The 72,089-nt window shown below is 40.1% G+C and overlaps 2 protein-coding genes across 14 annotated transcripts; one reads left to right on the top strand and one right to left on the bottom strand.

Moving 5' to 3' along the window:
- Positions 1 to 22,643: 22,643 nt before the first annotated feature.
- Positions 22,644 to 55,219, top strand: LOC131229788 (uncharacterized). 11 transcript variants are annotated; one of them, XM_058225800.1, is made up of 6 exons: positions 22,644 to 22,783; positions 23,637 to 23,811; positions 29,004 to 29,053; positions 29,481 to 29,598; positions 29,697 to 29,762; positions 38,667 to 39,640. In XM_058225800.1, the coding sequence occupies exons 2-6, from the start codon at positions 23,761 to 23,763 to the stop codon at positions 38,703 to 38,705; spliced, it is 324 nt and encodes a 107-aa protein (XP_058081783.1). In that variant the 5' UTR covers positions 22,644 to 22,783; positions 23,637 to 23,760; the 3' UTR covers positions 38,706 to 39,640. The 11 variants fall into 11 exon arrangements, 5 of the variants coding, with proteins under 5 accessions (XP_058081783.1, XP_058081782.1, XP_058081784.1 ...); XM_058225799.1 differs by lacking the exon at positions 38,667 to 39,640 and adding an exon at positions 55,009 to 55,219 and having other exon boundaries at positions 22,679 to 22,783; XM_058225801.1 differs by lacking the exon at positions 38,667 to 39,640 and adding an exon at positions 39,650 to 43,698 and having other exon boundaries at positions 22,685 to 22,783; positions 29,481 to 29,553.
- Positions 55,220 to 60,392: 5,173 nt separating this feature from the next.
- Positions 60,393 to 66,723, bottom strand: LOC131228748 (uncharacterized). Of its 3 annotated transcripts, none has more exons than XM_058224608.1 (5): positions 66,583 to 66,711; positions 65,007 to 65,932; positions 64,480 to 64,755; positions 64,289 to 64,380; positions 60,393 to 61,619 (listed from the first exon to the last, which is right to left on the bottom strand). In XM_058224608.1, exons 2-5 carry the CDS (start codon positions 65,808 to 65,810, stop codon positions 60,839 to 60,841), a joined length of 1,953 nt encoding a protein of 650 aa, XP_058080591.1. In that variant the 5' UTR covers positions 65,811 to 65,932; positions 66,583 to 66,711; the 3' UTR covers positions 60,393 to 60,838. The 3 variants fall into 3 exon arrangements, with proteins under 3 accessions (XP_058080591.1, XP_058080590.1, XP_058080589.1); XM_058224607.1 differs by having other exon boundaries at positions 65,007 to 65,964; positions 66,583 to 66,703; XM_058224606.1 differs by having other exon boundaries at positions 65,007 to 66,723.
- Positions 66,724 to 72,089: the final 5,366 nt, after the last annotated feature.

Raw genomic sequence — 72,089 nt, forward strand, 5'->3', positions numbered from 1 at the left:
TAAGATTTTCCAAACTATGTGCGAGAGTGCGCAAGTTTGCCAATTTCTTATGAAACTGCGTCCGGAATTCGAGCATTGTCGAGCTGCTCTCTTGAACCGTAGCCCTACTCCTTCATTGAATTCGGTTATTAATGATCTATTGGCTGAGGAACAACGACTGAAAGTTCTATCACTTCCTTCCTCGACTCCGGGATCCTCTGATTTGGTGCTTGCTGTGTCCACCACTACATCAACTCGTGGCTCCTCTCTTTTAACATGTCGCGGCTGCAACAAGGTGGGTCATGTTGTTGCTCAATGCAAAGAATGGTGCGCTTATTGTCGACGAACTGGTCATGGCATTCAAGACTGCCGTACACGTGCATATGCATCTTCTTCTGTCCGTGGACGTGGTGGTCGTGGTCGTGGCCATGGTCGTGCTCTTTCTGCTACTGCTGCCACTATTTCTTCCGAGCCGACTGTTACTGATTCTACATCTACTGTTTCTGCTGAAGGCCTTTCATCTCCGTTGAATCCTGCGATGCTCCAGCAAATCGTTCAGGCCCTTTCTGCGGCCGGTATGTCAGGTATATTCCCATCTTCTACATGGTTCTTCGATTCGGGTGCTTCCAATCATATGACCGGTGTTGTATCCCATCTTCGTGACATTCGTCCCTACACCGGCAATCAGGCTATTTCTACTGCGGATGGCACTAGACTACCTATTCAGTCTGTTGGATCATTGACTTTCTCTCCTTCTGCTCATCGCCAGTTCACCCTTCGTGATGTGTTTCATGTCCCTAACCTCTCCTCCAATTTAATTTCAGTTGGTCAACTCACATCAAATAACTACTTAGTCATATTTCTTCCCAACTGTTGTTTTGTGCAGGATCTGGTGACGGGGAAGGTACTTGGGAGGGGTAGGCGGCATGGTCGTCTGTACGTGCTGGATTTTGATCCATCTGTCACTCCGGCCCGTTGTTTCTTTTCTCCTTCTTCATCAGATATTTCTTCAGCAAATAAATTGTGGAAACTATGGCACTTTCGCTTAGGTCATCCACATTCCGATCGGTTACTTCAGTTAATTTCGTCTGGCATGTTAGGGAATATTTCTCTTAATAAAAATGATTTGGATTATTCTTGTTCTTCCTGTTGTCTTTCAAAAAGTAAGTGTGTTCCATTTTCCCCAAGTACTACAAAATCATCTTCTATGTTTGAACTTGTGCATACGGATGTTTGGGGTCCTTCACCAATTATGTCTCTCTCTGGGTTACGATACTATGTAATATTCATTGATGATTTCACACGTTACACTTGGATTTACTTTCTACAATCGAAGTCACAGGTTTTTGAAAAATTCAAGTTATTTCACTCTATGGTGGAGACTCAATTTCGGGTTTCAGTTCAAACTCTCCGCTCTGACTCAGGGGGGGAATATCTCTCAACTAATTTTCATACATTTCTTCAAGGGCATGGAATTATTCATCAAACCACCTGTTCTGATACACCACAACAGAACGGGATGGCTGAAAGAAAAAATCGTCATATTGTTGAAACTGCCAACACCCTGATGACAGCTATGAGTGTTCCTCGTTCTTTCTGGGCTGAAGCAATGTTACATTCCGTCTACTTGATTAACTGGATGCCAACCAAAGTTCTGAATAGTAAATCTCCTTACTCTGTTCTCACTGGCTTACCTCTTGCATATTCCACATTTCGTGTTTTTGGTTGTATCTGTTATGTTCACCTGGCTTCACGTGAACGTAACAAACTATCTCCAAAATCAGTCAAATGTATGTACTTGGGATTTGGGGAAACTCAGAAGGGTTTTCGATGTTATGATCCGGTTTCTCGTCGTATTCGGGTTTCACGACATGTTGTTTTTCTTGAGCACATTGCTTTTCATTCATCTCTTCCTCCTCCGCACACTCCCAACTCTCCTGGTCTAACTGCCTTTCCAGAAATTCTGTTTGCCTCAAGTACTCTCCCTCGTCTGTTGTAGGTTTATTCACGTCGACCACGTACAGATCCACCACCTATTACTCAACCAGAACCTACTGTACCCGTTGCTGATCCCGAACAACTTACCTCGATCCGTCGTTCCGCTCGTGAACATCGAGCGCCTGATCGGTTGATATGCTCTATGTCTGCCATGAATGCTACTCTGGATACCGTTTCTATTCCTACTTCATACTCTCAGGCAGCCACTCATGATTGTTGGAAGAAGGCTATGGCAGAAGAGTCACTGGATCTGCTGACCAACAGCTAATTGGTAGCAAATGGATTTATTCGGTCAAACTCAAGTCTGATGGATCATTGGATCGATACAAGGCTCGACTTGTCGCTCAGGGATACAAACAAGAATACGGAATTGATTATGATGAGACTTTCGCTCCCGTGGCCAAGATGAAAACTGTTCGTACTCTTCTGGCTATATCTTCTGTTCGCTCATGGCCACTCGCTCAGATGGATGTGAAAAATGCCTTTCTTCACGGAGATCTTCAAGAAACCGTGTATTTGAAACCTCCTCCTGGCTCCTTAATCCCTGACAATAAGGTATGTCGTCTAAAGAAAGCCATGTACAGCCTCAAACAGGCACCTCGGGCATGGTTCCAACGCTTTCACGATGTTGTTACGGGTGCTGGCTTTACTCAAAGTGATCATGACCTATCCTTATTTTTGCGCATCACTGCTCACGGAATTGTCATTGTTCTGGTCTATGTTGACGACCTCCTACTGACTGGTAGCGATACTGCTGGCATCTCGGCTTTAAAGGAAGTTCTGCAATCCTCCTTCAAGATGAAAGACCTCGGCCATCTCACATACTTTCTTGGGCTTGAAATCTCACGTTCTAAACGTGGGATCCTGGTCAGCCAGCGTAAATATGCCAAGGATCTTCTCACTTTAACATCATTGACAGATCAGAAAACAGTTCAGACTCCCTTAGAACTTAACATTCATTATGGCCGCGACGATGGTGATCTACTTGCACAGCCCGACTTATACCGTCATTTGGTTGGGAGTCTGGTTTACTTAACTATGACTCGCCCTGATATTGCCTATGTTGTCCAAGTCGTCAGTCAGTTTGTTTCTGCTCCTCGGACTCTTCATATGGCTGCGGTGTTACGCATCATACGGTACCTACGTGGAACTCTAGATCGATCACTGTTCTTCTCCTCCACGGCGACTCTGGACCTTCTTGCTTATTCGGATGCTGATTGGGCTGGTTGCGCTCTCACACGAAGATCTACCACTGGCTACTGTATTTTTCTCGGCACTTCTCTCATCTCTTGGAAGTGTAAGAAGCAGGCCACTGTTTCCAAATCAAGCACAGAAGCCGAGTATCGAGCGATGTCTACTGCGTGTAGTGAGCTTGTTTGGTTACGTGGACTTCTTTCCGACTTGGGCATTCCTGTGCAGAATCCTACTCCACTCCATGTTGATAATCTTAGTGCCATTCAGATTGCCTCTAACCCGGTTTTTCATAAACGGACGAAGCATATTGAAGTTGACTGTCACTTTATCCGTGAGAAATTTCAGTCTGGGCTCATTTCTCTATCACATGTTGCATCCCATGATCAGATTGCAGACATTTTCACCAAGTCCCTAACTTCTGCACGTCACTCATTTCTCGTTGGCAAACTATTACTTGTCGATGACCCGCATTAGTTTGAGGGGGGATGTTAGACAGGCTGTGTTAGACAGGCTGAAACATACCTTGTATAGACCTTGTATAGCTAGCATACCTTATATAGTTGGTTTTCCATAGGTAGATGATTCTGATTTTATTTCTTTCCTTGTATAGATGCTGTAATCTCTATATATTCAACCCCTTTGGGTTGTCTCAAATACACAAAAGTTTTCAGCTCGTCTCGGTTTACATAGCAAACTAGGAATGGTGTGATCGGTGATTAATGATCGGAACCGTTCATCTGGTGGGCTCCATCACAGTTAAATTAAACCAAAAAAAAAAAACCTACAACAATTGGAATGCCCTAACCATCAAAATTCGTAAAAGATGAAAGTTGATGTCTGGTGATCAACAGATCATAAAGCTTATGCCAATCTACCATTTAAAAAGCCAACCTAAATTGATGGGAGTAAAGATATGACTATGTTGATGAATTGGTTCCTCAATCTAGGCCAAATTGCAAATGAGGAATGGTGTGATCAGTGATCGGAACCATTCATCTGGTGGGCTCCATCATCATTAAATCATGCAAAAACTACACAATTGTAACGCCCTAACCATCGCGAGTAAAAGATGAAAGTTGATGTCGGCTGAGTAACTGATCAAACAGCTTCTGCCAATCTACATTTTAAATGCCAATGCAAATTAATGGGAGTAAAGCTAAGGCGAATATGTTGATGTTCCTCGAACTAGGCCAAATAACAAACAAGAAATAGTGTGATCGATGATCAGTGATCAGAACCGTTCATCTGGTGGGATCCATCACATTTAGCAAATTATATAAAAACCACATCAATTGGAATGTCCTAACCATCAACAACCAAAGTAAAATTTGGAGGTTGATGTTTGCGGGCATCTGATCATGAAACTTCCACCAATCTAACATTTACAATACAAGCCAACTTGAAGGGAGAAAGGCCAAAGGCCTGTTTGGGTGCCACTTAAAAATGAGTTACAATCAAGGCCAAAATACAAACGAGGACTCATATGATCAGAACCGTCCATCTGGTGAGCGCTATCACGGATAGCCTGCTATGCAAAACCCACACCGATTGGACAGACCTAACCACCCATGTAATGGACCTCTTCCGGTAGAGTGTGGGCTACCTTCCATTTTCAACCGTTCGCTGCAAGGGACGGTACCATCCAACCTGTGGTAACTTTGCCCGCCAGGTGACGGTTGGGATCACGAAAGGTGTTCCTGCATGGACGGTAGAGGGCCTAGTGGACTACTTTTTAGGTAGTCACGTGGACTACTTCCCACACCCAAAAAAGAAAAAGGGTAATTTTACTATAGACGCAACGTAGCACCCACTTTTTATATTCGACCGTAATAAAATCTACCTTACTAAATTAGATCTTTACCCGTTTATTTCCCCACACCAAAATTTAACTTACCAAATTAGATCTTTACCCGTATAAACGTACTCATAAAAACAAAAATACCTATACTTTTTTCTCTACTTTATTAAAAACAAGGGTATTTTTATCCAAAACTCTCTTTCGGTATCCTAAAAATCTACTTTCATAATATAAGTTCTCGGGTCGGAAAAAAAAAGAAGGCATACGAGTCTACAGTGCTAATTTTTTTAAAGAACAAAGGAGAGAAAAACACGAATTTAGAATGGAAGGTTTAAATGTACGCGTATCGGGTATCGTATCTCTCACCACCGATACGGCTCCGTATCGCCATGTATCGGGCTGTTTCGGGCCGAAATAACCGGATCCTCCAGTACGTATCGGGTATTACGTACCGGTTCCGGACGATACTTTAAAACCTAGAGAAATGAGAAAATCAAACAACACCTACGCTGGAATTGAAACCGTTTTGGAGGGCGATCGAGAAACCGTTTGTAGCTTTTGAATTGAGGTTTTTTTTTTTTTTTGTGAAAAAACAAAAATGGTGGGAAATGATAGTCCGCGCGAGGAATTATGGGATCCCATTGACCCGAGGCTTTTGCACCGTTTATCGGGTTTTCTGACAACTGGGGCCCGAGGCTACTGTTCAGTGATCCAGGTCATTTTTCTGTTGATCGCCACCATAGATGGATCATTACACAAAAGCCTCCGACATTTAAAGGTCCGGATTAGTCGAGATGGTGGCTGTATTTCTCTTTTCAGCCGTCTATTTGTTTTTCTTGTAAATCGAAATGGTTGGAATTGTACCGTAGATCAGGTTTCCGGATATAATCCATCCAACGTGGGACCCATTGACTGGATGGTCTGGATTAATGAACCATGGGCTGCACCTGATCAGATGCGAGAGCAAGAATAAACTGGAGATGAAGTCGCGCCGAATATATGTTACATGCGTCTCTCTCACACGTGGCGAGCGTGACTGACTGAGACCCCGGATCAACGATGGATCCACTGATGTGGTTGGGACACCTGACAGTGGGGCCCATTGTGATGTTGTGACTACATCCACGCCGTCCATCCGTATTGAAAGCTCATTTTAGGGCATGATCTTTAAAAAAAATGAAGCAGTTACAAATGGCAAATGGGCTATAGTACGAGAAACGGTGGCGATTGAGCATTAAAAACTTTCTCGTGGACTATCAAGGCTTTGGATCAAAATTAAATTTTTGTAGCCTCTTTATCTAGGTGTTTGTAACCTGATCAACAGGTTGGATGCTAAATAAACATTCGGGTGGAATCCATGATGTTTTTAATGGTGAGGATTCAATCAAAACTCTTTCCTGTGATGTGGTCCACCTAAAATTTGAGTCGGTTTCATTTTTTGGAACAAACAACTAAAATGAGCTTTCAAAATTGTTGGACGGTGTGGATTTAAGACGTACATCATTATGCGCCCCACAATCAGGGTCCGACCCACCTACTATCAATCGATTTACATTTTCCAGGCCATTGATATCACGTGCTGTGGACGTGGCATAGTAAATGAAATCTATTGTCGCGTTGGACACCGACTTTCTGCAAAAATCCTTTAACAGGAAATTCGTTCGCTGGTAACCTCCGTCGTTTGTGTTTGTGAGCTCATTTTAGTACACAAGGCAAAAAATGACCGAATCTCATGATGGGTTGAAAACGTAAGAATTAAACATCCATGGTTGGAATATTCGTGGTGCCACCGAAGTTTTAAATCTAGCTAATATTGCGTGTTTTCAGTTTATCCCGACCTCATGAACGATATGAATGGCAGGTAAACATCACTTTCGACTGGAGTGAGGTTTCAATGGTACGTATTTCCATGCCCCACCTTTTACTTTAGTGCAGCCCACTTGAGTCTTAGATACTGCTTACTTTTGGCCTTAAGCCTTAAAATGAACTCACAAAATGAACGGACGGGTGGATTTCTCACAAAAATCACGGTGGCCCCACCTAAGTTTTCAATGCACGATCCGCGTCCGGTCACGTTGGACGTGAAGAGGTGGTCTTGGATAGAGGTGTGCATGAACTGAGCTAGTTCGGTTAGCTCGCTGGACTCGACTTGACTCAAAAAAGCTCGATTCGACTCAGTTCAAAGCTGAGTTCAAGCCGAGTCAAGCTAATTTTTTTAGCTCGAAAATGAGTTCGAGCTGGCCCCAGCTCGACTCAACTCAGATCGAACCCAGCTCGAATCGAACCAGTTCGATGACTCGATTACCTTGATATTGATGTTGCTCACCAAGTGTTTGATGAAATAACTCAATGAGGTGTGGCTGAGGCAAGGAAGGTATGTATATGAAACAAATACCCTTTTTTTTTTCTTGATTTTTGTATTGCTTAGAAGGTGTTTGATAAAATCATTGCTGTTGTTTTACATATAGTGAGATTTTAAAGGCGCAGTCTAAGTGTCTGTAAAAATATTGCACAGGCAAACTCAGCTCAATCTTAGCTTGAACTAGCTCGAGCTACTGACCGAACCAAGCCGAACTGGCCAATCAAGCTCGAGGATCGAGCCGAGCTGAGGTCAGCTAGTGGCCAAGCCAAGTCAAGCTGAGGCCAGCTCCACTTGGTTTAACTTGATGTACACCTCTAGTCTTGCAACACCTATGCAAGATCGAACTCGACACCTCTATTACATCACGTCCATTTATCACGTGGAGCCTGGCACATAGTAGGCATAACCTGCTCGGAAAATGGGGCCAGTTAACTCATTTTGATTACATGTGTTTGATGCAAATTAACGATTTAAGAAAGATGGCGACATCGCATATTCAACTTGTACGTGTGGCCACCATATGAGTGGACCGTCCTCAGATTTAGGCAACGGGCATGGTGGGCAACGCCTAATAATGGCTGGATCTTGCAATTGATATAAGGCCGAGTTTGGAATGTCGGATCAAGGGCCCGTTTGGATACCACCAAATAAGTTACTTTTTTTCTACTCATGGCGGTAAATAAGCAAGTTTGATTTATAATTAGTTGTAACCAACTTTTTTACTGGAAATTACTTAATTATTTCGAAGAAATGTTATTTTAGCTTTCCTACTTTTTATAAGTTGTTGAAGAGAGGCATGGGAGAGAAGAGACGCGAGAAAGAGGAGAAGCTTGTAAGTAGCTTGTTTATCAAACATATCTTCTTAATAAGTAAAAACTAATTTAAGTTACTCGTGGTATGATTTATCTGAAGCATCTCAATATCCAAACTGGCCATAAGCGAGAATAGGTGTCATGGAATTGCATTTGGTTTAATGTAAATTTCATTCGATGTTACGAAGTGATGGGAAAGATTATATTAAATTGAGTATCATATCATTTAGCTGTAGTAAAAGATAGTGAGATTTTTTAAGGATTTTGAAATTTGTTACATTCATAGGCTATGCATGTGTTTGATCGATGTTAGCTATCCAAGTGTGCTCTTTACATGTGACAGTTGAGTTGTATGTGCATCTAGGTGACTGGCATCATTTGTGAAATTTGGTTGTTGAATACAATTTTATGAACCACCGAATACAAGATTAACTTAGGGCTAGTTTGAAAGCGTGGATTTGGAACCCCTTGGATTCAAAACCCCTTGGATTTGAAAATCTCTTGTTATACGTGTTTGGCATCCTTAATTAAGAATATCCTATAATTCAAAAATAGCTATGTATATATAGTGTATTTATAGGAGTTTAAATTTAATTACTAAATCAACTTTAATATCTCTAATTAGTGTAAGTACGTAATGTTTGACATAATAGTTATAATAAGCCCGCTGAAATATATACTTTATCTGAAAATGATGAAATTCGAAGTCTCAAATGGGCTGCAAGCACAAGATCACATCCAAGTGACTAACTAACGAGTTTTAAACGTTGATTTACATAGACAATGGTTAGTGCATCACATATCATCGTATTAAAGTAATTATAGTGATGCAGTTGATAATCTAATTGTTTTGGAATATCATGTGTCCAAAATATTAATAGCTTAATGATACACATGTTACACATACAACACTTTGAAGGATTTTAGATGCAATCCAAGCTTTCATCTTGGATTTGAAACCCCTTGGATTTGAAACTCCCAGTTACTCTATGTGTCAAACGTGCCGGGGGATTTGAAATCCTCTCAAACCCCCTCAAAGCCATGGTGCCAAACGACCCCTTAATATAATGTTTTTTTTTTTTTTTCAAATGAAGAGGATTTATTAATAAATTAGACCTTTAGTCTGTCCTATTTAAATAATCAGGCAATCTTTCAAAGCTTTTTTTTTTTTTGAAGATATTTTTTATTGACAAAAATGTTCATGCTTATTTTCATCATTCTTTTATTTATGAAAATAGGATAAATGAATTTAAAAAGAATCCTTTAACATCTTCTTCTTTTTCTTTCAACAAAAAGTAAAAATAAATAAATAAATAAAATAACTTAGTTTTTTATTTTGTTCTTTTTTTTTTAGTACACACACCTTTGTTATCTTTTTCTTCTTTAAAAAGAAAAAAGAATGAATATAAAAATATCAAATAAATAAAACAACTTACTTTCTACTTTTCATTATTGTTTCTCTTTCTTTTTTTTAATGAAAAAATGACAAATGAATAAAAAAAATTAACTAATGAATTATACATATTACGCACACACATACATTCTTAATCTTTTTTCAATAGGAAGAGAGAGAGAGAGAGAAAATAAAAAAGAATGAAAATAAAAAAATTAAATAAGTAAAACAACGCAACTTCGTCTTTTCGTTCTTTTTGTCCTTCCTCGAAATTTTAGAAAATAGAACCCCAATAGTTAATGGATAATTGAGACCCTAACAAGCAACAAAGAGCTATGGCTATGTATTTATAAAGGTAATTGTGAATTGCAACCTTAATAGTCATAAGAGAAACCAAGACCTTGTGGTTATAGGGGCAACTACGAACTATGACTTTAATAACCAACAAACATCTAAGATTCTATTCTCATAACAACAATTGTCTACGAAGTGAGAATTGATACTCTTTTCGATAAGGTCTTGGTATTATATTATATTTTTTTCCCTCATTTTTTAAAACCTGGGACCTTAATAGTTAATAGAGAATTAAGACTTCAACAATTATCAGAGAACTGAGACCTTGACACTCAACAAAGAACCGAGACCCCAACATCAACAGAGAATTGAGACCCTAACATTAATGGAGATCTGACACCCCAACAATCAATAAAGATTGACACCCTAACACCCAACAAAAAACTGAGACCCTAACAGTCAACACTGAACTGAAACCCAAACACTTAATAAAAAACTAAGACCTTAACATTCAACAAAGAAGTGAGACCTTAACATTCAATAGAGAAGTGAGACCATAACAATCAATAGAAAACTAGAACCCTGATACCCAACTAACAATCACACAAAGAACTAAGACTCTGGTAGCCAATCGAGAACTGAGACACCGACACTCAACAGATATATGAGACCCCAACAATCAACAAATAACTGAGATCCAAACAATAAATAAAGAATTGAAACACCGTCCTTACAAGGACAACTACGAATTGCGAACTAATTTAATAAAGAACTAAGACTTTATCATTGGGATAACACCGCCTTTAAAGTGAGAACTGAGACCCTATTCAATAGGGCCTTTTTATATGTTGCCCCAATAGTTAGGGTCTCGATTCTCACTTTGAATGTGGGTGCTGTCCCAAGGATAGAGTCTCAATTATTTATTGTTCAGTAGGGTCTCAGTTCTCTGTTTTTAACGAGCAGAGTCGTAGTTCACACTTACCCCTTACTAGGGCCACAGTTCTTAAGAACAAGGTTTTGGTTTTCTTTTGATTGTAAGGGTCGCAATTCGTAGTTGTCTTGTAAGGACAGGTTATCGGTTCTCACTTTCGAAGATGGTTGTCCCAAGGATATGGTCTAAATTCTCTATAAATTATCATGGTCATAATTTGTAGTTGCTCTTGTAAGTACAATATCTCAATTCTCGATTAACTATAAGGGTTGTAGTTCATAGTCGCCCTTGTAAGGACAAGGTCTTAATTATCTATTAATTGTTAGGATTATAGTTCGAAGTTGCCTTATAAGGACATGATCTTAGTTCTCCGTTAATTATTAAGGTCTCAGTTCTCTGTTGAAGGTTAGATGCTTAGTTATTTTATTTATATTCTCTTTTTATTTTTCAAAAAAGATGAATAAAAAGAAGTAAGAACATCAAACAAGACATCCCTATCAAGTCCTTAAAAAATGTTTAAAAAATGCATATACAAATTCAGGTGGACCACACCACAGGAAGTAATGGTGATTGAACAATCACCATTAAAAACTTCTTACGGTCCACTGCAATATGTTTGTTGCTTATCTATTCTATTAATAAAGTCACATAGACATGGATGAAAGGAAAAAACCAATATGAGCCTATCCAAAGCTTTCGTGGCTCATAAAATGTTCTTAACGACCAATAACCACCGTTTCCTACGGTTTCATCTAAAATTTGTATCTGCTTCATTTTTTTGACCCTGCCCTAAAATAAGCTGCACAAGCCGATGGACAGCGTGGATATACAGTGGATACTTCAAGGTGGGCCTTGCAGTTCAAAGTCGCATCCACACCGCTGGTTCTAGGGCCACAGCAAAGTGGCGCTTTGTATTTTACGCGGTGCGTCACTAGGCGGCTTAGAAGATTCCGATCTGAGAAAGAGAGCTCTTAGAGGGCCTCATACCATAAAAACCATCTGTTCTTACTATTGAAGCGCCTTAAGGGAGGTAGGTAGATCCTCCGGTTTACGGTAAGACGTGTCTGACGATATTTGTAAGCCCCGTATCCTAAACCGTACCGTTCCATAGGCTTCCGCGGTCTTTTCGGTCGAATTTCGGCAACCTTCGACCCTTAACCGGTATTTGCGCACGACTTGGATTCTCATGCCGTCAACCCGAGTCGACTAAACCCAGGACTTATACCTTAGCGACCGCGTCGTCGCCGCGGTTCTGATGCCGCGACTTGCGCGCCGAGGCGATACCGTGGTCGGGAGATGTGGGTCAGCGTTCGGTGCGAGGAAAACGCTGCGCGTGAGAATTCCGAGGGAATCTCTATAAGGTGTCACATCAATCAATCAATCCCATCAATCCATCATGTCAAGTACACATCACCTTTCACCCATTCCCAAGCAAACCCCTAAAGTCAAAAAATAATCTCACAAGCCATACCTTTCTTACAACTTTTACCAAAAAAGTCAAAAAGAGCTCTTACACCCATCCCTCTCTCCCATCCATCACTCCATCACTCTCTCTCTCTCTCTCTCTCTCTCTCTCTCTCCCTTACAAGTCTCTCTCAATTTCAAACTCTCCCATAAGCAAAAAATTCCATACGTATGAGTCCTCCCATGGTGAGAAAATGCAAGTGTGACCCACCTTTCCATCCCTAGATCTCTCATCTCAACCATCCATTTCTCATCTTCCTCCATAAAAGAGAAGCACAAGGAGCTAAGGAAGCCAAGGGAGCAAGAAGATCAAGTGGTAAGTGCCTTGATAGGGTAGTTTTTGATGTTTTTAAGATGGGCCAAGTGAGGCCAACCGATCAATGGTTTGGATCTCACTTTGGACCCTAAGATGTGGCCGATGGCCCACTTGGATCATCATGATCATTCCATGATGGGGCCATTCTCCATGGACCCCATCATGATGTTTATTTCCTTGCATGCTTAGGGTCATCTAGACCGTCTATTTTAGTGGAGAAGGGATCTCCACCGTTGGATTTCGATTTCATGGACCCACATGTAATGGGACCCACTTGATGTATGATTTAGTGCAAGGGAGGGCCCATAGTGCCGGGGTCCCTCCGTCACGCGGGTCTCACTCTCTATCTCTCTCCCTTTTATTTTATTATTTTTATTTTTTTTGTTATGATAATGAGGTTGTGTGGCCCACTTGAATGAACCCCACCATAAGGTAGGTATTTTTATCCAAACCATTTATAAGTGGGGCCCACCTTATATGTATAGTACCCATGCCATCCATCACTTGGTGGCCCACCTAAGCAGGGCCCACCTCCAACGATTATGCTAAGTCCAGCGTCCAGGGACGCTGGACGTTGCTGGAAAGAAACACAAATATCATCTTCTTCCCAAGCTTTGGGGTGGCCCACTCATGTAGGCCCCACCTTGATGCATGTATTCAATCCACGCCGTTCATTCCCTTCTCAACCCTATTTCAGGCGTTGAATCGAAATACAGAGTCAATCCGAGGTTCTGGCGGGCCACACCATATCAAATGATGGTTTTTACCATTGAAGCCTTCCCTGAAATTATGATACGTCAAAATATGTCCAATATTGGACTTGTTTTGCTCGTGTTGAGCCATGGAAGGCCATTAGACGGAGTAGATCGTCAAAATATGGACCCCACCGGTGAAAACCACACAAAAGCTGAAAATAAAAAAAAAAATAAAACCAACACAGCAGCAGCGGCTGCTGTGTCAGACGGCAGCAGGCGCTGCCTGCGCACAGCGTCCAGGGGACGGACTGGCGGTCGGGCAGCCACCCACAGCTGTAGCCGTGGGCCCCACCTTGATGTTTATCTCTCATCTGACCCGTTCATCGGGTGGGCCACCCCCTGACAAGGGCCCACTCCAAAAATCATCTTGATCTAAGTCTCAGGTGGCCCACACCGCAGTGGGATTGAACCTCTACCTTTGAAACCCTTTTGGGGCCCACGGAAGTTTAGGATCAACATAAAATTTGTTTTTACCCTTCACCTAGGTCCATGCGACCTTATCAAGGTTTTGGATGGAATATAAACATTATGGTGGGCCCCACATGGAGCCCACAGTGATGTATGTGTTCTATGGCCACCGTCCAGGCAGACGGTGGGGCCAGCAGTGATGTAAGTGTTTTATCCCCACCATCCAGGGACGGTGGGCCTCTTGTGTGCGTGCGTGTGTGGTGTGTGCGTGTGTGTATATATATATACATATAATATTATATTATATATAATATTATATGTATTATATATTATACCATATTTAATATAATAGTGGTGGGAGGCCCACCTCAGTTTGCTTGTGGCCCGTGGTTGAGGCCCACTTTGATTTATATGTAAGGCCCATGGGTCGAGGCCCATTTGACGTATTAGGGGCCCATGGGTTAAGGCCCATTAAGATGCATTGGGACCTATGGGTTGAAGCCCATTTGATGCACGTATGGGGCCCAATTGGCGAGGCCCATTTGATACACATAAGGCCCATGTGAGTAGGCCCATCTGATGCACTCTAAGGCCCACGGGTTATAGCCCATTGCAATGTACATAGGGCCCATTGGTGCGGCCCATTGATGTGGCCCACTTAATGAATATAAGGCCCATGTGATTTGGCTCATTTGATGTATTTAAGGCCCAGTGGATGTACCTAAGGTCCATTGCAATGTGTGATCCCAACATAATTTATGTAATGATATTTGTGGCAGTCGTGCCTTGGGAGCAATGTTGGTTTGATGTCCACATTGCAAGTGTAGTGTGGTTAAATGTCCGCATTATGACTTTCCCTAGGGCCCATTGTTAGGCTCGTACGTTTAATGTGTAGGCCGTCTAGGCCCATCTTTGTTATGATTACCATCCATCCCATATAACATGTTTAATTCCATGATTCATAATCATATGCATCATACGTATGCTTGATATGAGAAATGACTGATCATAGCATATGCCTTCGGGCAGATGGTTTAGGGGCTCCCGTACAGGGGGTGTTGCCCTACATGAGCGCACGATACGCGCAGGATTGCTGCATGACTGGATAGTGTGATTCATGCATTCGCATTGTGTGATATGGTTACTGTACGCCCTAGCGACATCAGGGCCGTAGCCTCCACATGCATATCGTGAATGACCAGATTGGATACCGAAAATGTTTGGTTCTACATGGGGTGCTATAGATATCCCTGGGTGAAAGTCCCTAAACCCTTATGGTACCAAGAGGTTGCTCCAACGTCTAGACCGAGTGGGTGCATGAGCGCTGAGTGCCGATTACCAGACGGTTGCGCTTTCCACTGTGTCGTGGTCGGTTGGAAGGGGGTGCGGCCTTACCCGCCCGAGAGTAGGGGGCAATGCTAGGCTGAGTCTGACCAGCTCGAGGAATGGGTCCGCTATTGACGAGCCGAGCCCGATTTTGGCAGGCGGATAGTGAGGTCTTTTTCACTCACCTTATTGCGCGCGATGGGGCGGCAATCTGGCTTGGAGTGTACTAGACCCCGGTGATATTCCAGATTTTGAGCTGTATCAATATGTGGACTTAGATGAGGATTTGTATGCTTGAGTTGCATTTCGCATTGCATGGCCTTGGTATGGCCGACATTATTCTTTGCACCACATGGCCTTGGTACGGCTAATGGGATTCTTGGCATTCATCAGTATGTTACGCATTACTCTGATACTGCATAACTACATTACCACCTTAAGCATACACTTTCACCACCCTCTAAGCTTTCTATAAGCTTATGCACGACCGTTGCGTGCAGGTGACGTGGGATCGCAGCAGCGCTGAGGCTTGGGTGCGTAGCAGATCTTTTTGGAGCTTTTGGTCTATCACCATTGTATTTCCTTTTATGCTCATTGTACTTGTAAAGTTTTTTATCATAGTGAAAATGTGATGGAGTTTTTGGTTGTTGTTTGTGGGTTATGCCTTTGGTTATGCTTATTACGAATTAAACTGATGTTGAAAATCCTCCTTATAGCATCCCAGGATCGGAACCTGGCGAATGGGCGCTGGGAGCCGAGAATGGAGTTCTACGGAGGCTGTCGGCGCCGGATTCGGCGATCGAGAATTTTGTGAGCCCGGTTTCCGAGTTTGGGGCGTGACAATATTCCTTTATTATCTTTTTTCTAATTTTCACGATACTCAGCACGGAAACATATTTAAAAATAAAAAATAAAAATCTAAAGCTTGATTTCCTCGGAGAATATCACTACCAATCCGACTGAGGAGTCGGAGACTGAGATATTTTGAAATTGCATGTTTGAAAAATCTTGACCTAAAAATGTGTTAATGCTGTGTTTGGATGCCTGTAAGTTTTTTAAGTTCTAAATAAGTTACAGGTAACCTACTTACACGTGAAAGAAAATTATATATAATCATGTTTAGGTGTAAGCTGTAATTAACTTACGGGTAACTTAATTTCTATATTTGGATAACTTGTAAGTTAGTTATAGGTAAGATGAAATTGTTTAAAAATCAAATTGTCACATAGAAAAATTTAGATAAAAGTATATAATTTTATTAAGCTCATTTAGATGACTAGTTGAACTAGTTCTTAAGTTAAATTAATCATTATGTAAAAAATATTATTTTTATTATATAATATAAGTCTGAATAAAAGCTTTCATACGCTATGCCAATCCAAAATTTATAAAAATTATTATTAAAGGTGCATGTTCATATGGTATGACCTACCCAAGTTTTATTTTTTATATATCTTATTCATTATAGAAATTTGCACTTAATTAATATGTTTAATAAAAGATGCATACTATGGTGGCCCAAACACACACCTGTGGTTAAGATCACATCCCTACTATTAAATGTGGTGCGGTCCATTTAGGTTATAAATTTAATTAATTTTTATCATTATAACTAATACTAACATGCATGATAGAACCAAATGTATTGAGTTAATTTTACATATATAACATACTGCGTCTTATATACTTGTATGTTTTGTGATATACCTGTATGATTTGAGTTTCCCCGCAAGCAAGTATATGTGTGTGTGTATATATGTATGTATATGTATATGTATGTATACATGCATATATACATATACATATGTGTGTGTGTGTGTGTGTGTGTGTGGGGGGGGGGTATATGTGTGTATTTATATGTATATGTATATGTAGAGGCATGCTCACCTATGCACCTACGTACGTGTGCACCTTTGCACACGTGTCATGGGTGTCGAATCCGAACAGTCCATAAGATACAGAATCCCATGAAACCTAAGGGGTGAATTTTCACCCTGATCTAAGATTATGGTGGGCTATAGCAAAGAGAAATTCAAATCAAGGGAAGAAACTGTTTACAGTTTTCATGGCCCACTGAAGTTTTGGTTCAAAGTAAAAATTAGTACAAGGGGGGTTTCGTGAGGTTCTGCTTCATGTGGACCGTTCATATTTTTTAGACTTATCAGATATGACGAGTTCTCAAAAAAGTTCGTATGTAGTACGTACGAATTGGTTCGCAAGTGAGCATTCCGCCGTATATGTATGTGTGTACATATATGTGTGTGTGTGTGTGTGTGTGTGTGTGTACACACACACATAGAGACATATACATATACACACATATATAGACATATACATATAGATACATATAGATACATATGCATACACACACACACATATATATATATATACACACATACATGTGTGTATTTATATGTATATGTATATGTAGAGGCATGCTCACCTATGCACCTACGTACGTGTGCACCTTTGCACACGTGTCATGGGTGTCGAATCCGAACAGTCCATAAGATGCGGAATCCCATGAAACCTAAGGGGTGAATTTTCACCCCGATCTAAGATTATGGTGGGCTATAGTAAAGAGAAATTCAAATCAAGGGAAGAAACTGTTTACAGTTTTCATGGCCCACTGAAGTTTTGGTTCAAAGTAAAAATTAGTACAAGGGGGGTTTCGTGAGGTTCTGCTTCATGTGGACCGTTCATATTTTTGAGACTTATCAGATATGACGAGTTCTCAAAAAAGTTCGTATGTAGTACGTACGAATTGGTTCGCAAGTGAGCATTCCGCTGTATATGTATATGTGTGCATATATGTGTGTGTGTGTGTGTGTGTGTGTGTATACACACACACACACATAGAGACATATACATATACACACATATATAGACATATACATATAGATACATATAGATACATATGCATACACACACACATATATATATACACACATACATACATACATATACATTCATATATACAACCATGTATGTTAGTTCATCATATAGGAGTCATGGTATTTAAGAAGACGCGTAGTGTTCGTGATTTAATACTCTCTGCAAGTCCAAAAAAAAGTTTTAAAAATGCATATACAAATTTTAGGTGGACCACACTATAGGAAGTAATGGTGATTGAATAATCACCATTAAAAACTTCTCACGGTCCACTATAATATTTATTGCTTATCTAATCTATTGATAAAGTCATGCAGACATGGATGAAAGGAAAAAAATCAATATGAACTTATCCAAAACTTCCGTAGCTCATAAAAGGTTTTTAACGGTTAATAAATATTGTTTCTTATCGTTCCATTTGACATTCATATCTGCTTCATTTTTTGGAGCCTGTCCTAAAATAAGCTGCAAAAGCCGATGGACAGCGTGGATATGCAATGCATACATCGAGGTGGGCCCTGCAGTTCAGGGTCACACCCACACCGGTTTTAGGGTCGCAGCAATGTCGCCTCGATATTTTATGTAGTGCGTCACTAGGGCGGCTTAGATAATTCCGGTTCGAAAAAGAAAGAGCTCTTAGAGGGTCTCATGCCATAAAAATCCATTGTCCTAACTATCAAAGCGCCTCGAGAGAGGTAGGTAGATCCTCTGATTTACGGTAAGACGTGTCTGATGATATTCCTTTATTATCTTCTTTATAATTTTCATGAGAATCAGCACAGAGACAGATTAAAATAAAATTTAAAAAAATCTGAAGCTTGATTTCCTCAGAGGACATCACTATCAATCCAACTGAGGAGTCGAAGACTGAGAGATTTCAAAATTACAAGTTTGAAAAATCTTGACCTAAAATTGTGCTAAGGTTGCGTTTAGATGGCTAAAAGTTTTTTAAGTTGTAAGTAAGTTACAGGTAACTTAACTTACTTACACATGAAAGAAAGTTGCAGGTAATCTTATTTGGGTGTAAGTTTTAATTAACTTAAAGGTAACTCAGTTTCTGTGTTTGGATAATCCGTAAGTTAGTTACGGGTAAAATGTTTTATATTCACACCAACTGGAGTTTAAAATATATAATTGTTTAAATTTTAAATTATCACATAGAAAAGTTTGGATATAAAAGTATGTAATTTTATTGAACTCATTGAGATAACTAGTTGGACTGATTCTTAAGCTGAACTAATCATTATGTGAGAAACATTATTTTTATTATAAAATATAAGTCTGAATAAAAGTTTTCATATGCCATACCAATAAAAGTTTTGTAAATTTTATTATAACAGCTATATGTCCACATGGTATGGCCTACCCAAGTTTTTTATTAGCTTTTATTTTTTATGTATCCTACTCATCATAGAAATTTGTACTTCATATGTTTAATGAAAGATGCATACTATGGTGGCCCAAACACACACACCTACTGTTAAGATCACATCCTTATTATTGAATGTAGTGCGGTCTATCTGAGTCATAAATTTAATTAATTTTTATCATTATAACTAACATTAAAACGCACGACAGAATCAGATATATTGAGTTAGTTTTACATATATAACATGCTGGGTCTTATATACTTATATGTTTTATGATATACCTGAATGATTTGAGTTTCCTCACAAGCAGGTATATGTATGTGTGTATATATGTATGTATACGTATATGTATATGTGTATGCATATGTAAATGTGTGTATATGTGTGTGTATCTGTGTATCCACACACACACATGTATATGTATGTATGTATGTATGCATGCATATATATATGTATATGTAAGTTTATGTATATGTATATGTATGTGCATGTGTATGTGTATGTATATATATATGTGTGTGTATATGTTTGTATATATGTGTATATGTATATGTTTGTATATGTGTGTGTATGTGTGTGTATATACACATACATATGCACACACAGACATATACATATGCATGCACATATACATACATATAGATAAATACATAGACACACACACACACACACACACACCCCCCCCCCCACACACACACACATATATAACCATATATGTTAGTTCATCTTGTAGGAGTTATGACCCTTAAGAAGCCGCACAGTGTTTGTGATTTAATACCCTTTACAAGTGTACTTTTCTTCTCAAAAAATCTAAAACAACTCCTGACGAGCAAGATGAGAGAATGAAGTCAATGAAGTAGGGCAAGCTCCTCCACCACCATCATTATCATCTCTAGTTAATATGGCAGATGCTGAACATAGCACGCAACTCCTATTATCTGCAACCACTATTCGAGCTAACATCACAGGACCAAATGTTCAGCTATAGTATGTTACCTTTGGGTTGGTACCGCAGATAGCAACAATGCTAAAAAATAGTAGGATCAGTTAGTCGTTCAGTGGGACATGTTAGCCACCTTGAACTAGACATCTCAACATTACCGGAACATATCTCCACTAAGGTTTGATCAGTCTTGTGAGGTAGATTTACTTGAAAAGTCTATGAAGTTGTGACCACCGGTATTCAATGGTGCATTTGACCCATCAATAACAGAATATTTGTTGAAGTGGATTGAGTAAGTTGATGTACTAATTTGAATGTTTTGTCGCAATATTTTATGATGTGGTAAATTATATGCTAATTTGTGCCAAATTGCAAGAACTTATAATTGTACGTTAAATTTATTTATCAAGACAATTATATATAGCAGTTATAAAAATGATACGTTCATACATCATCGATCGTTAATTGCTTTTGCATAATGCCTGGTCAATCCTAAGGGTCCTCTCTGAAAGAAATGTCGATCCTGGTAGAGCGTTACCAGATATGGGCTATGCTCAAGCCTATCGAAAGGTGAAAGCCTACCCAATAGGTTGATGCGAGTTGATGACCTCTAACCCAAGTTTAAAATCAAATTAATATTTGTTTTTCCCTTCATCCAGGTCTTTATGTTATAATCATGAAGTAAGACATCAAATAAACATTACAGTTGGTACTATGATGTTTTTAATTATAAACACCTAAGATTGAGACTTGCCTATGTTTGCTCATTTTGAGATCAAGCTCTAAAATGATATGGAAAAAAAAACAATTTGATAAATAACATGGATAAAATACATGCAATATGGTGAGGCCCACAAAGCACCAACTAATAGTGATAAATAACGTTGCTAGTCAAACTTGAGTGGATCCATCGACGTGTGTGTGATCCCAAATTATGAAGCCTATTGCGATGTATTTTTCTCACATCCACATTGTTCATCCGTGTTGAAAGCACATTTTAGAACATGATTGAAAAATAAAAAGATTTAAATCTCATGTATTATAGTATAGTAAACAATAATGATTGACCATTAAAAACTTATTGTGGGCACAAATTTTTTTGGATCAAGATGATATTTATTTAGTACATTCTTCAAAGTCCTTGTTACCCTATCAACGGAAGAAGATTGCGTATTGAGTAAACTCTTTAAGGCTCACCATGATTTATGTATTGTATCTAATTTGTCCATCCATTTTACCATATAATTTTAAGACTCGATAAAAAACTAAAAAATATCCAAAGATCAAATGAACCACACCATTGGAAACAATGTGAATTGAACTTCTACCGTTGAAAAATTCTTGGGGGCCACAGAAGTTTTGGATCAAGCTTATATTTGATTTTTCCCTTCATTTATGTTTGTATGATCTTATGAATATGTTGGATGACAAATAAACATCACTGTGGGGCCTAGTAAAGTTTTGATGGTGGAAATGATTATTCCCACTGTTTCCTGTGGTATGATCCACTTAGCTCTGGATTTGCTTCAATTTTGGCCTCAACCCTCTAAATAAGCTGGAAAAATGAATGGACGACATGGATTAATCATATAATCACTGTGGGGCCAACTAAGTTTACTCAGTACAATAAGAGATCCGATTTATTTGTCAATAGGATGGATGAGAAATCAAACTCCATACTGAGTTACTCAGTATACTCTTATCACACTCTTATCGTACTGAGTAAACTCTGTCAGGCCCACCTTGAATGTATGCAGTCTATTCACGCTATCCATCCATTTTTTCATCTAATTTAAGGAGTTAAGCCTAAAATTGAAGCATATACAAAGATGAAGTGGATCATTCTAGGGTACAGTTAGGATAATGACTTCCTTTTTAGGCCTCACGGATATGTTTATTTGCCATCCAACCTGTTTATAAGATTATAAAGACATGGATTAAAGGAAAACAAAATTATAAGCTCCATCCAAAACTTCCCTGGACCTAAGAAATTTTCAATGGTAGAAGTTCAAGTCAACTTTTTCGTGTGGTGTGGTCCATTTGAAAATTGTATATGATTCATTTTTGGGTTAAGCCCAAAAATTATATGGGAAAATGGATGGACGGAGCGGATAAAATATATGAATCATGGTGGACCTCGTAGAGTTGACTCAGTACGATAAGCCTAGTGAATTACCAGGCAAAAATTAAATATTCCAGTGGATCCGCGATGTTTTTAACGGTAGGAATTTAGTTAAGATTGTTTCTTGTGGTGTGGCGAACTTGAAATTTAGAATCAGCTTCATTTTTTGGATCGTATCTAAAATGAGCTTTCAATACGGATGGACGGTGTGGATTTAAGGAAAGTATATCACTGTGGGCCCCACAGTCAGGCATACGAAACCGCCCCTGCCAAACAGCCCCGTTCCGCACTAGCGCATAAGAACAAAAAACATGGAGAGGAAAAAATAAAAACAGAAGAACAGTAAGGGTTAGGGCTTCCCTTGCCAGAGCAGAGAGAGGGAAGGAGACGCTGAGAGAGGGAGAAGGAGACGTTGGTTCAGAGCAGGTAGGTGCACTTTCAATGCGGTTACGTTTCCACCACCCTCTCCCAAATTCGAAATGGATAGCCGTTGCCTGTAACAAAGTAACCTGTGACTTGAAAAACACCTAATTCCTCTGTTACATTTCTTGCAATCTTACCTGATAGAAAGTTACAGGTTGAGACTTTGTTACCTGTAACATTTCTCCCCCAAACACAAACTGTAAGAAAGTCACCTGTAACTTTCTTACATTTTACACAAGTTACAGGCATCCAAACGGCCCCTAAGAAAGTCTAGGTTTTTTAGGGTTTTGCAATTATGAGTACTATTGGGTCTCTGATGCACATGACTCCCTGCTGTGGGGCCCATGGTTCAGTGATCCGAACCGTTGATCTGATGTCTCGCAGTGGATAAGGAATGCCCAAGTGGATTACTGACGTGCCTTTCCTTTAATATCTATTTGTTGGGCTACAAGAGATGGGTTTGATGGTTCAATCAGCATGATTTCGCGCCACTGATGTGGATTTTCTTTACTATCTATTTGTTGGATTCCGATAGAGGGCTTCGATGGTCCGATCTATGATATTTTTGGGGCATCCCTTATCCTCTGTGAGGTCCGTCATATCGATGGTCCGGATCACTGAATTATGGGTCTGACATGCAGGGTCCTCGTGGGTTTGCAGACTGTCCATTTGCTGATGAGGAGGATCCTTTAGGATTCCAGACCAACTCCTATTTTCAGTTATGGCTAGTGGGGCCCATGGTTCAGGAATCCAGATCATTAGTTGTTGCTTGCCACCATGGATGTGCTATTTCTCTAGAATCTCAATTATTGGTCCATCCTAATTCCTAACCCTTTGATTTGTGGCCTACAAATAGACGGTTGAGAAGAGATGCAACAACAGTCCAGTTTCAATTGTAAAGGACACAAGATTGGTAAAGAGGATCTGGTGATAGTGAGAGATCCGGGCATGGTCCATTCACAGTTGTACTTGATGGAGTAATGTTCTGGAGAGCAGAACATGGGCCCCGGTCTTCAGAACTGAAAACCCAAGTATGCCATGCAAAGCATCGTGAGCATCCTATAACGAATCGTCATTGGTGATAAGGGGGTTAACTGTGTCTGCTGCCATTTGCTGAACCATAGTATGCATGCCAATTTAGGACCATCCAAATTGTGGACCCTGTTGCTAATGTAGCAGAGCCCAGGAATCATGATGAATGGAGGACCTTAACCATCTGATATTGCCTTGTTTACACTGAACCTCTGACCATACCTCCATAATCGTTCGTTTCATGGACACAATCCGATGGTTACAGTCGTCTAATCGGTGTGATTTCTAGGATATTCTCCATAAGATTGGTGGCAAATGCATATATTGTCCGCAGGGCTATGTGTATTGGGATTACAGCTCCCTTTTGATTTTCTATAATATATTCTCTTTTGGTTAACTCCACCTGTGGAATCTTGTGCTCTCATTTCCGGTCTCAAACCCAGATAACTGGAATGGTAGACCATGATTTGTGTAGCCAACCCCAATTAGTTGTGACAACCCCAATTATAGGTCATTATGGTGGATGAGTTGCCCCCATTTAGTAATTGATTGCACAGGGATGTGTATTGCTGACAAACGGGGGCTGCAGGGGTTTCTTGTGGCCCAATGAAAAAGCGCCATGTGCACTTGCTAGTTGTCAGCTCTGTAGTGGAAAGGGCAAAAATGTCATTTCACAAATGAGAATCTTACTTTTCATTGTGGGGCCTGCATCTGCATCTAAAGGGCGCATGTGGTGCTTTTTCATTGAGGCACGTTGGGGGCTGTAGGAATCTCCTGCAGCCCCCGGTTGCAAGCCATCTGTGTCCATTGCACAGGCACAAGTCTAGCCCCATTGATGGGCATTTGTTTCTAAAATGAGGGATTACATTAATCTTGATCTAATAAAGACATGGTATGCATTTCTCACTAAATTCACATCCTAAGGGTGTCCTTCCTTTCAGCAGTCCAAATCCTTCATCTAGGTGGCCCATCCATGGATGGGTGATGGAAGATGAATTTCCCTCATTGAACAGTTCAGCCATCTGATTGGTGGACCTTTTTCCTCTGTGTATGTACCATTGGCGAGATTTCTTTCTACCTTCCAATGGCAAGCCAACACTAGAATGGCTGGGAGGAGTTTCATTTTTGGCATCACCCATCCCCGGTGCGCCCACTGGATGAACTATGTGCATCCCTGAGAAATGGGCCAACCTGTATAAAATGCCGGTGCGGATGAAAAACAAAAGTAACTCAGGCAGGGCATTGTATAATATCTTTTACCATTTGGCCCAGAAACCATACTGGTTGGGCCCCCCTTTCAGTAATCTAGATCGTACAGCTAGCATACCTAAAAATCTACTCCATCCAACTGGCTGCCTGTAAATGGATGGTTTAGCCAACATCCTAATTCAACAAGAACAATGCACTGGCCATGTGTATGAGATTTATCGATGGATGAGATATTTGGGTCATTGCCCATTGACGATGGTCCCACCAAATGATCGGACTCAATCAGAGACAAAGGTGGGCACATGTATGGTTGCTTGGAAAACATTTTAGTTAGGTCAGACCCTGAATATTTGCCCCCCTAAAATTCATCACTTCAACATCGAGTCAGTTATCTCTTCAATGAATGCAATGGTGTAACTTGTACTATAATTTATTGATCCCTTAGGTATGTTAAAATTATCTATACTTTTATCAATTCTCAATTGGTTGTTTGAAATATTTATTCAATTTCTTGGGAAAATGCTTATCTTACATGCACTTTTAATAAAAGTTGACTGTGAAACTTCAGTTGGTTCAAATAGGTTGTAGGAACCTTGTGTGATGGATGCAATGAGGGGGTAAAAGCAAAGCTAGAACTATGGAGGAATCCTTTAGAATATGAAGGTTTTAAAATCAGTTGGGCAAAAGTAGTGTATATGGAATTCAATTTTAGTAACAATAGAAGTGGGAATGAAGAGTTAGTGAAGATTGCTAATGGTGAAGTACCCTAAATGACCATTTTCGATATCTTGGGTCAATTGTTCATGAGAGCAGAGAGATTGAGACAGATGTTGCTCATAGAACTGGAGCTGGGTGGATAAAGTAGGGATGCACCTCTAGAGTTTTATGTGATTGTCGCATACCAATCAAACTAGAACTGAGAGATTGATGCTGTTTATAAAACTAGAGCTGGGTGGATGAAGTAGGGATCCGCTTTTAGAGTTTTACGTAATCGTCGTGTACCACTCCAAATGACCATTTTCGATATCTTGGGTTGATAATTCATGAGAGTGGAGAGATTGAGACAAATGTTGCTCATAGAACTGGAGCTGGGTGGGTGAAGTGGGGATGCGCCTCTAGAGTTTTAGGTGATTGTTGCATACCAATCAAATTGAAAGGAAAATTTTATAAGATGGCAATAAGACCAGCCATGCTTTATGAGACAGAATTCTCCATTTTTTTCTTCCCAATCAAACCTCCTGAATCTGCATGCCAAAAAGACCATCAATGGTCTTCGACATAGCCGAAGTCACTCCGCGATTGAGGACTCCGTTCCAGAAATCCGAATAAAAGGAATGGTGAATGAAGAGGTGATTAACATACTCGACATCCTCCAAATGTAGTAGGTGAACATTTGTAAGGCACATTCCTCTTTTCCTCAAATTATCTATTGTTGGCACCTTGTTCCTGCCTACTAACCAAGCGAAAGTGGCCACCTTAGGAGGGGCTCTGTAGGACCAGACAACCCCTGTGTGACAACAAGAAGCTGGGGTAAGGGAGGAGATAGAATTGTAGGACTGCACTGAAAACGAGCCTATAGAAACTAGAGTTCAGACCCTTGAATCCCTTGCTTCCAAAGACGAGACAATTCCTTGCAAGTGAAGAGGAAGAGACGCAAGATCCCGGAATTCGGAATCAAACAGATTCCTCCTAAAAGGAGGAATCCAAACACCGTACTCTCCTTCCCCAGAAAGGCATTCAACCATTGTGTATGGCAAAAGACATAGAACCACAAGTGCTGGAAAATCCCGGGCTCAGGGGGATTCACCACACTTGGTGTCAAACCAGAAACTAATTCTTGACCCGTCTCCAAGGGCAAAATTCAGATTGATAAACACTTTAGGAGCAATTTTGATCAAGGAAATTCTTTGAAACAGAGACAAAATAAACAGGAAAATTAGAGAGGGAAGCTTTGATCAAGGAAATTCTTCCCCCCAAGGACAAGAATTGACTTTTCAAAGGGGTCACCTTTCTTTCCATTCTTTCAATTACCTTATCCCACACATGCAATGATGATTTACCCACACACAAAGGAAGACCAAGGTACGAAGTGGAAGGGATCCCACTCCACAACCGAGGGCTTCAACCAAGCAAGAAGTAAGCTCAGGGGAAATGTTTAAACCATACAGATTGCTCTTGGAAAGATTCACCTTTAGCCTAGAAACCACTTGAAACCAACAAACAGACATACTCAACAGATCAATCATGGCCTCATCATCTTCATAGAATAAAAGAGTATCGTCAGCAGACTATAGATGACAGGCGCAATTAGGGTAATTCTCAACCTTAAAACCACGATAAAGACCCACCTCCTGACCCTTAGTTATCATACAACTCAGAGCTTTAGAGACAATGATGAAGAGGAAAGGAGATAAAGCATCTCCTTGGCGAAGGGCTCAGGAGGCTATGGAAAAACCAAAGGGAGATCCATTAATCAACACAAAGAAATGAGCTGAAGAAACACAAGACCGCATCCAAGATCCCCATTTATCTCCAAAGCCCATTCTCCGAAGCATATAATCTAGAAAAGGCCACTCTACATGATCATAAGCGTTCTCCAGATCCAATTTAGACATATAACTCCCAACCTACCTGCACTGATGCAAGAATGGGGGCATTCATGAGCAATTAAAATGCTATCAAAGATTTGTCTCCCCTGAGCAAAACCACTTTGAAAAGGGGAGATAATCTTAGGGATCGCAAGACACAATCTCTGACTAAGAATTTTAGCTAAAATTTTCTAAGGACTTCCAACCAGGCTGATGGGATGGATGTCTTTGAGACAGACTGCACCTTCCAACTTTGGGATTAAAGTAATGAAGGCGCTGCCCAATTCAGAAGGCAACCTGTTAGATTGCAACCTGTTAGATCTAAAGAAGTCATCAACAAAACTAAGAATGTCAACTTTGACAATGCCCTAAAAGAAGTGAAAGAACGCCAACGGAAAACCATCAGGGCCCGACGACTTTTACCTTCCTAACGAAAAAACAGCAGCTTGCAGCTCACAGCTCTTCCATCATAATGGGCTTTTCTAGAAAGGATGTCTCTTCTTCATTAATTTTCTTTAAGTGCAGGTTGTCAGGATGGGGACGGGGGACATTCTCAGAAGACAACTTAGAACAGAAATCTACAACTGACTTAGAACTGCCTTCCTTAACAGAGGTGGGCAGACCATCCACAACCAGAGAAGCAATAGAGTTCGCATGCGTTCTGGCTCTAGTAATACCATGAAAGAATTTAGTATTGCGATCCCCTTCTTTGAGCCAAATAGCCTGGGACCTCTGGTGCCATTTTATTTCCTCCTCTTTCAACCTAGCACAATAATCCACAGATAGCTCATGGTGAGGGAGGATAGAATTAGAAATGAATGCATTCAAGGGACTTAGGAGTAGTATTGATGACTGATGAGAGAAAAACTTAGATGCTTTGGCCATATGTAACAAAGTCTAAGAATTGCACCAGTTAGAAGGGGTGGGTTCAAGTTGAAGGCTCTAAAGGGCAATGGCCCAAAAGAATGTGAGTGGAGATAGTAAGAAAAGGTTTGATAACCTATAGTTTAATTGAGGATATTGTCCTTTATAGAGTGGAATGGAAAAATAGGATGCGTGTAGCTGGCCCCAATTAATTGGGTTAAGGCTTAGATGATGATAGGTAGTAGGATCACACATCCAATATGATCTCCTTTTTCTACTCAGGCTTACCACATATGCTAATCCATCAAAGTACATGTGGGTAGATTTTTCTTATACACACATCTAAGATGAGCAGGTATCCAATTTCTTGAGAATACTATTCTCAAAAAGAGTTAAAGATGACATTATTCTGAAAATGTCTGATATTTTTTTGTAACTTTCTGAGTGAGTTAACGGTTGAGTTTCTATTCTTCTTCTTCTTCTTTCCATTTTTCTTTAACTAATGTTGGTACTTATATTTTATGTCTTAGATCAGAATTCCATCCAAAATGGACGCTAAGCACTCAGCTGAAATGTTGAAGTAAGTTTCTAAATGCTTGCTTATTTGTCGTTCTGAGGAATGATATTTATCTAAATTTATTTTTTATTTATGATGCAAATAAATTGGCCATTTGTGTTCATGCTAGTATCCAGTGGAGCCCATATCTCATTATACAGACTATTTATCTGGTTGGCCTACTTTAACCTACAGTCGACATTCCACGGGGAAAATCCACCTGGATGTATGGCCTATCTTTTTATGATGGGGGAGTTTTTGGGGCACAACCCATTCATGATAGGGAGCACCACAAGAACAGTCTGGACCATGGAAAGGCAGGCCGCCTGTATGGTTTCGGGCCTAATGAAAAACACCAGTTTTCTTGGCTGAACAGACATTGCATGTTTCAGCTTTGTTGTAATGGTGTATCTTACTCATGTAAAGATGTCAATCTCACTTATTTATGCAGGCACCTGGAGAAGCAAAGTGAAGTTCTTATGGAAGCATACCGGTCAATGTCACATGAATTGCATAGACTTCAGGTTCCTTGTCAAATATATAGTGTCATTTCTTTTGTACTGCACATGGTAGTTTCTATTTATCTTTCTGCAATGAATATATTGTCTAGCCTTTATTCATTGAGTAGAATTTGCTGATTTTTATGTTTTTTTAATTTTATGTGAAGGTGGAAGAAGAAATGCTTATGCGCAAATTTTATGAACTTATGTCAGCTCAAGGCCTAGTTAAAAAGGTCAGCCATACTGAACTACTAAAACTCTGAAGTTACACTGCCATTGAGTAAGCAAACGTTTACAACCTTCTTTCATTATTTTTACTATACTTTGGTTTTCTATAGAAAGCTGTCATTTATTTTCTTGCGTTGTGGAAATTATTCAAGTCATTAAATTTGTTTTTTTGTTTTTTTGGGAAATGATGAGGTTGGAATTCATAAATATTGATATCTTCTTGATTTGTTAGAACTCTTTAGCAAGTAACAACTGATCCTAACGTAATGGCTGTTTCGATTCCAAGAGTAGTTGAATAACTTGCCATGAACTTTCTACATTCATTCCCAGTGAGATTGGCGTGATAAGCTATATTGGATTTTCATTTTGCTATTGCCTTATGTTAAATTTGTGAAAAGTTCATGGTTGCTTTAAATATTGGCGTTGTTTGGATGTAGTAGTAAATTGAATTATGAACATTCAGTTTAATGAGGGAATGACACATTTTGATGATTTTTAGTGGTGTTCATGATGGACCCCCAAATTGCAGTTCCGTTCCTTTTTAAAGTCTGTTTGATGGTAATGGAACTGTAATTTGGAGCTCAACAAGCCACATGACTGCTAAGGAAGGAAGTTTGAATCTGGTTATTCCCACTTCATTGGAGTGATTATTGAAATTCAATGTGATAGTCTATCCAAACACACCCTTCTAATTGAAAATTCATCATTGCAATTTGGACTCGATTTTGAGCTGCTCATTATATCCATGATCTGATCCTCACCTATCAGCCTGGGTTTTTCTTTGCTTTGGTGTGAAAGTCCAAAAGTGATACCTTATTCATTGAAATCACATAGCAATATTTATCATTCTTTCTAGTCATTATTTTTTTCTTCTTCAGCAGTCTCTCCATATGTCATGAATAGGCCATTTAAGAGTTTATATCCCTAAGGTAATTCTGAGATATGCATTTGGCTTTTTGGATTTTCATATTTAACCTACTTCGCCAGTTCAATAGAACACAGAAGAGAACCAGTACTTCACTGTTCCTCTTCTTCTGTTCCTTTTCTTTTTGAGTAGTTGCTCTTGGAAAAACAGGTGGGTGCTTGATTCTTCAGTGGCAGAACATGCAAAGCATCACAATGGCATGGAAAAGCCTCTTCTTTTCATTTAAACATCCATCAATGGGCCTATCTCAATTAACGGCCAACAGTTCATTGTGAGTTATGAGGAGCTTCTTTGAAACACAAGGAGCTTGTTGGAAAATCACATCCCATGCTTAAAAAAGTCTGGGAAGTTTCCTTGAGGATCTGAGTCCAGTTTCAAGTATCAAGCACTGCTTCCCCCATTTCAGGGTCCATCCGATTCTGCTCAAAGTGGGCTTGAAAATGCTCATGCTTTGATCTCTAAACTTTGTTCTATGGATGATTATTGACCAGTCCATTTTGGAAACTTTGTTGTGATCTGGAAACTTCGTTCCATGGATGATTATTGACCAGTCCATTTGGAAACTTTGTAAGAGTTGCCAACCAAATTCTCCTTCCCTCATTCTACCTCTCTATTAGTTGGACTGATCATGAGTTTGCCTTTGCTTTTGCATGGGCCCCTTAATACCTCTTGAAGAGGAGTTCAAGGATGGGAGTTAAGAGACCCCACTGTTGTGCTTGTGTCATTGTGTCTGTAAAATCCTGCCCAGCAGGTGTTCCAATTTACAACCTTCCAAACACGCCTCAAAAGCAATATTAATATCCTTCATTTACCCAATCACCCATTCCCTTCTACTTTTGGAATGCAAACTCACTTCCATGCCACTTTGTGGAAGTTTATATGTTGTAAGATTGGAATCATATATCATCTTTGCTTCAAAAAATTATTCCTTTATGGATTCTAGAAGCAAATGAAATTTGAATTGTAACACCACCCTAAATAGGTTTTGCAAGTCGGAGTCTCCTTCTTAGGCTTTTACTTTTCCTCTTCTTCATCATACTCTTTATATCATCTTGTTATCATAGAACCAGAGAGGCTTTCTTGTGTAGTAGCCATCCTTGGAAAATGGGGCAAAAAATAAACAGCTAGAAGCTTTCCCTTAGGGCTCATTTGCTAAGCGAGAATCCATGGGAAAAGAAAGGAAAGAAACATTTTTCTTTTGATATGAGGTTAGAAGTTAACCTCTCTTTGATTTGCAAACAAAATCATGGGTTTAATAATGTAGTCATTACACATTTTCACTTCTATAATTCTTAGGCACAAAATTTAAGGTGACCGTTCTCTTCACATGAAGTCACTAAAGTTCCCGATTTGTTGGGATAAGGCTAAGATGACGATGACGACAACGACAACGACTTGGAAATCAAACGTACCACTATAAATGGAATCCACTGGAATCCATTTCTCAGTAGTACCATATGAAATAATGATTATGAATTCCTTTCTTTTTTCCCATGGATTGCTTGCTTATCAAACAGGCCCTTATACTTAAGGTATCCACTAATGGTAATAGTGGCCATAATAGATTACAATATGACTTGTAACAACTATTATGGCCTAATTAGAAACAGGTTTCTTTTTCTTCATACAACTGCCTTCCTTTTGGCCAATCGACAAATCAGAGTTTGCTTTTAAAATATTTCCAAACACTCGCATGGTGTTTCCAAATATAGTCAGATTACCGCCTCTGTTGACTTTGACTCACGGTAGGCTATGAAATGAGTTTTTTTTTTTTTTTTGAAAGATTACTGAATTGAATTAAGATAGGAGAAAAAAGACACAAGGAGAGGGGCTGTGATGCAGGACATGAAATTTTAAACATTATATGCGAGATTCCAAGCTTTAGATCATACTAGTTCAAAACAATCACACAAAATTTCACATCCCACAAAGTCAAGCACTCAATCAAAACAATCACACAAAATTCCACATCTCACAAAGTCAAGCACTCAATCAAGGGGAATCTATGCGGGTCCAGGCCTACACATGCTAGAGCTGGATCAATTAAAATTATAAACCAAACAATACTCAAAGGAGAGTAGATTCAGCCACACATGCACAAGAATAATTTCCCTAATCCAAGGGATTCACAAGTTTCAATTCGGGAAACTCTAGGGTTGGAAAAAGGGCAAAGAAATTGGGAGTTTAAGACAATCTAGGGTTAGGGTTGGGGAAATCAGGTAAGAGGAGTGAAAGAGATGAGAGAGTGAACCTGAAGATTGCCCATGTGTGTGGATAGCAGGCCAAGCTTGACGCACGTGCGTTGAAGGCAGTTCGCACATGCTTGGGGCCCACGAACCCAAAAACCCCCTTCTTGGGGTTGGTCGGCTAGCGTTGGGCTACAAACCCCCCAAGTTTCGGTCCAATCCGACATACGGTTCGTGCGTAGTGCTTTGCCTAAGTTTCAGCCCTCCTCCATGGCGAGATTCCAGAAATCTGCTGTAGAGAAAGAACGATTGCAAATAACGATGGATTTGCAGGTGAAATGACTGTAGGAGAAGACTAATATGGATGGTAGAAGGTGAGAGCGAATCGGGATGGGTGCAGCTTCACACCACGGTAGTTAGCCCTTTGAATAAGGGAGGGTTTCACATCCAATTGGATTTTCACAACTCAGAGAAGAGCAGGAAAACACAGAAATTTTATTCAATCATCAATGAGAAAAAAGACTACGAGGGGTGCCTATTTATAATAAAATCCTATACTCCAAAACTCGCGCCATGTGTGCACCCTATTACTTGGAGACGAAGTAATAAAAAATAACAACTAATTAAAGCAATCTAAATCGTCCATGATATTTAAATCGTCCATGATATTCCTAGTAACAATAATAAGCAAAACCCAAAGTACTAGATTATCTTGAATAGTGGGCTACGATCATGAGATCCCATGGTGGGATTCACATGACGATCAGGTCCACTCCAAGAAACCAGAACACAATCCCCTAGCTGGGGGGTCCCCCTTGGACGTCGTCATCGATTCATATCGATGGTGGGGCCCTTCTCCTTGCGTATGTGCGTAGGGGGGCGTTCGTGTGCGCGTGATGTCCCCATCAGGCCGCTGAGGAAGCGAATCGCCTAAACTCCGATAAAGAGAAAATTACAACCCTTGAGATTATCTACATTAGAAGCCCATTCTATTATCATACGTTTGACCTTCCGCACTAGAACTTCCACCAAATTCGAGGCATCCCTGAAACATCTCCCATTCCTTTCTTCCCAAACGGACCGCCAAATATCCAAGAGAGCTATTCTCCATAACTTTGTCCTTTGCTTGCCTAATCTGACTCCATGCCAGGCAGAATCAGGGAAAGACCACTTGATTCCAAAAAACCTTAACATTTCTGTCCAAATTTGATAGATGTATGGACAATGGACAAATAGATGATCAACTGTCTCTTCGTCTGCCATACAGCATGAGCACACATTAACTGGATTCACCCCCCCTTTTCTCAAATTATCAATCGTAAGAACCTTACTTTTAGCAACCAGCCATCCAAAAGAGAATCCAAAAAGTCATTTTTACCCCCATTTCTTTTGACTCTACGTTTTCACACTGTTGCTTCATGTGGTAGAATATTATTTGGCATGCAAGGATGGGTGGGGCCCATTGATACTCTTGCTGACATCCGTGCCATCCATCCTTTTCAGCAGTCGATGGTAGGATTGAAGCAAAAAACCAGCAAGTTTCAAGTTTCAAGTGGGCTCCAAAGGCTGAAGAAACAGTTGGATAGCAACAGTTGGCATTTCCATCCCCCACTTTTCTTTTGGTGTGGGCCACCTGAGTGTACGTTTTGAATAGTTTTTGGGCTCTTTCCATACTGCGACTTGGAAAAATTGATGGACAAAGTGGATGTCACAAATGACATAGCAGTGGGTTCTAAAGGTATCAATGGCGGGCATTTCTACTGCCACTTTTCCCATGGGATGGCCCACCCTATTGTCCGTTGTGGCCAATTTTTTGGGTTGTTGCCTCGCCGTGACTTGGCAAAACTGATGGATGGAGTGGATTCCACAGCAGTCATTGTCATGGGCCTGGAAAAGGATATCAATGGAGGGCGTTTCTGACCTTACTGTCTCCTGTGGGTGGCCCACTTGAGCGCGCATTATGACTGATTTTTGGGTTGTTGCTCTTCCACAACTTGGTGAAGCTGATGGACGGAGTGGATGCTACATAAGAAATTGCTGTGGGGCCCAAAAAGGTATCAATGGTGGCTCGACTTCTACGGGCTGACATGCGTTGAAGATGTTCTCATTGACCTCGAGCCAAGAGAATGCATTGTACCCTTGAGCCTTGATTATGGACAAGTGGGCCCCATGTCTTGGTGATCAACGACTAACGGTCAAGTGGGTCTCAATGTAGATATAGCATGCCATGAAGAAACCTCTAGATTTGGTAGCTCTATGTTCTCTTGACCATCGTTTTGCGAGTCACCAAATGAAGTATAATGATTGTTTGATTAGCAGAATGTTTGCAGAATTCCTTATCCACAGTGGGCCCACCATTTCGACAGTTTGGATCACCAATCGATGGTCCTGCTGGTCCAAACCCAAAGGTTGAGGATATTTTGTGGCTCGAGGTTCAAATCATTCTTTGGTACAATAGGTTTCAAGAGGACGTGGAATTTCAGTTTGTATAGGCCCCATCATTCAGTGTTCCACAGTTGAATTATAGGCCCCACAGTGGATGGACCATGTACAAAAATCCCTAAATTAGAAGATCTTACTTGTCAAATATTTAATCAATCTTTGGTTGAATATGGACCATTATTTTCTTTCTCAACATTCTGGTGCTGTTGCTGTTATGATTGTTGATGGTTAAGAGAAATTGACCAGCAGTGCATGTTCAATGTACACGTTTGGTCTACTTGATAATCAGATCAACTTAAATCTTCTAGACCACAAATCTAACTGGTGGGTCCCACCTGATGAGTGGGTTGGATCTATGACATGTGTGCCATGTTTGCTGCTTGTAAAGGCGGAACGCTAAACAACTCCGTTGCCATTTTGACATGGATTGCATGGTGACCTTGCCACCACGAATGTCTATGGTGACCCGACATGGCGGGATGTTAGTGGGCCATGTGCCATTGTCAGAGATTGTCCCTCGACCTAACAACTTTCAAGAATGCATTGCATGGGCCCCATCTTTGATGGCGGTATGTGGGCCAATCACATTCTGCCACGTCGGGTGGCCACAGACGTCCGTGGTGGCAAGGTCACCACGCAATTTGCATCCGATTTCATTGCTTTTTAGCCCGCTCAGTCGTTATGATTGAGATCCCACCTCCTATTCATCTTTCATATGATATTCTCTCTACTACAAGAGTTGTGATTTGGACCGTCCACTAGCTCCATCATATAACTTGGTGGGCCACATGTTAAAATCACAGCGATCAGATGGTTCTGACCATCCGATCAAACGAATATGAAAGGAATAGTCGGGGTTGTTTCTGAAAAATATATCTAATCAACAATTTTGACCATATATTTCATGGAGACTATGATGGATTACCTCTGGTTGTAAAGTAGCACTTTGATTGGACCGTTGTAACCTTTCTATTTGTTGGTTGGAAATTGGATGGTTATGAAATTAAGTGCAAATTTTGGGTGGATAGGATCTTCCAATCGGTGTGATTTTTTGCGCTATGGACAATGAAGAGTGGGCTTGACCAAATTAGACACTCCAGATTATTTGATTGAATTGTTCAAGTGTTCCTATGCAATGACAAGACTTTACCAGATCAATTCTAAAGTAATTGCTAGAGGTTTTGACAGATAAAGAAGGCTTTAGAAAAAGGGCGATTTTGTCATTTTGAAAATATAGTATGGCATATAGTTGCCTACTAGTATTATAAAAAAATATATTTGCCTTCTAGGCGGCGAGCGAAAAAATGACTAATTGTGGGAAGGTTAGGTAGATATTTGGAAATATTTTAAAAACAGGCTCTGATTTGTCAATGGACCAAAAGGGAGGCGACTGTATAGAAATAAAAAACCCCTTCAAAAAACATAATAGCCTAGGAACGTGTAATGACACGCACCTTTACTGTTACGAAATCGTTTTTTGGATACCATGCTTATACTAGCATGTTTGATTTGCAAGTCTAACTTTGCATTTTGTCTCACGACGGCCACCTTCAATTTTGTGCTTGAAAATTATAGAAGTAGAAAAGTGTAATGATTACATTATTGAATCCATGGTTTTCTTTGTAAATCAATTAGGAGCAGTGTTTTAAATAGTGGTAGCGTGATGCGTAGCGCTCAACCCTCTATAGCGTGTAGCTTACACGATACTTCTATTTTTTAATTTAAAAATAGGACATATAATAAATAGTGAAAAAAAAGGAAAAAAAATATAAAAATGCCTAAAAGATGATTCATTTGATCAATTATAAGCATGTTCAAAAAAGTTATTAGTTATCCTTTATCAAAAGCCAATCCACATATATAAGCCAAATCAAATAATTATCACATCAACAACTTTCTAAGTAAACCACTTTAATTAATAATGTCTAATTGAAACCACAAGTCACAATTATAAAAAGAAATAAAAATCCCATGGGTTAAAAGTATCAACTATAATACAAGTGTCACATTCCGCAACATTAGAAACAAAGAAAACATGAAAAAAACAAAAATAAAAAAAGAGTAAAAAAATACATTGTAGCTTACGCTACGGACGCTACGTAGCTGTAGTGTATGCTACGACCCCTGCAGCGTACATTTACGCTATTTGGGACGCTTTGTAGCGCTATGGCCATGCTACACTTCGTAGTGTACGCTACTGCTACGCTACGGGCGCTATTTGAAACACTGATTAGGAGAAACATCATATCAAAGGAAAACTACTTTTCCTTTCTTTTCTCATGGATTCCCACTTATCAAACAAGTCATAAATGGAATCCATTTTTAAATACTACCTTAGGAAATAATCTTTAATTGTTATGGATTATGACTTCCTTTTACTAGGGATTCCCCACTTATCAAATAGGCCCACACGTCAATTCAAACAAAATGGTAGCTTTTTGAGATAATAGAGACGGGAAAAGGTGTGGCCTTTGGAGGAAGTGATCTCTTACCCATGGTGTTGTAGTTAGACCTGGCACGATACAATTCGGTCCCTTGAAAAAGAAAACTCAAGAAGAAGGATCCCATATTCCCATTGTAATTCAAGGAATTTCTAGGAAATAACTCGTGGTGAATTCACAAAAAGAGAAGAAAAGAATATAAAAGAACAATATATGGAACCAATAACGAGATGTGTGGAAGATTGAGAAGAGAACAAAGATATACTTGGTTTGTTGTGATATATGACTACATCCATTGATGAATTGACAACGAGTAAATTCCACCATTTTAGATACATGTTACAAGTTACCTCTCTAAAACCAGGATTACCTCTCAAAATCTTGACGGTACACCACTATTTTCTCTCCCTTTAACCTTTGCAAATTCTCATATCTTCTAAGTTTTGTGGCTGTGTACACCACAATTATTGGAGATGCACCAAGCCACCAACAGAATGCCAAGAGAAAACTCTTCTTGAAGGGAACATGTGGTGAAACCCATTAAGCTTTCTATATCATAAAACCCTCTCTTTTCCTTCAATTACTTTCACTTTTTAAAGCTCTTTTAGCAAGCAATCTCGCTTCTAAGCTTTGAGCCCTATAGAACTTGCCTCAAAAGTTACATTTTCTCATTAAGTCGAATGCCTAAACCATTTGCTAGAGATGCATATATACAGGTTGCTTGTTTCCTTTAATAAACAAAGGTTTACAAGTCTTGGATCTGGGCCCCACAAGTATACTTTGTTTGTTTGCAGTTGGAATATGGTTATCTGAGATTTACTTTTCCAGTTCCACAAACTGGATTATGTTGTGACATGTTTGCCCACATGAAATGGTATCGGATGTCCAGGCTGATGTGCTGTTATATATTTTCAGTTGTCATTTATTAGGTTTCATGTGGCGAACAGACAGTAGTGGGTTTTTGTCTCCAAGGTGTTTTCTTGGTTGCATGGTGGAATGGGCAAGGAACTAAGGTTTTATGGCAAGTTGTGGGCTATGTTTGATGATTTGATTATGGTTTTGTTGTGAGACTGATGGATCGTGAATGTTTGTGCGAAGTCTCCAACCAGGCCATTTTTGGTCCATTCTAGCATTTATTGTGAGATTGATTGGTAAGAAGATAATTTGACTTCAAATAAGTGTCAGACAATTGAAAGTTGAGTTCACTTCAAAATGTAAGCATTGAGGATTGAGGAATTGTGTTTTTATTGTTGTAATGTCATTAAGAATCATACTATTTGTGATGTAAGTGGATGATTTTCTGTTTTATTTGAAGGAAAAGGATTCTAGATGTGCATATTCCATTAAGATGGTTTTGTAAGTATTTTACTTACCTAAAGGTGACTTTTGGGGGAAGTTATATATGGCTGGAAGTTTAGAAGCGAGATTGCTTTCTAAGAGGTATTGGAAAGTGAAACTGTAAGAGAGAGGGTTTTACCATGTTGATAGCTTAATTTGTTTCACTTTGGATCTCAATGTTCCCTAATCAATTAGAAGTTTCTGTTGGTTTTCTCTGTCGGTCTAAAAGTGGGGACCTATTACCGAGATTCGTTCAGTACTCCAGTTATAGGGACTATAGTCGTGGAAAGGAGATAGGTGGCTTTTAGAGGTGAATGAAGAAAGATTGGTTGTTAGAACTAGCTTTTGGTGGGGTGACTCTTCAAGTCCCAAAGATGTTACTCGTCCTCCAAAAGGTTCTGCTGTGTCTAAATAGTGGAAGTTTTTTGCTTGTGATTTCAGCTGTAGACACAATGAAAGCATTGCAACAAACTATATAGATCATGTTTCATTTTTTCAGTTCTCCTCAAATCTGGTTATGTTGGTACTGATTATTTGTCGCATCATATGCTTTCCTATAGATGGGTGGATTGTTGAAATTTGATGTTTGGAGTTTGGGGATTCTCTCCTTGTGAGGACTGTTTTTGTAAGGGTGGTTTTGGCCCAATGGTGAAGTTGGAGAACAGGTGTGCATTAGCTTCTTCAAATGGATTGTGGAGTGGACCTTGTGATCATTAGCAGATAACATACAATTGTGTGGTGGGTTTGGTTTGGTTTGGTTTGATTACACCAAATGAAGGGAAGCTGTTGACAAATCTTCTTTCATTGAAAAGGGGGAAAAAAGTACAAAAAGAAAAAAGGCCATATGATAACAATATCATGCATATCTATTATATACAATTAACATATACACAGAAGGATCTACGTGTGTTGGAGGTTAACTTATCCTTCAAGGCTAGAACCCTTTTTACGAGCATTAATCCCTTGAGAGTAGGTCGAAGCATACAACCGGTTGTATGAAGTATATAATGGGCCAGTTTGGGCTATACAGATTTCAATCTGATCCCAAAAACTTGTCACATAATTAGGTTGGACCTTGTTATTAGAATGACCTTGAACTGACCTAGGAATGGCTCATTGTACAACCCTATAAAAACCTCGCACATCTTCCAATTGATCAGCATTGCAGCGGTGTGGAGGCTGGTATGGGTCTACATAGTGGTGTGCTCATAAATTCATGTTTTCAAATGATCTTTACTTCTTTTTTTTCAAGGACGACAATTTATTGGTTAAACGGCGAAGCCGAAAAGATTACAGAGAGCAAAAAAGGAAATTTACAATGCATTCCAATCCTGGCCTGAAAGGCTACATGCATGCAAAATTGCAATAATGGAAGCCCATTTTATTACATAGGATTTCGTTGTAAATAAAACTCTCCTAGGATCTCGAGAAACATCCTTGAAACATCTGTTGTTTCTTTCACCCCAAAGAGACCAAACACCTGTAAGAAGAGATATTCTTCACATTGCTTGACCCAAATCTCCAATGCCTCCTCTATGCTTTGTCTAAAAACCCTTCAATTGACTAGGGCATTACTCACGCTACTCCAAAAATCCGAAAAAAAAACTTTCCCGAACCTCCTTGGAAAACAAACAATGCATGAAAAGGTGATTGACCGACTCCTCTGAAGACATAAGGGACATGCATTCATGATGTATAAGCCCCTCTTAGATTGTCAATCGTTAATACCCTATTCCAACCCACCAACCACGCAAAAGTCACCACCTTTAATGGCGCCCCATAGGACCATAAAAAGAAAGAATGCGCTTTCCTGCCATCAACCTGGCCACCCATAAGCATATCCCACATTCTATTGTACTAAATCGATGTCACGCCCCGAAATTCGGTACCTGAGTTGGCCAAGCCCGAACCCGAATTCCAGGTCTGTGAGTTGTACTAAAACAAAATATACATCGCAACCCACATTATTTTCATGTATTTTCAAGGCAATCAGAGTAACTAAAAGGATAATAATCATTGACATTAAATAACGTCCACTAATCAATTCTTAAATCTTTAATTACATTGATAAAATAATAATAATAATAACAATGCATTGAATTTTAAGAAATCTTCAAATAAAACAGTAGGAAAAGTCCTCAATCTTGCCCAACGGGTTCTTCATATACAAGCCTTGCAAAATAGTCTATACGGGTGCGAGCGCAACGACTCGTAGGGTCAAATCATTCCCAAAATTGAAAATTTTACGATAACACCAATATATCTCATTAGAATAAACATGATCGAGTGCAAGTATTGAATTAGCATTTTTTATGGCAATAGTAACAATTTGGTATTCATAAAATAAAATAAGATAAGACAATCATCCAAAATCCTTTTTGGTTCAATCCAGACCAGAGCACCCGTATGTGTTGATCCTTTTAGGGAATAACCATCGGCAAAGCACTGGTGTTTATCCTTTTAGGTAATGACCCTTGGCAGAGCATCAGTGAATAAACTTTTAGGGTAATACCTAGGCAGAGCACCTGTGTGTGCATATCTTTTATGGAATCGCCCAGGGCAGAGCACCCGTGCCAATCCTTTCGGGTATGACCCTAGGCAGAGCACCCGTACCGTGCCGATCCTTTCGGGAATGACCCTGGGTAGAGCACCCATAAAAATACAATGATCCTTTTAGGGTAGAGCACCCATAAACAAATAACATGGTGATCCTTCTGGGGCAGAGCACCCGTAAATTGAAGTACATTCTTTATCATGTAATAATAAAGAAATAATTGTAATTTAAGTACGCCACGATAATAAAACGAAGTCAATTAATAACTCAAATAAATTATCTCTACAATATGCAACCAAGAAATCAAATAAAATAATATGCAACTAATGACAATGATTAAATAAATTTAATATATAATAAATAATCAAATCAATATATATGTTAACCTAAAATTTTCGACATGGAAGATCACCTACCTGCTATTAGAGTGATAGATTTGATGTGATGATGGATTCTACATGTAGATGGTCTAAATCCGATTTCTCATAAACTCAATTCGACACATTTAAACTAGTATCACTCGGTAAATGTTTTCAACGTAAAACGATTGCTTCCCTACACAAATCATACATATTGATTTATTAAGACCTACACTAGGGTTTCTAATTATCTAATATTTAAAATATAAGAAATATACCACGTTAAATCACTGAGTTGACTCGGTGAGTCGACTCAAATCAAGGCTACTCTAACATATAAAATCAAAGGATGAAGATAGAAACTTAGCTGATAAATGGCTCGAAGTTGGAATATGGAATCAGCTCGGATGATCGGGCCAGCAGGTCATCGGGTTGACTCACTGAGTTAACTCGTTGAAACTGCCTTCTTCTCTTTCTTCCTTCTTTCTTTTCTTCTCATTTCCTCTAGCTTTTTCTTCTGATTCATTCTTCTGATCTTGTCCAAAATACGCTGGAATAACAACTCAGATGAGATAAAATAATGAGCCAGGCGACTCGGAACGTTTGACTATCTCTTCCTCTCATTGATTCATTTTCTTTCATTTTTCTTTTTATTTCTGTCTCTGATCTCTTTCTCATAATGGAGGCTATTTGAAGTCTCAATGGACGTATACATGTCTTTAGAAAAACACGGCTCTGGAGTTTCCGTGGCACAAGGAAAGTTGGCGCCAATGCCATTGTTTTGAGTGTCAGTTTCATTGAAGGTGAACGTGGATTGTGGAAGCGGAATGATTCCATTTCGAGCGGAGTCTATAACAGTCGTAGGTTATTTGCGGACTATAACTGCATAATAGTTGTGTGGGGTCCACTAAGATGGTTTGAAAAGAAATTTAAACCATCCAACAGGTTTGACACTTTAGTTGAGGATGAGAGCTTAAAAATGAGGTTGATTAGTGGTTTGAGTGGGCCGCACAGGGAGTTTCGGATCATCAGACAGTTGAGTTTTGGGTTTCCACCACAACCTGGTTAGATGGATGGTTTAGATTTGAATGAGGGGCCAACCATGATGGACAGGGAGATGGGTAGGGATGTAGTTGGTGCGGCTGTTGAGGCGAATGGAGAAAAAGGAGGAGAGAGAATCTCTAGGTGGGTTGGATACGTGAGAGTAGTGACATGCATCAACATGTCAATTTCTTTCTTCTTTCTTCTTTTTTTTTTTTTTTTGAAAATATGGTGGGACCCATAGAGATGTCGTGACAAATCCACTCCGTCCATCAGTAGTGTCCACCCATGATAGGGCATGGGCCCAAAAATAAGACTGATCCAAAGCTCAACTGGGCCACACCGTAAGAAACAATGGGGTTTGGGATACCTACCATTGAAAAAAAATGGGATGTTACAATTGACCTCCTTCAAAAGGGAAACCCTTGATGGTTGATTCAATAAAGCTACCAATTTTTCAAATTCATCGTGCTAAAGGTTCCTACAACACGAGGGAAGTCAAATCCCCCAACCACACATCCTTCAAAAACCGAACTCTCGAACCATCCTCCACCCCAAAGCCAACCTCGCCTTTCACGACTTTATTCTCATAATAACGCTCCACACCCCCAACGCTTCGTACAAAGAGGAACTATCAGGCCACCACCCCTCCCTCTCCACCAGGGTGTCCCAAATCGGTCACGTATCGGCCGTAACAGCCGATACGTAACGGTAACGGCCGACACTGTTATGCGATACGGTGTCGAAACGGGCACCCCCTCGATTTTGTGACCGTAACGGCCGTTACGGGCCATAACGGCCGTTACGGGCTAAAGAAAAAGGGGAAGAAAAAAACGCACCTTTTTTCTTTTTTTCTTTCTTTTCTTCTTCTTCTCCCCCCCCCCCCCCCCTTCCTCTCTCTCTCTCTCTCCCTCCCTCCCTCTTCTTTCCCTCTTTTTCTTTTTCGGTTTCCCTCTTCTTTTCCTCTTTTTTCATTTGGCGTCGGAAATAAAATGGGAAGCAGATTTGCTGGTGTACCACACACCAGCTATGTAGCTGCTGCAGGTACGTGTCATGCTAAGACGAGCGCTGACACTCCTCAAGCGCCGAGTTGTACGAACGGTTCAAAGGAGATCAAAGTTACATGGGCTGCACAGTGATGTATTTATTATATCGACACCGTTCATCTAATTTTGGAGATCATTTTAAAGCATTACTCAAAAAATGAATCATATCCAAAGATCGTCTGGACCACACCAAAATAATAGCGGAGATAATGATTTTCACCGTTAAACAATTCGTAGGGCCCACCGTAACGTTTATTTTCCATCCAATCTGTTCGTAAGGTCAAAAAGACCTGAATGAAGAGGAAAAACAAATTTCATATTGATCCAAAACATCCGTGATCCCAAAAAGGGTTTCAACGGTAGATGTTCAATTCTCCACTGCTTTTTGCAGTGTGGTCCACTTGATAATTAGATCTGTATTATTTTTCGTGTCAATCCTTAAGTCGAGCTCGTCAAATGAATGGATGATTTAGATATAACACATACCTCATGATCAGGCCCACAGGAATTGCTGACGTCAAATGAATGGACTGGGTACGCGGCACCCTTTTAACGGACAACTTAATAAATGGTACACGTGCCACATGGGCCCCACCATGATATATGTATTTTATCCATGTCGTCCATCCATTTTGCCACATCATTTTAAGTCATGATCCAAAAAATTAGTAAGATCCAAATCTCACCATAGCATAGGAAATAGTGGTTACAGAATGCTCACCATTAAAAATTTCTTAGGGTCCACTGTAATGTTTATTTCCATCTAACCTGTTAATAGGGTCACACTGACATGGATGAAGGGAAAACACACATGTCAGCTTGATCTAAAACTTTTGTAGCCCCCAATAAATTTTTATTGGTGGACGTTTAATTATTGTTGTTTCTTATGGTGCGGTTCACTTGAGCTTTGGATCTGCCTCATTTTTGGGCTCATGCGCTAAAATTATTTGGCAAAATGGATGGATGGTGTGGATATAACACATTCATCACGGGTGGGGCCCAAAAAACTTTGACACTCGTGTGCTACACTTCACAATCCGAGTCCCACCTAATTTGGGCCCTTAAAAAATTGTACACAAGACACGTATTAACTTAAAATTTACCAATTAAATTATGGACTGTAATTGCTAACTCATAATGCCAAAATCAAATTGTTTGAATAGTTTAATTGTTAATTTGTGGACGCTTATTTTTTAAAATAGGGCCTTTTGATTTTTTTTTTTTCATGATTCACTATCCAAAAAATGTCCACCAATTCATAAGTGGGATAATTCCAATAAATTGCATGAATTTGAGGCTGATTTGGGGCATGGATTGGTCCTCCAAGTCAGCCCCAAATTGGCAACGCCATCTACTTGAATTTAATTTCATTTTTTAAAAGAACTATTGGGAGAAATGATATCAAATTGTTAAGTATATAAATTAGATATTTAGAAAAATAAATATATGAATTTTGTAGTCAAATTCAGGTTATCTGGTTCATAAATTCATCAGACAATCCGATACAACTTCTCACCAAAGAGTGGACCGTTACACCACCATAAACATGTTCCAATTTATAAATGAATGCATATTTGGAATGCTTAGAATATTCCGGATTTAATCCATATTTTTTCATATTTTTTTGGCAAAAAAAAAATTTGCGCTGTTACGGGCCGTTATGCCCCCGTATCGCCGTTACGCCCCCGTATCCGTATCGGTTTTGGAGGGCACCGTTACGCCAACCGATACCGATACGGGACACCTTGCTCTCCACCCCATACTTCCTAACTACAACCTCCTTCCATAGGGAACACTCTTCTGAAGCAAACCTCCAAAGCCACTTACCCAAGAGCGCAACATTCATAGAATCCAAACTTCTAACCCCGATACTCCTTTGGACTACAAACATCCACACATTTCATAAGATTAAAAAAAAAATATTTCTCCTCCTATCCCCCACCAAAGAAAATCCCTTCTAAGCTTTTCCAAGTTGTTAAGCACTTCCTTCAGGCATATGAAGATAGACATAAAATGTAACTAGAAGGTTTGGTAGAGCCACTTTAATCAAAGTGTTTCTACCCTCTAAAGACAAAAGTCTTCTCTTCCATAATGATAGTTGCCACTCAAATCTTTCTATCATTGGCTCCCACATGTACTTCACAACCTTGCCAATATAGAGGAAGACCCAAATACGTCGAGGGGAAACCACTTGGCCCTACACCCACCACTCCAGCTAGAACACAAACTTCCTCCCATAATAACCAAATGGCCAACAATTTGAATTTTTGAACATTCATTTGTAAGCTTGATACTGCTTCAAAGCAAAAAAATGACTTTTCGAATATTATCTACTTGATTGGCATCTACCTTGCAAAATAAAATCGTATCATTTGCGAATTGAAGATGAGACACTTGGAATTCCCCTTTGTCCACCTTAAAGTCATAGAAAGGAGAAACCCCTTTGGACAACATATGACTCAATGCCTTTGCCACCACAACAAAAAGGAAGGGAGACAAAGGATCCCCTTGCCTAAGCCCCCTTGTCGACTTGAAGAATCCCTTGGGAGAACCATTTACTAGAACTGAGAACTTTGTTGAACTCATGAACTCTTGAACCCACCTCCACTTTTCCCCGCACCCAATTCGTCTCAACATATAATCCAAAACAGCCCAATCTCTAAGTCCAGCTTACAAACAATGCCACTTTTACCACCTTCCTTGTGACGCAAATTAATGACTTCATGAGCTATCAACGAGCTGTCCAATCTCTACCTAACTTCCACAAAAGGCCTTTGCTCCTTGGAAATGACGCGATCCAAGATGTCCTGAAATATTGAAACCAAAACCTTAGCCAAGATTTTATGAGGAGCCCCTATCAAGCTATTGGTTGATAATCTTTAAGACTATTTGCCCTTCTTAGGGATTAACGCGATAAAAGACGCTCCCAAATCTGCCTGAAAGTTTACCATTTTTGCTAAACTTAGAAATAAAGCCCATCATATTGCCTTATGACGCGAATTAATGACTTCATGAGCTATCAATGAGCTGTCCAATCTCTGCCTAACTTCCACAAAAGCCCTTTGCACCTTGGAAATGATGCGATCCAAGATGGCCCGAAATATTGAAACCAAAACCTTAGCCAAGATTTTATGAGCCCCCATCAAGCCGATTGGTCGAAAATCTTTAAGACTTCGCCCTTCCTTCTTAGGGATTAACACAATAAAAGATACTCTCAAGTCCTCCTGAAAGGTTACCATTTTTGCTAAAATTAGAAATAAAGCCCATCATATCTCCTTTTACCTCTTTTAAAAAAAATCTGAAAAAAAAAGGCAATGGGGAAACCACAAGACCCGATGCTTTATCCCTTCCCAAATCCTGGATTGTAGGCTTCACCTCCTCCTCCAATATGATATTTTCTAATGTCTCCGCCTCTTCTTCAGAAATCACCTTGAACCCAATTTTTCTTGCCTTGGCCAAATGATTTGAGGGCCTGAAAGTAGGTTCTTTTGGTGGCCCTCCTTGAACCAAGTTGCCTGCGACCGTCGTTTAACTTGCTCCTTCAAACGATTATCATAATCAACCCGAAGAGCATCCCTACGACCCCCTCTTCTTCATAAAAATCTAACCCTTCCTCTTTAATATCGAAAGGTTGGATCTCCTCCAATACAACATCCATTTCATGCTCTCTATTGCGGAAGAACTCCTTCCAATGAACAATCTTACCCTTCAAAAGACAAAGTTTCTAAAATATAATGAAACCTGATTGACCTTACATGTGAAGACGCCCACCACCCCCTTACCATGTCAGTGAAACCCCCCTCCTCAAGCCAAGCTAATTCAAACTTGAAAGGTCTCAGCCCCCAACTATTCATTTCCGCTTCAAGCATAATCGGGCAATGATTTGAAACATGCCTAAGTAGCCCCCGCTGAAGAGGACTGAAACATGCCATTGAAAGACTTTTTTTTTTTTGAAAGATAAATAGATTGCATTAAAGGAAAAGAGGAGAACAAAAGAGAGGAGACTGGGCGGCCGAGATGGCCAGCCAGTTAGGCTCCTAAAGAGAGAAAATTACAATCCTGCATAGAAGCTAAAGAAGAAGCCCATTCAATCAAGAGATGAGTCGCCCTAAGAAACGTAGCCTCGGCTGATTTGGAGGAATCATTGAAGCATCCGTCATTTCTTTCTTCCCAAACAGCCCACCAAACCGCTAGAATGGGCATTCGCTATAGCTTAGAGCTTTGCTTCCCACATCTAACTCCATGCCAAGCTTGGATAAGATCATGCACAGACTTCGGAAAGGTCCAGTGAATCTTAAAGCGGACAAGGAGGGCTGACCAGATCTGGTATGTGAAAGGGCAATGAATAAAGAGATGGTCCACCGATTCTTCTTGAGCCATACAACAAAGGCAAATATTTGTGATGGTCATTCCCCTCTTTCTCAGATTATCAACTGTGAGCACCCTATCCTTACCGACCAGCCAACCAAAAACTGCAATTTTGGGAGGAACTTGATACTTCCAGCCATGGTAGCGAAGGGAGACTACACGGGAAGAGCCTGCAAGAAAACTTTAGAGCGATTTAACCGAAAATTTGCCCTTTTTGTCCAACCGCCAATCTAGATTGTCTGGCATTTGCTGATTTGGGCTGACGCTGTAAATCCGGCTGAGAAGGGTCATATAGTCTTCAATTTCCCTATCTCTGAGAACTCTTCTACATTCTATGTTCCACACCATGGCACCTCCTGAAATGGAGAAAGAGGCTTCCACAGAAATGTTCTGATTCTTAACAATACGGAAAATACAAGGAAAAGCAATGCACAGAGCTTCCTCCCCATTCCAAATGTCTAACCAAAACTGTGTATGGTTGCCCTTGCCAATGATGAATCTGACGCAGTTCGATGCCTCTGCGTTGGTGGAGAGGATTCCTTTCTAGAGAGAGGAAGCTTTATAGGTAGAAGAGGTTTTTGTCCACCAGCCCCCCTTCGAACGACCATTTTGCTTTTGATTAAATCATTCCAAAGGGACCCGTCCTCAGTCTCGAGTCTCCAAATCCATTTACCTAGGAGAGCACCGTTCATTTGTTTAAGATCTTTGACACCCGCACCTCCATCTTGAGTGCATCTGCATATAACCTTCCAACTAACCAAATGGAACTTGTGTTTTATATCTTTCTTTCCAAGCCATAGGAAATTCCATCTGAGCCTTTCCATCCTATTCAAGATCGAGCTCGGGCATTTGAATAAAGACATGAAATAGAGGGGAAGATTGGACAAAGCTGCATTGATGAGAGTAAGACGGCCGCCCAAAGAGAGATCTACTTTTCCATCTAGCGAGATATGAGCCAAATCTGTTAATGACCTTGTTCCATGAGGATTGGGGGGGGGTTGCCAATACATAGCGGGAGGCCCACGAAAGAAGAAGGGAAGCGGCCCACCGAGAAGTAAAAGAAAGCAGCGCGAGAATTCAGCTCATCATCCTCCATGTTTACCCCGAACATTTTGGATTTAGCCATATTCACCCGATGGCCCGAGACTGCTTCAAAGCACCTTATAATCGTACGCAGGTTGCTGATTTTAATCTGATCTACCTTACTTAATAAAAGGGTGTCGTTCGCGAACTGAATATGAGAGATCGGGGAGGGCATACCTTTCACCATGAACCCGCTAATAATACCTTCAGGCTGCCCTTTGGAAAGCATTTTGGAAAGGGCCTCACTATTAAGGAATAAGAAAGGGGACAGGGGGTCTCCTTGGCGCAGGCCCCTGGAAGGGCGAAAGAAGCCTTTAGGGGAGCCGTTGATTAAGATTGACAAGAACGCCAAGCCCACACATTCCTTGATCCATCTCCTCCACTTCTCTCCAAAGCCCATCCGGTACAACATATATTGGAGGAAATCCCACTCTACGTGATCATACGCCTTCTGAAGATCCAATTTACATAGGAGGCCCTTAGATTTGGATTTATGTTGCGAATCTAGACATTCAAAAGCGATAAGAGCACTGTCCACAATCTAACGGCCTGGGATGAAAGTACTTTGATTGTTTGAGATGATTGGGCCTAACACCCCACTTAACCGAGAAGCGAGAATCTTTGCCAGAATCTTATACGGACCCCCAAGAAGACTAATCGGTCTGAAGTTGTCAAACGTTTCGGTCCCCGCTATCTTGGGAATCAGGGCAATAAACGAAGCTCCAATACATTTGGACAGCCTACCTCTCTCATGAAATTTGGACATGAAATCCATCATGTCACCTTTGAGCATTTCTCAGAAATTTTGGAAGAAAGCGATTGGGAAACCGTCTGGACCAGGGGCCTTGTATCCACCCAAGCTATCAATAGCAATTTTTGCCTCAAAAATCGAGAAGGGGGATTCCAGCGCACTAGCCTCCTCTTCAGATATGCAATCAAAAGAGAGATGATCTAATTTAGGCCTTTTCCAGCCCTCTCTGCTCAGAAGATTGCTGAAAAAGCGAATTGCCTCCTCAGCTATATCATCCTTATCTTCAATGCGGACCCCATCTACCACTATGCTCCTGATCTTGTTCACTCTAGCTCACATACTTGCCATACCTTCTTTGATCCACTTCATATTGATTTCTGCCTCCAAGAAATTTTTTCTTCCTTCATTCGATCCGAGAAAGCTTGAACAAGTTGAATTCTTTTAAGAAAGATCTGAGAGGACTGCTGGCCCTGTTCCACTAACTGATCAATCGATTGCAGATCAGCCAGGATTACATCAGATTCACGGTTGCTTTTGAGAAGCTCTTCCTTTCTCCATATGTTAATCTTGCCTTTCAACAGTCTCGGCTTAGTACACAATTTGAACCCTGCATACCCTTCCACTTTAAAGCCTGCCCACCAATCAGAGATTTGCTGCTGGAAGCCTTGAATCTTTAACCACGAAATATCGAACATAAAAGGCTTCAGGCCCCAATTCTGCTCATCTACTTACAGAAGAATGGGAGGGTGATTGGATGTGGGTTTGGGAAGAGCAGATTGAGAGACTAGAGGAAACAATTCTAGCCAATCTAGAGACACCAAGAATCTGTCCAATCTGCAGAGAATCGGATTAGCTCTCCCATTCGACCAAGTAAATCTTGCTCCAAGGAGGGGAAGATCCACAAGTTCTTGATCTTCAATCCATTGAGAGAAACGACGTATACTCGCTGAAACTTCGCCCCCCTGAGAACGATCCGCCGCGTAGCGCAAAATGTTGAAATCACCACAGACGCACCAAGGGCCAGGGAATTTCTTCTTGGATTCGTTAAGGTCTTCCTAAAATTCATCTCTTCTATCTTCCTGATTTGGACCGTACATGGATGTGATCAGGCACCTGAAATCAAAAGAAGCATCTTTCAGAATGACAGAGAGAGAGGGAAGATGTCGTTCCATCTGTCGATTAGGACCCATGAGGAAGCTTTCCACGCCACCAAGATACCTCCCGTGCTGCCAATAGCATCCAGCGCCGCCCATTTCACATCTGAATTCCTCCAGAGAGAACCCACAAGATTGTCTTTAAAGTTCTGGACCTTTGTCTCCTGAAGGCAAATCACCTCAGCTTTACGTCTGATACATATACTTTTAAGGAGTCTTCTTTTTTGCTTTGACCCCACCCCTCTAATATTCCAAGATAAGACTTTCATTTGGGAACAGAGCTTTCTCGAAGAGCAAGGTCCCGGATTGCGGAGGTCGATCGATTAGAAGGAATTGGGCCATTGAAAGACTTTAATGAGAGTCTGAGACAAAGATGGGCTTTTAGGATGGGAAGTTGGTTAGATCTAGTAAGGATCGTATATAGATGATAGTTGGAGTTGGTGGCTCTCTTAGGGTTCCCTCATCCAGGATTCCTGATGTAGGACGTGGATCAAGCACGTTCCTAACACAAATGGACTAGAAGAAGTCCAAAAGGAATTCAACAAAATTCAGCATAGTTCGATCGATTGAGGTCAATTGAGCCGACCGATCAAGTCGATCAATCGATTGACCGATCGGGTCGATTGATAAGAACTCACAGATTTTTAGTTTTAGTCTCTAGACGCTTTTGGGCTATTCTGATCAATCGATCAACGATCCAATCGACGGACGGTGGAAACTTTCCGTTTTTTCATATTTTATTTCCTTATTTGTTTAGGTCTCTTCTAATTGCGTCTTAGGGTTTGTTTATGGTTATTTAAGCATGCAAACTTGTTTATTTTAGGAGCGATCAATAAAATTCTCATTCTTATTTCTCTCGTGGATTCGAGACATTTCTCTTGTGGATTCAAGAGGGCCTTGTGGATTCAAGGCGTTTATCGTTCGAGGAAGACAGTGATCGTCCTTATCACGCCCTTCCCTTCGTCAATTCCTAGGGACGAGGATCAAGTTGGCTCTTGCGAACAAGCTTGATGCACTATCCCCCTTCAACCCTTGGCTGAAATGTAGCAAAAGGAAGGAAAATCATGGTCTGACCCCATCGTCTCCATCCTGTAGGAACCACGAGATCACTCCAGGGATGCCTTAGGCATCCAGGGGTCACAGACTGACCATAGACACACTAGTTGTCCGCTCTCCTGTAGGACAGTAAGGGTCGAAGAAGGGTAATCATTCATTCTCAAGACCAAAGAGACGGGGAAAAAGGGGAAGAGCTCTCCTTTCCTGATTCTCTTGTAGCTGGATCCTCCGAAACCACAAGAATTAAGCTCCTGACACTAGGAATCGATCTAACTTAAGACTGTACGGATTTAGCTTGCCCATTAGACCAGGTATATCCAACTCCCCCCTCCCAGGATTTCTCAAATGAAAATCTTGAAACATTAAAATCCCCACTCACATACCAGGGAACCCCTACCTGGCTCCTACTGACCCCAACTCTGACCATAGAACATTCCTAAGACCAAGACTGTTTGGACTATATGCTGTAGAAAAAACCCATCTAAACCCTGATGCCCTGCAACAAAGCAGCAAGTCCAAGGAATATTCCCCAACCCAGTAATCATTTTTAATCCAAAGAAATGAGTTCCAAATTATCAGAATGCCCCATGCTGCACCCACTGCATCCTTGGCTACCCACTCTTTTGCATTACCTCTCTAGATATTGGCCACAAATCTCTGCCCCCATTGAAACCACTTCCATTTCTTGAATAGCAATCAGCTGAACCTTGTATTTTTGACAAATAACCCTAATCGAATCTTGTTTTTTCGGGACAGCTGATAGCCCTCACATTCCAGCTCATTACCTTCATTGGCCCACTTTTTTTACCCGTGTTCCCTCGTGCCTTCCCTTAGACGAGGACACACTGCCATAATTAACTGAGCACTCGCCTTTCAGCTCCCTTAAGTTTCTAGGGGATCTTTCCTTTCCTTTTTTTTTTGTCACCTGCATTCTCCAGTCAGCACAGGTCTGCTCTTTCTGGAACTGTATGATGAGGAAAAATCTTCTCTGTTATATATAATGAGAGAAGCCTTGACCAAAAATCTTCACCCAATTAATTTCTCGAAATGCTAAAATATTTATTATTTAAGGACTTTTGAACTAGGTAAAGGACATTTATTGGACAGTTCAAATGAAATATGTCCAGGTTTGAATTTAGCAAAAATGAGTATATGAATCAGAGACAAGGATAAGTCAGCAAATATGATTTTTGGATGATGACCCATTCGCAGCGTCCTCCACAATTTGATAGTCACAACAGAGAAGTATATGCTACTTGTAAAATCTGTCAATGCTTGTGTGGTAAACATTATACTCTGCCTGAGTATTGATATCAATTAAATCCCCTCTTATCCCATGTCCTGCAAATCACTTCCTCTATCCACATGCGTTGCATTTGCCATTTCTATTTAGGCTATCGATGGGTAGTCAGACCTGTGGGTACCCAATGGACCCATCCCAATCTTAACAGGGCCATGTCTACTTCAGGTCCACCATTTGGACCCCTTATTTTACATTGACCCAACTCGAAACCAAGGTTCAAAGACCCAATGGGGCACCCAAACACAATTGGATCCCGGTATATGGGTCCTTAAAACAACATGGGACCTGAAATGACCTGGACCTAGCAAGACCCACATCCGATCATCCCAGGTCTGGGACCTCTAGGGCCTGACCTGAACCCAACGAGTTGATAGCCCTAATTGCCATTATCTTTACGTACCTTCCATCATGCATGCAATCCTTGATATTTTAAACCCATAATTTCCCACCCAGAACCTATGGCATATTGTGAACTGCCCAAATATTCACCTCCAGTTTAGTTATCTACTTCTCCATGTTCTGCTATCAATTTCCCAATCTCAATCATCGATAAAAGGAATTTAAAAAAATAAAAATAAAAATAAAAAAATCATTCTTAGTCCTCCTTCCCTTTTTACTTTTGAAAATTCTTCATAAATCCTTCCATAGACCTTGTTCCAGATCTTTGATATCCTTTCACTTTCAAACCACAGCAAAGGGTGAGCACCCTATAAATGGTGTCAAAATCAAACGTAGAAATTTCATGAGCACAAATTATTATCTACCTGTCAATGGTGGAATTGATGCTCCAAATCCTAAAAATTAGAAGAATGGACTTTTGGTGAGATGAATGCAATCTTTACTCATGTGCCCGCATGAGCAAGAGAGCTGGTGATAGATTTGATGATGCTGTCATTTTTCATAAATATAATGAGTTGTCCATTTTCTCAGAGGCTTGCTAGTGCTGCATGCACATCCATTATGGGCCAGTGTACAGGAGTGGATGGTTAAGAAAAGTTGGCCAATCACCCACATTCTATGTAAACATGTGGCCCACTTGGAAAGTGGACCCCTTTGTTTCTTGGTTCTTGGGCACACCTCATACAATATGGGCCTACCTGATGTATGGCATACATATGATGAGGCTACTGATATAAATAATTGATTTGACATTGTCCAGTTGATCCCAATACAGCTTTTGTCTAATTGAGTGCCTGTTTTGCAGAATGAAAATGGAGAAAGAGGTTCAAACGAAGATGGGAATGGGGATGATTAGATGCATTGATTTGCAACCATGCAATCAAAAGCGGCTGTGGGCATATTCAAATTTCAAAGGGAGCAAATACAAAATCAGCAAGAGTTTGTGAGCTTTGATCTTCCTAGCAATCTTCTGTGTTCAATATCTATACTATTATAAAGTGAAGGGTCGCACGTAAGCCGTTAGTGGGTACCCAGTAGAAAATTCAGTCATGGTTCAGGTCCATAATTTTGGACTCAGTTAAAAAACAGGTCTAGCCAGGTTTGGGTCAGGTCCACCATCTCAGACTGCGTTAAAATTGGTCGAGTTCAGTTAATTTCAATAGCAATACTATTTACTCTAGAAATGGAATGAGCTTTGCTAGATGGATGCAAGAGAGCCCATTTACAAAACTTGTGTCTCAAAGTGCAGTGGCACGCATGTATGATCTAATCCATCCATTTAGGGGGCTCAACCCAGCATGCCTATAATTTCTGTGATATTTTCTCCATCTTTTCAATCAGGAGTTGATCTAGTGGCTCTTGAGGCAAGGGAGCTTGCCTCCCATCTCATTGCCACATTAGTTGGTCTCATAGACAGTGGACCATACAACACTGAAAATCACATTAGTTGGACAATCCAACCTATTCAATTAGGGGTGTACAAACGGGTGCTAAAATACAAACAGAGCGAGTGGTACATGGATTCTCATTTTTGTGGATTTTATATATATAAAAAATGGCCTGTTTGGTTGCCACCTAAAAGCTTAGAGTTCATCACATTTTTGTTATTATCAACTAGGTATTAGGATCCTAGAGCTTCCTATCTTTAAGTTCAACAAAACCCATCCTTTGAGAAATGCTCTAAAGTTATAATGCTCCTAGTTGCATTGGGACATAGAGACAATATAATCCATTGATCTAGATCATTCATTATATTCAACACAAATGTCATAGGCCACCATGCGAAATGATGCTGATCTGATAATCTTAAACATCTGACCGATGGTAAAGATCGTTTGTACAACATAGGTCCAATCAACATTCGTTTCATGTATTTGTTAGGGCCATCATGATTGCCTAAATATTTTATCCATGGCTTGAAAAAGGATGGCTAGAAAAAACAAGGCCAAATCAAGGATATATCAAATCATCCTATCAGTGTGATTTTTGCATGGTAGCCCATGGAATGAGATAAGGACTCAAACCTCAGAAGGCACCCATTCCACAGGAGGTCCCAATGTATCAATGGTTCGGATCAGTGATCAATGAACTGCATGATTGCTCTGCCTTGTGCACCACACTCCAAATCATGCAAAACAGGGACCCTGTTACCATTTTAAAATGCTGATTAGAGTACCCTGCATGCCACCTACCCACGAGTCATATCCGAATGGTCCAGTTAGTGGGACCAACTGAGATTGATTATGTAGTGAAAATGAAATTGATTAAACAATACTGATCTCTGATTAAAGGATATCTTCTAATTTGGGCTGTCCATTTTTCTGTTTTAACTGCCAGCATGTGGTGATTGGCTGAACTCGGAACCTTTTTAGCTTTGTTGAGGATTGTATATTGTTCTACAGGAAATGTTTTCAACCCTGTATTTTTATTTTTCTGTTTTGTTTATATTATTCAAAGAGCTTCCCACGTGCATAGCAGAATAACAAATGGTACAGCTAGATAGTCCTAGAAATCCGTGACCAGACCCATTTTCTACGTGCTATCTTGTCCATCATGTTTGCATTCCACCGGATGGACAGTCTGGATAATCTTGTATACACATTGCTTGGAATATGCAAAAGTCACATAAATCAGATTATTCTATCCATCTGATCAATCTCCAATTAAATTTATAACTAGGGCTTTTTTGTTTCACCAAGGAAATGTGTCATAGTTAAAATTTTACTACTGACAAACCAAACACCGGAACGTGTTTAGGAGATGGGTAAAGAAATTTATAATAATTGATATTACTATGAAAATCTCAAATCCAAACAGCAACATTAATGTATTTGCCGTCATTACAATTTTACCATGATAAACTAAATATGGGAATGGGTAATCAAATGCAACTGTTGTTAGGAAATAAGTTGTAATCATTGTTCATTTTCTTTACATTACTGTTGTAATTGGTGAAACAAATAGTCCCGACAGATCAGCCTTCTTAAATTACGGAAACATTGCCCACTTGTTATAGCTGAAAACCCACGGATATTGTACAAAGCCCCGGTTTGATGTACGGAAATTTTTCCATGCACCTAGTAACATTTGGACTTGTTCATTCACCTATCCAGACATTTGGTCTCTTCATCAGGTTTAAGCATCTCTTTTCCTAGTACTTTTCTGAAAATCAAAGCAATCGGATGGTACTAAAGGCCTCTTTGGATTGAAATTACATCAGTAATGTATGGTAAAAGTACCATCATTACAAATTTTCAAAGATAACTCAAAACTGTCAAATATGGATGTATTGGGAGAGGTATTGTAATTCGTCATAATTTCAATTTTGTGTTGCGTTGTAGTGGAAAATATATGCGCATTATTGTATTTTTTTCAACAATTAGACACTGAAAATAATGTAAAATCGCCATTATTGAGATTTTGATCAAATAACCTGTTTTGAGGAGACTTAAGTATTGTAATTTGTAATTATTGTACTTTTAAAATTTATGATCTAATTCACAATCCTAACATGCCCTTATGATCATTTATGGAGAAGTAGGTCTAATCAACAATCTAAGCTGTTCTTATGGTCCAAAGAATCACTTTTGTCATTCAATGCTAACAATCCCATTGGTGGATTGAAAGAACTATGGCTATAATAATAAGGAAAACTTGGGATGGTTGTAGACTATCCATCTTCGGTTTGTGTAGATACCTCAGATCTTGTGGCCCAGCCATCTGGGTAGTTCAACTAAATGGACAACTGATAAGTTGTCTAAGTGCATGTGTGGCCCACTAAACAAGTGGCTTCTTGCAGTTTTCGCTCTAGATCTTCATGTTACAGCCCACCGCTGCAGCGGATTAGATGCACCACGGAAGCTACGCTTCTGCAGAAAATAGAAACATTGTGATAATATCCTTGTAAAATGTTGCATGTGACCATTTCTCACACGTGAACCCCATTGATGAGATAGATCAAATGCTGAAAATTGAAGTGATTGGCTAATCTTTAACCATTTGAGTTTAGCTATTGAGGGTGGCCATTGCCCTCTCTTAACAACTGACAGAACCTATGTGAATTATCCGCTTTGGCATATCCTGGGATGTTGTCTATCCATGGGTCCATTAATTCAATGGTCTAAATCTCTAACCATGGTCCCACTTGAACTATTTGCTAAAAAATAATGTCAGATTTTTCTAGATTGTGTATCATCAATCTCCTGATCAATATGATTTTAAGATGTCCTCACACGTGCATTTACTAGTATAAATAAAACTACGCTATTGTGACTGGGTGTGGCTTCTGTGTGTCCCCTGAACGTCCAACCATTTTGAAAGCTCATTTTTAGAGCATGATCCCAAAAATGAAAGTGACCCAAATCTTAGGTGGACAACACCACAAGAAACAGTCTTGATTGAATCCTGACCATTAAAAACTTCGTGTATTCCATTGGAATGTTTATTTGCCATCCAGCCTGTTGATAAGGTGACAGAGACTTAAATGAAGAGAACACACACACACACACACACACACACACACACACACACACATATATATATTTCATCTTGATCCAAAGCTTTTGTGGCCCACAAGAGGTTTTTAATGGTCAATTATCACTGTTTCCTGTACTATGGTCAACTGGAGATGCTTCACTTTTTTTGGATCATGCCCTAAAATGATCTTTCAATACCTATGGACGGTGTGGATGTAGTCACATACATCACAGTGGCCCCACAGTCAGGTGTCCTTCCCACCTCGGTTGATCTGGTGTGGTCCACTTGAGCTTTGGATAGGCTTTAAGTTTGGGCTCTTGCCCAAAAATGAGATGTCAAATCGGATGGACAGCGTGGATAAAGCACATACATGACAGTGGACCCCTACAGTACAGTTATGGGGATATCGGTGTTGTCAGGGTCACCACACAATCCACTTCCTTGATCTGATGGGCTACAAAGTATAGCATAATCCGTGTACACAACAGGACACAATAGACTAATGGTATGTATTACCGAACCATTGTCTAGCGCAAAGCAATGGATGGAGGATCTTATAATTCATCTTTTTGACTGCGTCTTACAGTCAACTTGTTAAGTTGACTGAATTGATATTAATTCAGTTCAACCACCTTTCACAGCCTGTCTGATCTCATGGATGAAAACATGAGTTTTAAATCCAAATGTGTCACCGTCAATCTTCAATCATTTAACACGTGACAAATTAGCCATTATCCATCTTTCATTATGCGGCAAAGGTGCCACATGTTCCACCATTCATCTTTTCCACCCACACATGTACAAAACACCTCACATGTGTTAATGTGCCACATATGCTACCATTCATCTCCTCCTGTGCCTGTGCCTCAATTGTACAAATGTACCACACGTACTACCATTTATATTCTCTGGTACCACATATACAAAGAACCCCACATACACCAATATGCCATGCGCCATCATTGATCTTCAATAACTCCTTATATGCCATGTGTCAATATTGGCAATGTGCACAAATTTTACTAACTTCAATTGTCCACTAGTGTTAAATGTGTCAATGCATATTCAAGCACCTCACATATACCACGTGTACCATGTTTACTATCCATTTTCCAGCGTTCAACATATTCCAGCTAATCCGGCACATGCCATTGACTACCAAAAACATTTCCAAGATTATTATTATTTTTTGCCTAATAAAAAATTGAAAATAGATTCTCAAATTTTAGGAAAATCTTTTTTCGAAAAACAATGTTTCCCTTCCCACTGTTGTGTGGGTAAGAAATAGCATGCTTTCAACAAATCCAAACAGGCCCTAAGCAAAAAATCAACCAATCCATGCTAGCGATCATTCCCCTGGGTAGGATTTTGATGTTACAGCCTACAGGCCCCATTCAGGGTAGAGTGAAATAGATAAACAGCCCAGAGTTTGGACATGTATGGAGACCGCACTCGTCCGACCATGTACAGAGGTTGAGTATTAGCCATTCGCGCTGGTGGATAGTGTCTCATGATTGGCGCTGTCAACGGGCCAAGCCTGGGATGGTTTCTGGCCTGCACACTATTCAGAATTTTCATTTTGCTTGGCTTGGTCTGGCCTGGCCCTGCCCATTTGCAGCCCGACTCATGATTTAAATAACCACTGGTGAAAGCTCAATCCTCTATAACTCCCACTCAAATGAAACATTGGCAATCAATTCTTCCCTTCCAATAGAAAGGCAATAAAGAAACTTCTCACTGGCAATTGCTTGAACCATATATAAAATAAACGTGTGATAGAATGAATACCTTATTTCAAAACTGTTGCCCCAAACCAAGGGAGGCTAAACAAACTACCATCACATCAACTAAAAAAAATCCACATCCCGGGTACGTATAGATGTTCCTGGAAAGGTGGGCCGCAGGACCATTTCCACCCACATCATCCATTTTGTGTCCTAGCCCAACTGAAAGTTCCCAATATTGATTTCAGGCAGAAAACCTAGAAATATAGAACGTCCTTGAAATCCAACTTGCCCACAAACAGTCATCGAATGAACCACCCGTTCCACCAAAAAGCTGCACCATTTGCTGGTTATGGTACATTAAAAACGTACCTTCAGTCTAGAGTTAGCTAGTATCTTTTATTGACATTATCTTCTCAGTTCTTGTTCTGGCATTTATCCATCTTCCCTTTCTTCAGCTACAAATCCTGTGGCAGTTGCACTCAACTCCAAAGCATTAGCAGCGCACTCAACATGCTTCAAGAGGATACTGTATATTTTCTTCCTTGCTCTCGCACATACTTCTAGCTCCTCTTCTTGTGACAAATTGCATCCATTCCTTGGTGAACTACCATTCCTGCGGGCGTTCCCACCCAACCAATTGTCTACTCTCTTAATCTGACACAAAACACCAGCAATCTGTCTATCTGTTGCAGTATATAATGTTTTGCTCTTAACATCATCTAAGAACTTCTCAACATACCCCAAGAACCATTTCTTACATTCACCCTGCAATGTATTTGCCAGGTCAGCAGCCACAAGCGGGCCACTCCCCTTCACCCATTCCAGATTTTCACCCTTCTTTCGCTGCTTGCTTATGACACAAGAACCATTCAGTTTCCTACAGTAGGTAATAGCGCCTACTTTTCTTTGTGTTGCTGTGGCCTCTGCAGAGCCAGTGATGGGTTTGGTGGTGCAGGGAAATGGTGACAGATCAGATGCCACGGCCGCTTTAACCCAAGAGGCAGCACGTTTCTTTCTTTCCAATGTATTTTTCACCGCTTCCTTAAGTGAACCTGAACTGATTGAATCACTGTCAGGTGTTCTTAATGGGCGAATTTTCACTAATGATTTTGCGATTGCTGTGGCCTGGGCCATGTCGTCATGCAAGTTCAAAAACCGATTGACTATCATCTGTGGATCATCATCTTTATTAGAGTGTAGCTCCGAATATATGCTGAGTAAAAAAAATGTAGTGAGTGAAAATAAGCAAAAGAAGTAAGTTGTGGTTTTAGAGAATTTTAACTGACTAGTTGATTGTATTGAAAGCATGTTAGTAAGGTCATGAAATGTAACTAAGATAGAACATAGAAGTAAGGCCCTGTTTGGTTGACACCTAGTAATGAGTCTATCTCATTTTAGTCAACAGTAATTATGTATTAGAGATTTGATCTTCAAATACATAATCACTACTAAAATGAATTCTTTGTGCACTAGAGATCTTGATCTGTAATACACAATTACTGTTAAAAAAATGAGATCAACTCAGTTTTAGGCATATATTAAACAGGGCTTGGACCTTCTTTTTAGTAATCAGAAAGTTGTGTAAGATCAAGAAGCAAGAATAGATCTATGGTTGTAGAGAAAAGCAGAGGTAGAAGTAGTTTTTGGATTGCACTAGTGTACTAAGTTGAGAGTCTTGAGACTGCATGGAACCGCCAGAAACTGAGCGATTTTGAATTCCCCCCCTCCATTTGTTCTCCAAAACACTCAACATGGACATGATCAAGTTACATAAGCTGAATCCATATGAGAACTTGTTGAGTGGGCACGGTTTTTTCCTAGGGTTCTAGAACCATTTAGTTGTATCAGAGGCTTAAATAGAATCACACCTGAATCTGGTGACTCTGACAATTTGGGCCAACTTGAAGAATTTTGATTCATGGGTGTAAGTAATGGTTCTAAGGTTCTTCACATCCTTGGAAAAGACTCTTTTTTGAGCCCTTTCAAAGTCGGTTATATACCACAGGCAATATGGGTGATGTGATTAGCTGGTTGAAAATTTAGAAAGATAATTTTATTTCAAAATCAATTCAGATTTTTCTAATACTCACGATGAATCAAATTATGTAGCAGGCACGTAGACTATCTGGATAGTGATTCGTATGCTTCTCACCTAGTAGCGTTTAGTTTTTATTTTCATTTTTATGATAGGTCAAGATGTTCATTGTATGTTGTGCTCTCGTTAGTCTCTTCAATGTTGTCAAGGAAAAACTGTTAACATCCTTGATAAAGGCCTTCTCTAAGATGATTGACTTATGGGATGTTCATCAATGGAGTTTGAGATTGAATATAATGTACCACTTTCTATTTAAAAGAGAAGCACAACCTTGCAGGTTACTACAAAATTGGGGGCCAGTTATTGCTTAAGTATGAGTTGAATGTTTGTAAATGAATTTGCAATGAACCATATTCATTGCTGCTTCAGTTTCTATTTTGCAGTTTTTAGTCCAGGTGACATTGAAAAGTGTGTTGGATTTGTTGATTGTTGATTTTAATTAAGGGTTGATGTGTAGGAATGTCCATAACAAGTTTGAGCAAGCTGCCCACAGGGAGTTTAAGTGTTAATTAAAAAAAAAATGATCTTCTTAGCCTCTCTCCAAGCAGCAATGTGGGGTTGGCTTTTGAATGGGAGATTATCATAAGTTTTACAATCAGCTGCCCACCGTGCACCAACCTTCCTTTTTTTCTTACCTTGGCTCTTGGAATCGGTCGTGGCAGAGGCTCACATTGACAACACTCATATGCTTGCACAGTCCCACCCAGAACTGAACCCCAGCTCAGCAATTACGTACATACCAAATAGGTGAGTAATAATGTAGGGTCACAGAGGGACAGTTGCCATGCAACTGCTAAGCACAGAGCACTCACACATGAAAAGTCATGCCGTAATTGGTTGTAGAAAATATCCTCAAAAGTAAAAACCCACTAACACGTGATTACCAACACAACTCACATCCCAACACAGTTAGGCCCTAGGATGCACCTTAGCAGAAGTATAACATACAAAACCAAAAGGTGGCCAGTACATGCTTAAGTAGTAGGCTGTGGGGAATGGTAGAGGGCCCACCATTCATCACCAAACACCAGTCACATGCCAATACAATCATGCCCGACACAAGTCAAAATATGATGCACGTGTTTTGATTTGAGCAGTGACCATCTTTATCTCCACTAGAGAGGCATAACAATTTTGCAGAGCTTAAATTTTATTTTACGGGTCTGAAATGCTGGCAGAGATAAAAGTACACACAACAAGTTCAAGTGCATGATAAAAGCATTTGCTGGAAGCTGAAAAGAAGAAGACAATCAAATATTCTCTTGTAGTATCTGAGTATATGAAAAGTTGATGGGCGTTCTAGTGTGACTGTTTAAACTCATTTATACTTGAAGGAGTACATCAGAAATTGGTATCTTTGTATGATTTTGAATGTGAACGACCTAGAGTGAGAACATGTTATTATTGTTTCTACATTAATTTCAATCCCTCCATGTTCCTCGCTTTTCTGCTTCAAATAAAATTCAGACACTCCTATTGCTGGAATCTAAACTGAAGGTTCCCGATTCAATAATACAAAATTGAGGCTGCATTTGGCTCAGAGCCTTCCAGAGGGAGAAAAATACTTGGCTTATTTTGGAATTTCTACTATCAGTATAATTTTCAGAAATTGTGACCATGTCTCATTTCTGTTGAATTGGGAAAGGAAACGCTCTGCCATAGCCACACGAGTATTTTTTCCAGGAATCTTGGAAACCTACAGAGAGTAGGAATCCCAAAATCTCGAATTATTTCTCTCTCAAACCTAGCTAGATGCAACCCAAACTCATGCACATTTATCCATTTACCTCAAGCATTGGATCAATCTCTCTGCAGCAGCTGCTTCTTGCAAAGCCTCCACAGCAGCAAGTAGCGCAGCATCTCTGTGCCTCAGAGCTTCCTGCAAGCATTTATAATGATCATAAATTTTAGAAGCAGAAGGGACAGACCAATGCTTTCTTAAATGATGTCATCAACAATAACAGAGAAAACATACAACCTTTCCAAGCTTAACTAAGCTTGGCGATAGTGAAGCCCACAACACACCATTTTCAGCCCATTTTCTGTCATTGTAAGCCCCGCTGGCTAAACTCAAAGGCATTGCAGCACAAGTGCCTTCTCCACTTGTTTTATTAATGGCACTGATTTTCCGCTTAGTGGAATTAATGGCTACTTTTGCAGCATGTTCCATTTCACTTTTCCTTGCCAACATGTAATTTGAATTATCATCTTTGGATATACACCTGTCCTTCAGCACGAATTGACATGGAGGAATCTGTTTATGCCCAAGAAAAAAAGGAAGTTAGATGTTAAAATTTCATGAATTTTAATCTATCAGACTTCTTTGGAGAATGAATCCACAACAACAACCTCCAAGACTAAATTGAATAAAATAAATTAAAGTGAGAAAGCACTTAAGATTTAATCCTTAAAGTTATGATTTCCTACTTGAGAGTTAAAGCACCGAGTAATTGAAAGAAACAAACGATCAAATTATAGAACCAAAAGAGGAGCCATAAAACTCACATGAGCACTCTGACTATGAGCAAGGGGTTTAGTATCACGCCTGACAGCAGCTTGGGGATTTGACCTTTTCTTTAACCCTGCTGTGGTTGCCCCCCTCTCATCCCAACTCCTCCTAGCAGCTTTAGGTCTTGAAAAAGAAGATGATCTTGAACTGTCAAAATCAGTGTCTTCATCAACGCATGCTATACTGATCTTCGCAAGCTCCTTTAAAACATGGGACGTTTTCTCCTCAACCTCACACTTCTTATTAAAGAAATTGATAGGTGAGGTAGGTGTTGACCGGAAATTCAAGTCCCTTTTAGCACTCTGATCATTCACACTAGTCATTGAAGCGCTCAAAGAATGTGTTTTCTCTAGCGGCTTCTTTACAACACCATTACTTTTTTCTGTACCCAAATCCAGATCATGCAAAGGGCTGATAAACCCTAGCGAATTCGTCACACTAACAAGATCTTCTGGACTTCCAATGCAGGGATGCCGACCAGGAACCAGCTTCAATCCTCTGAGGATAGGGACGGGCAACGCATGTTCCAATTTCTGAACATAGATGAACTGTCCAAGCCGCAACTTGTCACTGAGAATCATCTCATCGCATTCTTGAGGTAGAGACACATATATGGCGTGTGAGGAATCAGAGACCTTTACGTAGAAACCCTGGTTAGGCCAGAGTTTGCCACCAGTGAGGGCTGGTATAATGCTAGTCACCTGCAGAAGTGCCGACCTGTGTTCACCGAAGACAGATTCCTTCCCCGAGTCCATGTTTTGCAGGAGTTTTACAAGGACGCCAGGGTTCAAGGACGCCATCAGAATGGCAGATTTTAAAATGCAAACCACTAATATCAAACTTCAGAATTTAGCAATCTGACGGCCTTTTGAAGCTTTTCCAATCGATTTAAGACCATCCAAACGTCAGGGTGGCAAAAAACCTAAAAGATACCCTTTTCTCAATCCGATGACTCTGCAAGTCCGATAATTATTAATTCAAGGATTCTACAGGTACCATAAAAGCTCAAAACACGTCTTGTTTTTTCCTCAATCCGATGCTGATTAAAAAATTACACATATAAAGCAGAAAATTGCAGGGGGGAAAAGATCCAGAAAGAACAAACTCAAGAGAAATCAGCACACCGGTTTAGATCATGTGTTTCAGCAATCGGATCCAGACCGATGATATTGCAAACACTATATCGACAGGGTTAGGGTTTCAAAAACCTCAAAAACAGCTCAGAATCCCTGGATTCTTATAGGCCAAAACAGACAATGAATTGCATACGTAAAGCACAAAAACAGCAAGAAAATGACAAAATGGCAAAATTAAATCAACTAATAACCGGATCAGATCTCGTATATTATTCCAGAAAACCCTAAAAGAGTGAGATTAGGGTTTCTATACCCTAAAAAAAGCTCAAAACATGCAACTTCTTCTCAAATAATTTTTTCTACTTTCCAGTCAAAAAAGAAGCCTGAAAAAAATCAGGAAAATCCGATTTTTCAAGGCTACATTTCTAAAACGGCAGCGATTTTCCCATTTTCGGCAGAGATGAGAGAAAATCGGAGAAGAAAGAGCTGGACCGACCTTTTCTCTCTCTCGATCGAACGATCGAAATTTCCGCCACGAGAATCGCATTGAAGAGAGAATCTCCAGCGTTCGGTTATCACAGAGTAGCGAAGAAATCGCCATTTGAAGAGGAGAATCAGAGAAACGAGAGTCGAGAGGAACGAGAGCGGGAAAGTGATGTGGAAGAACAATCTATTTATACGTTTGGTGGCCCCACACTCGTCTCTTTCATTTCCACGTCCGCACGGGCACGGCTTTAGTGGATCTGGGGATGCGCCTGAGGTGGGTTGGGATCCCTAACTGTGGGGTCCACTGTGATGTATGGGTCTTATATCTACACCGTCCATCAATTTTGAAAACACATTGTAGGGAATGATTCAAAAATGAAGAAGATCCAAATATCAGGTGGACCATAATACACGAAATAATAGTAATCAATCATTAAAAACTTCTCGTGGGCCACAAATGTTTTGCATCGAGATGATATTTGTGTGATCTCTTCATCCAGGTCCTTGTTACCGTATTCAGAGGTTGGATGGCAAATAAACATTCCTGTAGCCCAAGAAGTTTTTAATAATGGTATAATCTACATAAGATTTGGATCTACTTCATTTTTAGGATCATGCTTGTATGTGACTACATCTATGCCATCTATTTGGATTTAAAACTCATTTTAGGGCTTAATCCAAAAAATGAAGCAGATTCAAATTTTAGATGGACCATAGTCCACGAAACAGTAATTAATTGATCATTAAAAACTTTATGTGAGCCACAAAGCTTTGGATTAAGATGATGTTTGTGTGGTCTCTTTATATAGGTCTTTGCGACCATATCAACAAGTTTGATGGAAAATAAACATTTGACTGGACTCTATGAAGTTTTTAATGGTGGGGATTTAATCACGATGGTTTCCTTGGTGTAGTCCACCTAAGAATTTTGCATGCTTCATTTTTGGAATCATGCCCTAAAATGAGCTTTGAAATGGTTGGACGGTGTGGATTTGACGTACACACATCACCGTGAGCCCCACAATCTTGGGTCCCACCCACATAGGTGGACCCCGGGTCTCACCTGGTACTCTCCCGATTGCCGCTATGCTTAATCGGACATCGTTTGTGTCACGCTCCGAAATTTGGGTACCGAAGTAGGGCTACTCAATACCCAAATTCTGAGCACGTGAGCTGCAATTTATATATTATCATTAATGCACAAGTAAATACTCAACCCCACAAGGCTATGTACATATATAGAGATGTACACGAGCAGCCTAAGCTCGGTAACTCGTTCGACTCGGCTTGGATTGAAACGCTGTTCGAACCGAGTCGAGTTTGAGCTAGACGTAGCTCGACTCGATATTAAGCTCAACTCCACTTTAAGTTATATAAAAAGTTTTTTTAAAAACCCTACCCGTACGCCCAAATTAGCAAGCCCTACCCGTTCTCCCTCCCTTTCGCCCGAATCACCCCAAATCGCCCCATTTCTCCTTCCAAATTGCCCAAATTAGCCGTTTGTCCTGCCACATTCCGTTCGTCCAGTGTCTGTCCGACGACATTTCGTTCATCTAGTGTCTATCCAGCGTCTGTCCGGCTGTATTTCTTTCGAAAGTGAGTCGTATCCTCCGACCTCCACTCTCTTCATTTTTTCCAGCCGTCCGAGTAGTGGAATCCATCCGACCAGTGACCACTAGCCGGACGAACCCATCCGACCAGCAACCACTGGCCGGACGAACCCATCCGACTAGCAACCACTGGCTGGACGGACCTGTTAAATGTATATTAAGTTCGACCAGTGACCACTGGCTTGAAGACTCGAACTCGAACTTGACTCGAAAACTCGGCTCGAACTCGGCCGAGCCAAGCACGAGCTAGCCCGATTCAATATCGATCTCTCTCTTGATCTATAAAGTTCTCATTATCCTCTCTCTCTCTCTCTCTCTCTCTCTCTCTCCTTTTGATTTGATTGCTTCTTTGTTTTCTTTCTTTATTTCTTTTTTAAAGCAGGTGAGAAACGGAATGGAAGAGTGGGGAATATGAGATAGTTTCGATTGCTGGGAGGGTCGGGTGCCTATTACCATACGAAAAAGAAGGAAGAATGGAGAGAGTCGAGGAGTGGGTTGGTTCGGGCGGTCATTGTGGATAATTCCTTTATATATATGTGTGTGTGTGTGTGTGGTGGGTCCCACTAATGATTCTATAAATCCACTCTGTCCATCATCTTGGCCTGGCCATGAGAGGACATGAGGCCAAAAATGAGGCTAATCCAAAACTTAGGTGGACCACACGATAGTGGATGGTGGGGTTAGTTCCTACAAAAAAAAGGTTGTTCATTCTACCCTCCTAACAAAAAATTCGTCCCCAAAATTTAACATACCTATCACATGAAGGATGAGGGCACTTCTCTTGGATTTCATCATCTCGCACACACGAAGCTTCATCCTCGCTATGATGCCTCACTGAACCTTCATGAGTGGTATTGTTCTTATTCGAAGTATTTGCTATTTTCTGTCGAGAATGCGAATCGATTGCTCTATGTATGAAATGTTCTCTCGGATTTATAACGGCTCCCAATCAATGATATGTGATGCGTCTCTCTTATACTTTCGAAACATATATACATGAAATACGTCGTGGACGCCAAAAAGCTGAGGAGGTAAGGCTAGTCTATAGCTTACGAGGCCTACTCTCTACAAAATCTCGAATGGTCCGATGTAGCATGGTGCTAATTTTTCTTTCTTCCGGGATACCTTCAGGAACACATGGTCTCCTATGGCGAACTCCAAGTTCCTTTGGCGATTGTCGGTGTAGCTCTTCTGGTGACTCTGAGCGGTACGTAAACGTTCTTTGGTGACGACAATCTTCTCGGATATCTCTTGCACTAGTTTTGGTCCCAACAATGTTCTTTCACCCACTTCGGTCCAACAATTTAGTGATCTGCAGGGTCTTCCATATAAAGCTTCGAATGACGCCATGCCAATACTGGACTGGAAACTATTGTTGTAGGCGAATTTTATTAAATAGAGGTAGTCATCCCAATTTCCCTTGAAGTCAAGAATGCAGCTGTGAAGCATGTCTTATAGGATGTGATTTACTCGCTCCATTTGTCCGTTAGTTTGCTGATGAAAAGTCGTATTGTAGTCTAGCATCGTTCCCAAGGCCTTCTAAAGACTCTTTCAAAAGCATGTTGTAAACCTGGGGTCACGATCGAATACAATGGACACAGGAATGTCGTGAAGCCTAACGATCTCCTTGATATACTGTTTGCTTAACTCGTCTAGGGATGAAGAAATACGTATAGGAATGAAGTGTGCTGACTTTGTTAGCCTATCAACTATCACCTATATTGCATCATGATGAAGGCTTATTTTCGATAGTCCGACAATAAAATTCATCGATATGTGCTCCCATTTCCACTCTATGACCCTTAACGGTTGTAAAAGTCCCTCAATGAACCTTCTATAATAATCAGCTAATCCGAAAAAACTACGCACTTCTGTCACATGGGTGGGCTGCTCCCAATTTAACATTGCTTCGACTTTCGATGGGTCTACCGACACTCTTTTTCTGATACCATGTGTTCCAAAAACTTTACTTCATTATTCCAAAAGTCACATTTTGAAACTTTGGCATACAACTGATTATCGTTTAGAGTTTGAAGAGCTATTCGAAGGTATTCAGCATGATCATCTTGCGTCTTGGAGTAAATTAAAATATCATATATGAACACTATCACGAATTGATCCAAATATGGTTTGAAGACACTGTTCATGAGGTCCATGAATACTGTTGGAGCGTTCGTTAGTCCGAAGGGCATCACTAGAAATTCATAATGGTCATACCGAGTCCTAAAGGCAGTCTTAGGTACATCTTCATATCTAATCATCAACTAATGATATCCAGACCGTAGGTCTATCTTTGAAAAGTATTTAGTTCCCTTCAACTGATCGAATAAATCATTTACTCTCGGCAGCAGGTACTTGTTCTTGATAATCACCTTATTAAGTTGACGGTAATCGAGGCATAGCCTCAAAGATTCATCATTCTTTCTTACAAATAATACTGGTGTACCCCACGACGACGTACTAGCCCTAATGAAGCCTTGGTCTTAGAGTTATTGAAGTTGCTCCCTTAATTCTCTCAATTCAATAGGTGTCATACGGTATGGTGCTCTAGAGATTGGTATGGTTTCAGGTACCAGATCAATTGTGAAATCAACATCTCTCTTTAGAGGTAATTTCAATATGACTACCTTCCTAAAACAATCGATTTTAGCACGATATAAAGATAATCAATTTATCCCCAATAAAACATCATATTCTCGCATCGACATAATTATAAGATTAGCTGGTAAATTTACGTTCTTGATCATGATTGGACAAGATTTATAAATCTGACTTAGGTCCACTGAATTACTAAGGGGGTTTGCTACCATTAACTTTTTATCTAATGAAGTAGGTGAACCCTTTGAAATCCCTAATTAGCATACATACATAATATTTAATGGAATAAATATAATAAACCCTTTGAAATACACATTTTAGGAAAAAATGAATAAATTTCAAACCTCGGATAAGCTACAAACACAAATATTATGAATAAACAACTTGTCAATACTTTTTTATCGTCCATTTAGATGGCCAAGCTTTGGTTGGTTTAGATCATTCTATTATCATGATTTTAGAAATGTAGTCGATAATTGAATTGTTTCGAAGTATCATCTGTGTCATGTATATGGCATACATGTGCATAATGGCACCTTTGTTTAATCATGCAACTCTTCGAAGAAGCTCAAATAAGTATTTCATCCCATTTATCCTCTCTCACAAATATGATTTCATTTGGGTGTTTGAATAAGAGTAAATAGAAGTAAATTGAGGAGAAACGTGAATAAAGAGAGGTAAAAGACATTTATACACATACATTTATTCCAAATTTATTTTATTTTCATGCATTTAATATCAACCAAACGCATTTCAAATGTCATTTACCTTTAAGGGGCTATTTGATTTTCCAATACATGTTGTAAATGGACGTAATTACCCTTGTCAGGCTCTTTACCGCTGATTGATTTTCCATATAGATTTCTTATAGGGAAATCTTGCAATACACAGTGTGAGATCACGTCTCCGAAGATTGCAATATGCGGAAATCCTGTCCTCGTGCAAAAGCGGAATGTATACTGAGAATCTCCGTGGGGTCCACCATGATCTATCCAGAAGATCCATTCTGACCATCCATTTTACCATATGATTTTATGGGTTGAGCCCGAAAATTAAGCATATCCATCGTTCAAATTGATTAGTCTATGAAAAACATCGTTGATGGCCATTCTACCGTTGATATTTTCATATAAGCCAAGCACTTTTGTAATAATCTTCATTTTTGGGTTGAACCCCTTAAATTTTATTTTAAAACAAATGGTCAACGTGGATTGTGCTTAAATACACATCAGGCGGGCCAAACCGAGATCACCTGGTTGGATAGGAAACGTTACCCTACAAATCCAACACTCCTAGGGATTTCGCCGAC

This window comes from Magnolia sinica, chromosome 16 (genome assembly GCF_029962835.1).
Source record: "Magnolia sinica isolate HGM2019 chromosome 16, MsV1, whole genome shotgun sequence".
NCBI classification, from domain to species: domain Eukaryota; kingdom Viridiplantae; phylum Streptophyta; class Magnoliopsida; order Magnoliales; family Magnoliaceae; genus Magnolia; species Magnolia sinica.

Bases quoted from the DNA above. Each gene is read 5' to 3' on its own strand.
- LOC131229788 (XM_058225799.1), top strand. From the start codon at position 23,761: ATGTTCTGGAGAGCAGAACATGGGCCCCGGTCTTCAGAACTGAAAACC. The intron at 23,812-29,003 runs GTATGCCATGCA...TTTATGTCTTAG, and splicing joins CTTCAGAACTGAAAACCCAA to ATCAGAATTCCATCCAAAAT. The intron at 29,054-29,480 runs GTAAGTTTCTAA...TTATTTATGCAG, and splicing joins CACTCAGCTGAAATGTTGAA to GCACCTGGAGAAGCAAAGTG.
- LOC131228748 (XM_058224606.1), bottom strand. From the start codon at position 65,810: ATGGCGTCCTTGAACCCTGGCGTCCTTGTAAAACTCCTGCAAAACATG. The intron at 64,381-64,479 runs GTTGTATGTTTT...AAATGCTTGCAG, and splicing joins GCTTAGTTAAGCTTGGAAAG to GAAGCTCTGAGGCACAGAGA. The intron at 61,620-64,288 runs GTAAATGGATAA...TTTTTTACTCAG, and splicing joins AGATTGATCCAATGCTTGAG to CATATATTCGGAGCTACACT.